The sequence below is a fragment of the Paramisgurnus dabryanus genome, chromosome 8, assembly GCF_030506205.2.
Source record: "Paramisgurnus dabryanus chromosome 8, PD_genome_1.1, whole genome shotgun sequence".
Classification (NCBI taxonomy): domain Eukaryota; kingdom Metazoa; phylum Chordata; class Actinopteri; order Cypriniformes; family Cobitidae; genus Paramisgurnus; species Paramisgurnus dabryanus.
The window spans coordinates 30,045,666-30,104,871 of record NC_133344.1 but is presented as its reverse complement, the minus strand read 5'-3'; the positions used below and the strand labels follow the sequence as shown (position 1 = coordinate 30,104,871).

The 59,206-nt window shown below is 36.2% G+C and overlaps 6 protein-coding genes and 2 long non-coding RNA genes across 9 annotated transcripts; 6 read left to right on the top strand and 2 right to left on the bottom strand.

Moving 5' to 3' along the window:
- Positions 1-3,938: 3,938 nt before the first annotated feature.
- On the top strand, positions 3,939-13,365 carry camkk1b (calcium/calmodulin-dependent protein kinase kinase 1, alpha b). Its single transcript, XM_065280162.1, has 17 exons — positions 3,939-4,048; positions 4,561-4,884; positions 5,836-5,883; positions 7,039-7,092; positions 7,187-7,238; positions 7,318-7,448; positions 7,540-7,576; positions 7,669-7,690; positions 8,997-9,085; positions 9,160-9,359; positions 9,446-9,499; positions 9,577-9,650; positions 11,210-11,297; positions 11,382-11,510; positions 11,974-12,071; positions 12,180-12,206; positions 12,570-13,365. The coding sequence occupies exons 2-17, from the start codon at positions 4,627-4,629 to the stop codon at positions 12,640-12,642; spliced, it is 1,434 nt and encodes a 477-aa protein (XP_065136234.1). The 5' UTR covers positions 3,939-4,048; positions 4,561-4,626; the 3' UTR covers positions 12,643-13,365.
- Positions 13,366-18,492: 5,127 nt separating this feature from the next.
- Positions 18,493-23,041, bottom strand: ywhag2 (3-monooxygenase/tryptophan 5-monooxygenase activation protein, gamma polypeptide 2). Its single transcript, XM_065281505.2, has 2 exons — positions 22,745-23,041; positions 18,493-20,112 (listed from the first exon to the last, which is right to left on the bottom strand). The coding sequence occupies exons 1-2, from the start codon at positions 22,829-22,831 to the stop codon at positions 19,456-19,458; spliced, it is 744 nt and encodes a 247-aa protein (XP_065137577.1). The 5' UTR covers positions 22,832-23,041; the 3' UTR covers positions 18,493-19,455.
- A 2,194-nt stretch (positions 23,042-25,235) lies between these two features.
- Positions 25,236-28,250, top strand: LOC135771303 (RIMS-binding protein 2). Of its 2 annotated transcripts, XR_010542884.2 has the most exons (6): positions 25,236-25,904; positions 26,015-26,180; positions 26,303-26,406; positions 26,498-26,569; positions 26,868-26,987; positions 27,256-28,250. XR_010542884.2 is itself a non-coding variant. In XM_065281504.2 (5 exons), the coding sequence occupies exons 1-5, from the start codon at positions 25,698-25,700 to the stop codon at positions 26,931-26,933; spliced, it is 615 nt and encodes a 204-aa protein (XP_065137576.1). In that variant the 5' UTR covers positions 25,236-25,697; the 3' UTR covers positions 26,934-28,250. The 2 variants fall into 2 exon arrangements, 1 of the variants encoding a protein (XP_065137576.1); XM_065281504.2 differs by having other exon boundaries at positions 26,868-28,250.
- LOC135771304 (uncharacterized) lies at positions 27,704-29,696 on the bottom strand. Its single transcript, XR_010542885.1, has 2 exons — positions 29,436-29,696; positions 27,704-28,889 (listed from the first exon to the last, which is right to left on the bottom strand). It is a non-coding gene; the product is annotated as an uncharacterized lncRNA (long non-coding RNA).
- Positions 29,697-32,870: 3,174 nt separating this feature from the next.
- ca4b (carbonic anhydrase IV b) lies at positions 32,871-35,156 on the top strand. Its single transcript, XM_065279991.2, has 8 exons — positions 32,871-32,922; positions 32,996-33,040; positions 33,296-33,460; positions 33,771-33,916; positions 33,999-34,091; positions 34,176-34,242; positions 34,652-34,815; positions 34,905-35,156. The coding sequence occupies exons 1-8, from the start codon at positions 32,871-32,873 to the stop codon at positions 35,076-35,078; spliced, it is 906 nt and encodes a 301-aa protein (XP_065136063.1). The 3' UTR covers positions 35,079-35,156.
- An 814-nt stretch (positions 35,157-35,970) lies between these two features.
- Positions 35,971-41,169, top strand: LOC135771301 (dehydrogenase/reductase SDR family member 11-like). Its single transcript, XM_065281503.2, has 7 exons — positions 35,971-36,208; positions 36,334-36,543; positions 39,096-39,190; positions 39,264-39,393; positions 39,485-39,577; positions 39,654-39,719; positions 39,905-41,169. The coding sequence occupies exons 1-7, from the start codon at positions 36,077-36,079 to the stop codon at positions 39,944-39,946; spliced, it is 768 nt and encodes a 255-aa protein (XP_065137575.1). The 5' UTR covers positions 35,971-36,076; the 3' UTR covers positions 39,947-41,169.
- A 2,509-nt stretch (positions 41,170-43,678) lies between these two features.
- LOC135771300 (dehydrogenase/reductase SDR family member 11-like) lies at positions 43,679-56,475 on the top strand. The gene is made up of 7 exons (XM_065281502.2): positions 43,679-43,894; positions 44,020-44,229; positions 55,371-55,465; positions 55,542-55,671; positions 55,763-55,855; positions 55,929-55,994; positions 56,123-56,475. The coding sequence occupies exons 1-7, from the start codon at positions 43,763-43,765 to the stop codon at positions 56,162-56,164; spliced, it is 768 nt and encodes a 255-aa protein (XP_065137574.1). The 5' UTR covers positions 43,679-43,762; the 3' UTR covers positions 56,165-56,475.
- Positions 45,539-50,482, top strand: LOC135771297 (uncharacterized). The gene is made up of 5 exons (XR_010542882.2): positions 45,539-46,639; positions 47,239-47,377; positions 47,476-47,549; positions 48,965-49,140; positions 49,268-50,482. It is a non-coding gene; the product is annotated as an uncharacterized lncRNA (long non-coding RNA).
- Positions 56,476-59,206: the final 2,731 nt, after the last annotated feature.

Sequence of the window (59,206 nt, the reverse complement as noted above, 5' to 3'; positions counted from 1 at the left end):
CAATGTCTTTGTGGCCATCTATGATTCTCTGTGCACCTACAATAGTCTTTGTTGGATAAGGAATCAACAAAGCAATGATGCCTCAGGGGAGCAAGATGTGATGACTGAAGGTCAGGCAGCAAGATCACAGGAGAGACGCCAGCAAAAACATTGATTGTGGTTGGTGTGTGCTGAAGGTTTGAATGATGCCCAATGTACGGAAAAACATCTCTCTTATAAATTATCTTTGCAATGAGATCCTGGATCTTCTCGGCCTGGACCAGACGTTTATGGTACAATTTCTGTGCGTTTTGGATTAATTCCACAAAATCTTCAGGCAGCAGTTTTCCTTCAGTGAATGTCTGCCATATATACTGTAATGCAAAAGATGAACATTTTAAATATAAGGATTGGAAAATATGATAAAGTCTTAATGCTGTATACTTAAATAACTGAGTTTTAATACATTTGTCTTAAATGCACCTTAGATTCCCACACAGAATGATTGATCTTCTCTTTAAATAATCTATGAATCAGTTGAAGATTGAATTTCTGCTGTAAAGTTTCTGCAAATTCAACAAAAATATCAAGTCAATGTTGTACATTAAAAAGTAATAATATGTGATCCAGTCTGGGAAAACCCAGCTTAAGACATTATTTTTTATACTTTACTGTTTTCTACATAAAATCGTCCTATATAATGCAAAGATCATTCTGTGAAAATATAACTTTGATATCTTTAATGTTTAAATTAATGTGAAATTAAAAGGTGAACTTAAACTTTGATGCTTCTTATCTCATAATTAGATTATAAACTTTAACCTGGATTTCATAGACCGGGTGATATAAAATGAATCTCATCAGATTCAGAGCTTACCCAGCTTTCTTTCTTTGTGTTGAATTGATGAGACCAGTTGACCAAGTTCCTGGTGTTTTTCAGCTAAAAGTATCTTGGTTTTGGTCAAATAGGGCTTATAAACTAAATTCTGCTTTGCCAGCCAGAAACTGGAGGACAGCAAGACTGCTTTATATCTCTGAAGAGCCTTTAACTGCAGACAAAACCTTAAAAATGTTAGATTTAATTATTTACAGTTACAAATATGCAACAAAAATGGTAACATGCTAAATGCTTTAATGATCTGGAATAATGTATTAGTAAAATATTAATAAATTAATAAAAAAATGATGTGTTACAGCGTTCAGGATTGATTGATTCTGATTCCTTTAGTGTATTTAACCCTTACCATACAGTAGTAAATATTAGGCTAAAAGTAAGCTATTTATTAAGTTAAGCATATAGCCTAACCCTACATTAACAAAGTGTGGTAATTACGTTCATATACTACAGTAATACAGTTCACAATTTTTATACAGTTTACAGTTTAGTAAATCCTGAAATAAACTACAGCATTTACATTTAAGTGAGTGTCAAAGAAATTCGTGTTTAAGAAATTTTGACCGTGTATTTGTAATTTTGCTCTTGAATATTACCTTTGAATTGACTCTGACAGTGGCTCGTATCGTTTCATCGTCTTCCAGGAGATCCAGAAGTTGAGCTCTGTTTAGATATTTCACATAGTCCAAATTAGGCGTCGACTGCAATTCGCGAGACATTGCGTCCTGAAGATCTAAAAGATATAGATAGCGAACAGCGCGGCTCATCTTATCTATTGATGATGTGAGGTCGTGATGTATAAACTTGAAACATGATCACAGGTTACGTAGAGATTTCCGAACTTAGTTGTCACTGCATTCATAGCCGACACTCGTGTGATATAAGCTACTTTATAACTTAAACAAGCGATCTTAGTTGACCTTCAGCACCCTGGACAGCTCTGATACAAAACACATTCTCAATTTCTGCAATACGATTCTCAGTGTTGTGTAGTTTTATATATACAGCATCATTTCAACGCTTGGAGTCACTTACTCATGCATTCATATTTTAATAAGATTCTTATGAAATTAATATTTTAATATTATTTTCCCACATTTTAGAATAATAGTAAACTCATCATAACTAGGGGAAAACACAAATCTAACTTTGGATTTTAAAAAATCCCAAAAGAATTGTTGAATTGTTATATTGTTATATTTTGTCAATAGTCACACTTGGACCAGAATTTACAGAAAATGTCAGATCTTTCCCTGAACATCAGTTTCACAAATAATTTTTTATTTTATAATAATTCTTATAGGGATGGGGAAAATTAATCGCGATTAATCGCATTCAAAATAAAAGTTATTTTTTGCATAATATATGTGTGTGTACTGTGTGTAATTATTATGTATATTTAACCACACACACATACATATATTCATGTCAGATTTTTTTATTTCTATATAATTTTTTTTACATTTATATAGAATATATAAAAATATAAATAAATATATATACACATGTAAATGTTTCTTAAATACATACATGAATGTTTATATGAATTTATATGTACATAATTACACACAGCATGCACTCATATATTATGCCAACAATCACTTTTATTTTGTATGCGATTAATCGCGATAAATCTTTTCCCAGCCCTAATTCTTTATATTTTACTTAAAAATTGATATTTTACAGTTATCTTTATATCTTAGTTTTTGTGACACTGCTGCCTCAATCGGCATTTCTTGTCTAATGGCCACACCTTTAATTTTGCAATTTCTATAGCATTGCTTCTTCCTCGTGGGAATTTAATAAAACATTTTCAGTTTGAGATAAACATTTTAGGCCCTTTACCCGGAAAAGAAAATCTGCATAATAATTATGCACACCTGAATATCTACAGCCATCATTAAGGGGGACATTTCACAAGACTTTTTTAAGATGTCATATGAATCTTTGGTGTCCACATATGTTAATTTTTAGCTCAATGTACCATATAGATAATTTATCATAATATGTTAAAATTGCCACTTTGTAGGTGTAGGCAAAAATGTGCAGTTTTTGGGTGCGTCCTTTTAAATGCAAATAAGTTGATATCTCTGCACTAAATGGCAGTGCTGTGTTGTGGAATAGTGCAGATTAAGGGGCGGTTCTATCCCCATCTGACATCACAAGAGGAGACCAATTTCAAAGACTTATTTTTTCACATGTTTGCAGAGAATGGTTTATTAAAACTAAGTTACTGGGTTGATCTTTTACACATTTTCTAGGTTGATAGAAACACTGGTTTAACAAAAAAGTCAACAAAAGTCTGATTTAAGGTTTAAACCTTTAAGGTTTCATATATGGATGGCCATAGGTCTGTTAAAAGCACTATATAAATGCAGTCCAGTCCATTATTATTATTTATTATTATTTTTATTATTTGTTCTTATTGATGCGGTTTGGAATTGGTATTTTAGTTTTGTAATAAAAGAAAGATTTTTGCACAATTTAATTCTTGTCCACAAAACTAATTTTAAGGTTTGTAGATTTAATAGAAACAGTTTCCTTATGTAACCCGGTTTGAACAATACGAGCATCAAAGTTTGATTTCACATTTATTTCAATCTTTGTCATGACCTTACCCAGACAATATGAAAGATGTCAAGGTTATAGTTACACAAATGTTCTTTATATTATGCATGATGATTTTATGTAGAAAAGGCATATCACAAAAAAGTTTAGCTGTTCATAGGATGGTCCCACATATATATTGCATATTAAAACACAAATAAGCTAGTATAAATCCAGTCTTCAGCACGTCCCTTTGAAAGTTACATAACACTTGATCTTCCTATCCTCTTAATAAACTTTCCAAGGAGTTTATTATCCTGCTATACTTTCACTTCAATATATAAACTTAATCCTTGTGCACCCTGCAACTTAACATCATATGTATTTAATCAGAGATCCTACATAACCCTGCATGACCCTGCATCTCATTGATAACTGCTTGTGTGCATTCAGTTAAACAGACTCTTGTTACAAATATAGCACAGTGAACTAAATGTGGCCATACTAGCTAATCCTCTTTGCCTCTATGATCCCTCAGTCCTCAGTGCTTGTGGAACACAAAGGTTTTTGTACCTGGTGAGCAGAAGAAAGACTTATGGCTGACAATATACAAACCTGCTGGTGTTTGTAAGTACTTACAATATTCACAGTAATCTTGTAAGAAACTTGTAAAACTTTAATAAATGATGTTGTTTTGATTGAGGTTAACTTCTTATGCAACACTTTAAGTCTGTGGTTACGTATTGGCTCTTATTCCTGTAATATATTCTGAATTCTTTTCTGAAAACGTATTTGCTTTTTATAGTATTGAATGAAAAAATGTTGCTATTTTGTATAAGATAGGATTTTGTTATATTAACAATATACAATTACAAATGTAGCATTCACAATAAACAGTATGCTCTGTTCAGAGATATTTTTATATACAGATGGTGATGTGATGACATTTTTGTGTTTCGATAATAACCGCATTGAACAGATGCAGTTTCTACAGCTTTTTTTTTTACTTAAAATGTGCCTCAAAATGTTATTAAATAATATATGTTTTTGTTTTGTTTCTGAAAGAAAGAAATGTCACCAGTTTTAGATTACACAATTTCCAGGCTTTATTCTAATATTACACCTTGATATTCCCACAGACCCTCTGAAGAACACTGAACACTTTAAAGATGTTTCATGTGGTATAAGCAGCTCAGACCAACACTATGAGTGCTGACACACCCAACAGACTGGATCTGGACCCAGATTACCATGCAGAACTGGCTGACATGGTAGCAGCCATGAATGTGGCTGCCAACAGGCAGACCCCACCCAATGGCTATAGAACCACACCGCATCGATTCAGTCTCTCAGATCGCAAGCTGTCCTTGCAGGAGCGATCGAGTTACCAGAGCAGCACTAACCCAAGGACAGCCAGGAGACCCACTATTGAATCCAAGCGGGTGTCTATCTCTGATGGAGATGTGAGTTGTACGGTAGATTTTATACCAAATCTATGCATGTAGGCTGATGCATTAAGCTCATGGGATTGTAATGCTATTTTCTGTGAATGGTCTTTTGCAATGTTTCAATGCAAACACTTGGTAGGGAAAAAGTTTGCTTACTGCCAAAAAAAGTCAAGAAATGATCCTAAGCTTTCACCCTTTAAAAATCCCCAAAATGTACAATTTAGTATAGATATATGTAATGCATTTGGTGGCAGTATGCACATGTGTACCTCTAAAGTGCTAATATGAACTCTTTAGGTACAAATGTGTACTTTTTTGGAAGGGTACTACTTCAGTGATAAAAGAAATGCAGCAATTTTGCAAAACAACATATATTTTAATGTTACTTTAAAGGTATAAGGTTTAAAGGCTTTTTCCGGGGTGGATCATTAAGACTATTGGTCCTCCTAGTTGTCAATCAGGAGTGTTGCGCAATTGCATTTTTTTAAAAAGTGGAGAAGACGGTTCCTTTCTAAAATTCGAGAAAATCCTCCGCTACACCTTTAACTTAAAGGCGGGGTGCATGATTTTTGAAAAAACACTTTGGAAAGGGAGTCGTGCCGAGTACCAAAACACACTTGTAGCCAATCAGCAGTAAGGGGTGTGTCTACTAACCAACATCGTTGCCTGGGTTGCGTATGTGTGGGGCGGGTCTATCAAAAGATGGTCCAGATTCTATTTGGGTAGGGGCGTGTTTGTTTAGGTGATTTTAAATGTCAACATTGGCTTTCAGAGATCATGCACCCCGCCTTTAACAATTTAAGTTAAACAATTGTAACTTTTTTATAAGTTATGTCAACTTATCACCAGTCAAAACTTAGGTAAAAAAATAGTAGGTTGAATTTACAGTGTAGGGACCATTTTTTTCTGACAGTGTATCGTACTTGCATTTAAAAATCTGTGGCAATTCTTCCCTTCTCTATTCAGGACTGTGTTCAGCTCAACCAATATAAACTGAAGAATCAGATAGGAAAGGTAAGTGTATGGACTGGTTGGCAATTTTTACATTTAAAATTATGCATTTGGCAAAGATTTTTATCCAAGCTATACATTTTTTATCAGTATGTGTGTTCCCTGGGTTTGAACCCATGACCTTTTGCGCTGCTAACACAATGCTCTACCACTAAGCTAAACAGGAGCATTTGGCACAGTTATATAAGTTTATACCACGGGCCGTTAAGTGCTTTGTTCTGACTGGTTTAAAAATGTTTCACAGGTATGCATTATTTTTCAAAAAATGCACACATGACCTGTCGAATGTCTTAAAGGAACACGCCCACATTTTGGGAATTTTGCTTATTCACCATATCCCCCAGAGTTAGATAAGTCCATACATACCTTTCTCATCTCCGTATGTGCTGTAACTCTGTCTGACTCAGCTCCTGCTAGCTTAGCTTAGCACAAAGACTGGAAGTGAATGGGTCCAGCTAGCAAACTGCTCCCAATAAGTGACAAAATAACGCAAACAGGGAACTATATTCTCGGAAGGCGAAGCACTGCTACTTGGGCAAAGTCATTTGTTCCCGAGAAGCACCCGAGAAGCCCCCTGGTGAGGAGCAGAGAGTTCGGTCAGAGTTGTGCAAATCACTCCGCCCAAGTAGCAGTGCTTCGCCTTCTGAGAATATAATTCCCAGTATGTATAGTGTTAAAAGATGGCTGTGTCTCATATGACCTTGTTATTTGTACACGCTGTGACTATACAAATCACAACACATAAATAGGAAAATGTCACTTATTGGGAGCAGTTTGCTAGCTGGAGCCATTTACTTCCAGTCTTTGTGCTAAGCTAAGCTAGCGGGGGCTGCGTCAGACAGAGTTACAGCACGCACGGAGATGAGAAAGGTATGTATGCACTTATCTAACTCTGGGGGATACGGCGAATGAGCTACATTCACAAAATGTGGGCGTGTTCCTTTAAAATAACCACCAAACAATGTCTGTGGTAACCGTGGTATAAGCATGGTATAAATTGACTCTGGACTTTAAATTAGTGGAAAATAATAGTGTAACGGCATAATGGTGTAACAGCATTAACATCTTGGGTGTGCATTATTTTCGAATAATTTAACAGCCCATCGTCAATTATTCCTTACACCATATGTTTTAAAGGTTATCTACCTTTTTACCCAGGGTTCGTACGGTGTGGTGAAATTAGCATATAATGAAGATGACGACCAGTACTATGTAAGCAAATGTGAACTGAAATAAAAATCATTATTATAATATCATAATCTAGCATATATACTGCTTGCAACATTATAATATACTTTTATTGTAGGCTATGAAGCTGGTATCCAAAAAGAAGCTAATGAAGCAGTTTGGATTCACAAGTAAGCAATAAACATACAATGCGTGTGAATGAATTACAGTAACTTAATTATAAGATAATGGTGTGTGATGGTTTTGTAGGGCGTCCTCCTTCCAGAGAATCTAACGGATCACAAGAAAACCTTTTAAAACCTTTCGGCCTGGACCGAATGTATCAAGAAATTGCCATCTTGAAGAAACTTGACCATCTTAATGTTGTTAAATTAGTTGAGGTGGGTCAGAGCTAGTGTCCTTAGCCTTACCAGACAAGTTACAGATTACTTCATTTATGTAATGTATAACTTAACATCTGTCGAATGATAGGTTCTTGATGACCCTGCTGAGGATAACTTGCACTTAGGTAAGTATTTATATTATTAGTCAGCAAATTATAACTGTGCGTTAGCATCTATTGTCTTATCTTATTTTTGTCTGTTCTTTCTACGTTTTTAGTCTTTGATTTGGTACCTAAAGGGTGAGTAATATAATAGCACCTATAGGCCGTAATACACACTCAGATATAAAGGTACAAAAGCTGTCATTGGGGTGGCACCCTTTCAAAAAGTACAGCTTGGCGTGCAAAGGGACGGATTATGGCGATGATGTGCCCTGGGCACGGATGTCTCAAAGGCCCCCCTGACCTCTCAAAATCATATCACAGGAGAAGATTCCATAAATATTTTACATTTCTACATTTAGCAGACATTTCATTACATTTCAGGTGTAACAGTCGTTCACCACAGGCATTTAGGGGCTGGAAACACCAAAACTTTTAAACACGGCTGAAAATGCCTTGAGGACGCCGAATGCCAGCTGTTTTTCAGCCGAGCGCTTTGGTAGCTGTGATACTTCAGCTGTAAGCCGGTTGGTTGCTGTGGTAATGTCCCGCCCCTCCTCCGCTGTAATTGGACGGCCATGTGAGAACTGACATTGACGAGCGGAGATTTCACTCAAAGTTGAATATTTTTGAACTCTCAGCGCTCAGTGCGGAAAAAAACAAGAGTGCCGGTTTTCAGCGCGGAAAAAAACAAGAGTGCCGGTTTTCAGCGCGGAAAAAAACCCGCTAGCTGCTTGCTTATTTGAAAACGCCGAGTTTCCATAAGAATCAATTGAAAACATACGCTGGCCGCGGGCGTAAAAGCTTTGTGTGTCCAGCCCCTAAAGACAGTGAATTTATACGTGACACATTTGTTCGTTTTTTACTCTTGCCATTAGAGAAAATTAACGTTCTCCTTCACAGTTGCTGACTGGCAGGGTGAGGAAAAGCTGTCCTTTTGTGCTTTCTTATGACTGATCCACTTGGTTGTGGTTTTAAACTCATTTTTGTTTTGGTTTTTGAGTACCGGTAACCATCTTCTACGCGTGACTTTTATATTACGCAATGCTTTTCACTCGCCTCTAGATGTCTCTCTCAACAGCGCAGCAATAGATTAAAATTATTTATTTGATTTATTTACTAGTTAATACTTTGCAACTGCAAAAAAACCTACATTATTCTTCAATATTTAACACAATTTTACTGAACATAAAATTAAAATATTTATTTGAAAATAATAGACACAGTAAATTTGACAGGGCCCCCTGCTGGCCCAGTGCCCTGGGCAAGTGCCCAGTAGGCCCGTGCGTTAATCCGTGCCTGGGCGTGCATATTAGTTCCTGAAAGATGCATATTGCATATTGGTACCTAAATTAGGGTACCGTCCCAATGACAACTTTTATTTCTGACAGTGTACTGTAGCTATACTCAAGTTTTTTTTGTTATCATTTTTGTCTGCTCCTAGTCCGATAATGGAGGTCCCTACTGACAATCCCCTATCAGAGGACATGGCCCGTTACTACTTCAGAGATGTCATTTTAGGAATTGAATATTGTAAGTTATCGTACATAGGATGTATTGTCATTTTGTGCAAAATAAGCTGCTAATTCATATATTTTATTTTTTAGTACACTACCAGAAAATCATTCACAGAGACATCAAACCCTCAAATCTATTGCTGGGGGATGATGGGCATATAAAGATAGCAGATTTTGGTGTCAGTAATGAGTTTGAGGGTAATGATGCTCTCCTGTCAAATAGTGCGGGTACTCCAGCCTTCATGGCGCCTGAAACTCTGATTGATCAGGAGCAGAGATTTAGTGGAAAGGTAAGAGCCAAACATCTTCATTACGCTGCATATGAACTGTAAAGTCCTTAACAATTTAACAGTTTCTCAATTCTCACTGGTTTCAGGCTTTAGATGTATGGGCAATGGGAGTAACATTATACTGTTTTGTCTTTGGAAAGGTAAGACCTTGTTTATTGTGGTTTTATGAGCTTGTGTACACCAAATGCAGATCTGTTAATATTTTTTGTGTGTGCAGTGTCCCTTTCATGATGATTACATCTTAGGCCTTCACGAGAAGATCAGGACAATGCCAGTGGAGTTTCCAGACAAGTAAACACACAACACGCACCCAAACACATCACTAATGGATGTCTTTGTAAAACACAATTGATGGATTAAATGAACAAAAATCATGCAATAATTAAAAAAGACTTACTAATTAACATATGTATTAAACAAAATAAGCACATTTAACCCATTTACTCCTAAAACGCCTAAAACCTATGTTATTCTAGGATAAATACCCTTATCTTCTGAGGGTTTTCAGAAAAATCCAAAGAATTGTCATCGTCTACCAAAAACTTAATATCTAAGCATATGTAGCACTTAAAAAAAACATGAAATAAAAGTAACCGACGGTAGATGTAATGTTTCGGCACGCAGCATTGGGCGCAATTGTTAATGGTGCAATGAGGAACTTTAAAGGGACACTCCACTTTTTTTTAGAAAATATTCTCATTTTCCAGCTCCCCTAGAGTTAAACATTTGATATTTACCGTTTTGTAATCCATTCAGCCGATCTCCGGGTCTGGCGGTTCCACTTTTAGCATAGCTTAGCACAATCCATTGAATCTGATTAGACCATTAGCATCGCGCTCAAAAATAACCAAAGAGTTTCAATATTTTTACTATTTAAAACTTGACTCATCTGTAGTTACATCGTGTACTAAGACTGACAGTAAATTAAAAGTTGCGATTTTCAAGGCACTTATGGCTAGTAACTATACTCTCATTCTAGCGAAATAATCAAGTACTTTGCTGCTGTAACATGGTTGCAGCAGGCGCAATGATATTACACAGCACCTGAAAATAGTCCCCTGCTATTGCAAGTTACTAAAATGGGACTATTTTTGGCTGCAACTTTACATTTTCCGTCGGTCTTAGTACACGACGTAACCAAGGTTTATATAGGAAAAATATCAAAATTCTTAATTTTTTTAGGCGCAATGCTAATGGACTAATCAGATTCAATGGATTGTGCCAAGCTATGCTAAAAGTGGTACCGCCAGACCTGGAGTTCAGCTAAATAGATTCCAAAACTGTAAAAATCAAATGTTTAACTCTAGGGGTGCTGAAAAATGAGAATATTTTCAAAAAAGTGGAGTGTCCCTTTAAGTAGGATCTCTTGACAGTAATGCAATATAACCTACACAACTATATTATCAGTGGTGTATAAAGACCTTACACAATGAACTGTATTGTTTTTATTACCTTAGATAAGCTGTTTTATCTACATACACCGCGGGTCATGGAAATCGCCGGCGTAGTTCTACAGTAGCCCTAAACGGACAAACTGCTCTACAGAGCGCAGTTCGTCATTACGTTATCTCAGAAGATGACATGTTTGTCCTGTGGCAGCTACCAGAGCTTCTTTATGTGTATTGAAAGAGAATCGGAACTGTGGCTTGAGCCTTTGGTTGCAATTCACAGTCTCACCTCTAGAAAAACACTTAAATTACTTGACAAGTGCAGTTGTCTTTCTGGTGTTAACATATTTGCTATTAAAACAAATATGGGACATGTAATATTTGTAAATATTTGTATTTTGTTTCATCATTATCACAGCGTTTTATACAACACGTGCGATTTCTTTTGTTTTGTTTGCACAGGCCTGTGATCAGTGAAGGACTGAGTGAGCTCATCCTCAAAATGCTGGATAAACTCCCTGAAACTAGAATCACAATACCTGAAATAAAGGTGAATTTGTTATTCTGAGAAAGGTGTTTTGTTAACGTATGCACCTTTATAACAGGTTTTTGTGATTATGTGTAATCCTGTTAGTTGCACCCGTGGGTAACACTTGATGGTACTGATCCGTTACCCCTGGAGGAGGAACATTGCACCGTTGTGGAGGTGACAGCAGAAGAAGTCCAGAACTCGGTCAAGCTTGTTCCCAGTCTGTCTGCTGTGGTGAGTGACGTTTCGAAACTTAAATGTTTTGCTGATTTTTTTGTGAAGGCAATTCTTGCTTAAGTAACACAATAAGGGCCAGATTTACTAAACAGGGCAAATTTGCAATTTCAATGAAGCGCCAATAAGAGTGGAAATGTGTGTCGGTAACATTATAATATTTGTTTCCTGTTGTCCGAATTTGTCAGTTCTGTTACTGTCAAATTTTGTTACATCAACACTGTTACTGTTGTAAGGCTGTAACCTTACCAAAAGTACACCATAGTGTATACATATTGATAACTTAAAGGTACACATGGGTATCCAATATATTTTTATCTTTACCTAAATGGTACATATAGAATCTTTTTTAAAGGTACCATCCAGTGACAGTGTTTGAGGTTAGTTTTTTTTTGTAAAAGTATAAATATTTGTTTTTATATGCTTAATGCAATTAACTTTGCACTGCATTTCTTTTCCCAAGATCCTTGTAAAATCCATGTTGCGAAAGCGCTCTTTCAGTAATCCATTTGAGGGTCGCAGGCAGGGCAGGTCTATGTCGGCCCCTGGAGGTCTCTCCTTGTAAGTAACAAAAATAAGTCCTCAGACCACTGCATGCTGCTTTATCCTACTGTATGCTGATGTTGATAATATCTAATACTTTTTTCATTTTCTTCTCAAATTCTGCAGGGATATGTCACTATTTCGCCCTTTAAGGTAACTTTTAACTATCATGTGATAATGCCACACTGTAAAAAAAATGCAGCGAAAATTAAAACAACTTGGTTTTGCAAGTCAACCTTCTATTTTAAGTTTTGACCTGTGATTAGTTGACATAACTTATAAAAACAAGTTGAAATTGTTAACTTAAAACTTAATTTGTTAAGTTAATGTAACATAAAAATATACGTTGATATGACAAAAAATTATGCATTTTTTACCATGCACAACACGTCTTAGTCAGGATGAATCAGTAATTATCTTTAACATTAAAGTACTTTAATTGTATTTTAAGTTGTTTTTAGTGTGATAGGTGTTTGTATCACACATTCATGTTATGATGGTTCATCTGTCCTACAGCAGGGGAAGTAACAGTGTTGGCAGCAGAGAAGGAGAACTGGAAAATCTTATTGAGGATGAAACGTTTTCATGAGTTTGCAGTACTTATAAACCGGACCGATTGTTTGATATTAGACGAATGTTTCTATGTGTATTCGCAATGGATTATTTCTTGCATATATTTTCCTGTGTTAACTTTTCAATTCTATAAACATGGACAACTTTTGGAGCACCTTTAACAGGGTCATGAACTGGCCTATTTTAATATTGTGTACTTTTTTCTGCTGTCCACTAATAGCGAAGGTTTTTACCTAAAAAAAAGTCATAATAAGTAATAGGCTTTTATTCTACCCTGTTTTTGTGGGTGTGCTGCATGGAAGACTTGGAAGTAACCGCCCACTGCTATTATTGGGTAACAGTGTTGTATACTGTGTGAAATGTGAAAAGTTTCAACCCCCTGTCTGTGCATGTGTGGAATGACACATTGTATTTATTTATCACATTAAGGTCTTTTGCATGATGTCATAGTCACACACTTTTCAAAACAAGCTGTATGGTTTAAAGAAAAGCTGTTTTTGAAATTAAAGGATATTTTTATGAGATTTGGAATTCTCAGTTCACGACCCCTTTAATAATAACATGCAGTATGTAATATAAGCATGTGTAAAATGTAGCTTACAACTGTTGTATATTTATGCATTTAAGGTTGCATTTTAGTGCCAAATGTAAAGTCTGTAATGTAAAAACTGTTTATAGATTTACAGAATTGTGTGAGTTTGTGCTAATGACAGAAAAGCTGGCATATGATGGCAACACACAAAAAACTTGAAAATCGTATAAGTTTGCATGATATGTTTAATCTGTTCTGTGTATTTTGAACAGATACTTGAAGTTTCAAATAGTGCACTTTTAGGTTGCTCTGTGATCAGCACAAACAATCTTTAAATGTAAAAAAATGTCTATTGTGCAGTATTACAGGATAAGAGCAGAAACTTCTACATATAGTGTTATAATACTGTTATTTATGTTATGATGACTTCACTTTAAATGTATGGTCAATAAACTTGATTTCATTAGAAATGCATTTTCAGATAACATTACAGTTGAAATCGTATTATTGCTAGCCGACACTTACAGTATACTTTTACAAGTAAATTATATCAGGCATATAAAGTGTTTTTAAAACTAAAACAGAGCATTAATCTTTTAGTGAAATATTTAGTGGATATTAATTCAGATGTACATTCACAAGAATTTGTTCCCTGTGCTTTCATTGCAAACATTTTGCTTTGGTACGATTGCCATAGTGACTTGAAAGGTGTGTGCTGTATTTGTGTGAATCTGAAGCTGGATTGGAGTGGATACTAAAAGAAAATAGGACATTGGATTGTACAATGCAGCTTTTTATATCAGAGCGTCATGGGTAATTCAGGACACAGGATGCAAGCACATTCATATTTTTTTCACATCTATACTTCTGCTTTGCTGTATCCCTCCTATTTAAAAGAAAAAAGAAAGCGACACAATAGTGGGCTTTTAATAAACATGCAGAGACTGTAAAGTACATTGTTGCTGCATAGATTTTATGTTTTTTTGTTGAAACATGTACTCCAACAGTTAGTTCACGGGGTGTTAAAAGTGAGGCCACAAGGACAATAGTGTGGCATACAATGGTGTACAACTACACAACATCAAAGCTGTAATAAGGTGTTCAGAAGGCTCTGTATTTTTATGTTTTCACATTATGCAAGCAGATCCCCAGCACACATCCAAGTTCTAGCACGGGGCCTGTTGGTCTGGTCTGTATAATACCAACACTTAAAAAATATGTTTTTTTCCTGGGTCAAAAGGGACAAAACCCAGTCGTGTGTCTCTGAAAATCCCAAAAATGAGTTAAAACAACCTAGAATTTTGGGCTGACACAAACCCTTATAGGTTAACTTAAATGTTATATATATAGGCTGTGATGAGTCTTGATTTCTATTGAGACATTCAGATGGTAAAGTCAGAATTTGGCGTAAACAGAATGAGAAATTGGATCCATCTTGCCTTGTTACCACTATACAGGCTGGTGTAAATGTGTGGGCGAGGTTTTCTTGGCACACTTTAGGCCCCTTAGTGCCAATTGGGCATTGTTTAAATGCCACGGCCTACCTGAGCATTGTTTCTGACCATGTCCATCCCTTTATGACCACCATGTACCCATCCTCTGATGACTACTTCCAGCAGGATAATGTACCATGTCACAAAGCTCGAATCACTTCGAACTGGTTTCTTGAACATGACAATGAGTTCACTGTACTAAAATGGCCCCCACAGTCACCAGATCTCAATCCAATAGAGCATCTTTGGGATGTGGTGGAATGGGAGCTTTGTGCCCTGAATGTGTATCCCACAAATCTCCATCAACTGCAAGATGCTATCCTATCAATATGGGCCAACATTTCTAAAGAATGCTTTCAGCACCTTGTTGAATCAATGCCACGTAGAATTAAGGCAGTTCTAAATGCGAAAGGGGGTCAAACACAGTATTAGTATAGTGTTCCTAATAATACTTTAGGTGAGGGTATATAGCCTTTGTGTATATGATGGGCATTTTATCTGTGGTCCTGAGTCCTAAGAACAGATATTCATATCATCCACTTATATCCATTTATAATGATCAAAAAGCATTTTAAAAGGATTTACAATTCATCCCGAGTCATGTGTTGAATTTATGTACCAGTTATGTAATGTTTCTTTAAGACACTTAACAGCAGGTAAAGCTAAATTTACTCGGTTAAAGTTTAACTGATAGGCTTATCTGTCTGTCACAAAACACTAGTAAAATCTTGTAATATTTTTAACAACTTTAAATTGTTTGCTCGTTGCCAAAAACTGTGATGACAACAACTGCATTTTTTCCTCTGAACTAACTGTATTCTTAAATTGTTCGCATGCAATTGCATAAAAAAAAAATTTGCGTACAAACTATATTTGGAGGACCCCCAGTACCACCACGGACCACCAATGGTCCCCGGACCCCCTGTTGAAGACCCAAGGGATGAAACACAGTTCAAATGTTGAACTATTATATTTTATGTATTTCCAATATTCAAGTATACTGCCTCCTTGGCCACCTTCTCAAAAAGCATTTAGGGGGTATCTGGAGGATTTTTAAAAATCAAATTTAAGACTTTAAAGACCTTATAAGTAACTGCAAATTAAAAGGTGAAATGACAGTAATAAAACATGATTTGCATGATACAGTATTTTACGTATTCATGCAAATGTATTGTCTGTCAGACGCTTACGTTACAGAAGAAAATAGGGGTTTCCCCAGTAACGCCTGTACAGAAAGCAACGCGGCACGCGACAATGACATATTAGGCAATAACTAACCAGCATGTGGGGTAATTTTGATGTACCTGCTCCCCCGAACATTTTTATGATTTAGCAGCATCTTTGTAGCCACAGCTTTTTTTTTCCGCTCTCTGGTCATCCTTTGCGCTTGCGCTCCCTTTTATTTGCACGATTGTCAGATATAGCCAAAGAGGCACTGCGATTCGTAGATTTTGAATGATGAATTTTCATTTATCAGTCTATCACAGGTCAAGCTGAGCTGACTGCACAGCAAGCAGGCCAGAACGACCACCAGGTCACCAGAAAATGTCTCGATGCTCCAGATGGCCAGTCCACCACTTGTACTGTATATTAAATTATTTAAAGGGTATCTGGACCTGAAACTTCACAGACACATTCTGGATACACCTGAGAGTAATATTGCATCTTAAAAAATTGCGGTATTCTGTGACCTTTCAATTATCTATGGCACCTTCTATTAACACCGGTGCTTTTATTTTTTTCCTTTTGCAATCCCAATCAGAGTTTATACATATGTACTGAATAGGTAAATTGTTTATTTCATTGGTACTTAATGTAAACTATTTGGTTATTATATAAATGCATCTATATTCCATGTTAATAAATTATATTATATAATCTTCTGTTGTTTTTGGAAGTAATTTTCATAAAATTATACTTATATGATATAATTTTATATATTATATAATCTGCACATTCAGCTTTTATATAGATGATCATGTCTGTGTCAATTATTTTTCTTGTATTACATAATTTTCCTATTCTACTTGTAATAGGCAAATTCAATATATTCAAATCCAATACATTGATTAAAATATAAAATCAATGATGGATCAACTGAACAGAATCCAGTGTTGTTGCATAAACAGTATTTTGAGGTGATCTACATCAACAATTTTTAATAGGTAACCTCTTTACTATATATCCAGGGCAAATGTATATACTGAATGCTACATATTTCTATATATCTTACATCTGATAATAATGCTTAAAAAAATGGAGGCTTGCTCTGTGTGTCCTAAAGTCTCAATGTGAACATGGGGAGACAGGTTTCCCTTGAATTTTAATGCTGTCTCTGATGTTTATCTCTTTGCAGGTTGCTCTAGATGTCTGAAGAGTGTCAATAGGAACGAGGAGTTTTTCTCGAGCCCTAGCAACATGCACTGGATTGGTGGATACGATAGATCACCGTCTCTTCCATTGGCTGTTATTGTGGACCATTTCGAGCACAGAAATTCATCTCTTGCTCTACTGGGTGTAGGTTGCTGTAGCAATCCGCAGCAGAATGCTCAGAGATTTCTGTCTCTACAGCAGGTTTGTCGGATACAACAAAGTGTATTCAAAGTGTATTACTCATGCAATGCCTCTTGCAATAACATTTAGATATCTGACTCTAGCATCGGTATGAAATGATTAATTATTAGTCACGCTGGTTAAGATTAAGTTAATGCAGACAGATAGCAGGCGCACAGATGAATCATGTGACCTTCAAATCAAGATCAGCCATTTATTACTCTTGTTGTCACTGGTAACCTACTTATCAATACATTTTTGTAATGCATGCATATTTGAAACACTTTTAATCTGTTAAGCACTTTTATTACTGTATATTATAGGTGAGTTCTGCAATGCAGTGGTGTGAACACTAATCATTGGTAGTGGGTGCACTGCAGAGGAAACCCATTTGGTGTTAAGTTTACCACAGGGTGTGCAGACCTGTTGACATTTTGGCTTTCGTCACTGTGCTTTTAAAGATACCATGGTGTTCACCAGCAGATCTGCAAATTTAGAAAATGCAAAGACGACCTCTTGTTCATATCATTGTAGATATCAAGTTAGCTTTTACAATGCATTTGGTAGAAACTTTTACCCTAAGCAGTGCATTTAAGCTATACATTTAATCAGTATGTGTCTTCAACCTCCTGTTGCCCGGTGGTAGAGCATTGTGTTGGCAAAAACTTTCTGATAAAACCTTGTAATGCCTTGCTTTGGATAATAGCGTCCACCAAATGCATAAATGTAAATGCGTAAAAGTTTACATTTTTTAAGCTACATTGCTCATAGTTGCAAATATCTAGTTGACGTTTGAGTTTAATTCCTTAATTTTATTTCCTTGCTTTGTAGATGATCAAATAATAGCAGGACAATACACATGACCAACATTGACATGATTCATCTATGACTACGTGAAATCTTTTTTTTTGTCCTTTTTATTGTTATAGTTATTTTGGCTCTTGTGCAACTGCTACATAATAATTCACATTCAAGATATTTGTCACCCAGGAGACAGCTGAAAGTAAAAAAAGGAAAAAATAAAATTGAATCGGAAAAAAACTGCCAATAACAATTTATGGTCCATGTTCTGAATCGGTCACGGAAACACTGATTCGGTAACTTCACTGTTGTTTAAACCACATGTGTTCAATGTGCATAATAATATGACAAGAAGAGCACTGTTCATTGCTTAACAATGTCATGGTTACAATTTACCAAGAGAAACACTTGTACAATTCATTGATCAGTAGTGTTTTCCTAAAGTCAGCTTATAGCTAAAGAAAGAAACATTCCATGTCACAACAGCAACGCCCATAACAGATCGATTTATTGTTAACAATCACGATTTTTTTTGGGGAATAGCAAATCAAAACAAAAACTGATAAATTATAAATAAACAATATGAAGCCAGTTTACTTTTCAATGATAGTAATACATAACATCCAAGATATAAGTTAATAAAGTCAAGCTATTGTATAAATACATCACCAGCATGCACAATATTGAATCATTGATAGTATCATTGTAATTATCTTACACTGACAAAACAGTATACTTGGCAAGTGCAAAAATAAATTAAACACAGAAGTAAACCACAAACTTTGAAGCTGCAATATTTTCTCTTTATTTTATTTTTTTCGATCTCTGCTTTTTGTTCTTCAAAAAAGCGAATGGTTCCAGTATTATTAGCGGAGTACGTTTATATGGTTGAACTTTATCTATTAGATGCATTCAAAATGACTTATTAATTCATTAACCGCACTTTCACATAATAGCTAATTGACTGTGAGTGAGCATAAGCATTAGTGTGAAACGTCCAAAGTGCGGGGCCGATTATTCGTGACTAATACTGGAACCGTTCGAAACGATATTCTCTTTCCAACGCTCTTTAATAATGCACCTAACCCTCTTTTTGAAATGCTTTTCCAAAACATAAAATAAGCAGCATCGCTTTGAAATACATCAGTCCATATGCCAGTGTGAGGCTGCCATTCCAAACCAACAACGACCAATTCCGGCTGATTGACTGACATTTCAGTGCTTTTGGCAAATGTCAAAGATAACCAAGAAGAGGGAGGCCCATTCAACTATATATATTTCTGTATATATTCAAACTAGGACTTCAGCCCCCCCTTTTAACCGCCCTTGATATTTTTTCTTTAAACTCGTGGAAAAATAAAGAACTGCTGCCGCAGAGGAAACCATGGCAAAAGCCGCTGCCAAAGTCCACCAGCCATTTTGTGTTTCTAGATAGAGAGGAGGTCTGCTTTTAATTATTGCCCTCCCCGCCGTCGTCGTCCTGCTGGTCACTCGTCCACAGTGTTAAGTTGTCTCGGAGGAGTTGCATGATGAGGGTTGAGTCTTTGTAGGAATCCTCATTGAGGGTGTCGAGCTCGGCGATGGCGTCGTCGAAGGCGGTCTTGGCGAGATGACAGGCTTGCTCCGGGGCGTTCTGGATCTCGTAGTAGAACACGGAGTAGTTGAGGGCCAATCCCAGTCGGATGGGATGAGTGGGCTGCATGTGCTCCTTGCTGATCTCGTGAGCCTCGTTGTAGGCCTTTTCCGAAGACTCCACCACGGTGGAGCGTTTCTCGCCCGTGGCCACCTCGGCCAGGTAGCGGTAATAGTCACCCTTCATCTTCAGGTAGAAGACCTTGCTCTCGTGCTGGGTTTCGCTGCAGTTCTTGATCAGGAAGTTGTCCAACAGGTTGAGCACGTCCTGGCACACCGCCTCCAGCTCCTTCTCGATCTTCTCACGGTAGGCCCTCACCATCTCGATTTTCTTCTCGTTGCCGTCCGCCGAGGTCTTCTGCTCGATGCTGGAGATGACTCTCCAAGAGGATCGGCGAGCGCCTACCACGTTCTTGTAGGCCACGGACAAAAGATTTCTCTCTTCGTTGGATAAGGCCTCGTTCAGCTCGGTGACCTATAAAAGACAGAATGCCGTTTGAAGAAAAATACACACAAGACCTAAAAACATTGAAACTGGAATTTGTTACTAACTGGAAAACAGTTCTTTTCGGTTGCATAACATCCACACAAAGCCTCATCGCTCACTGCCTGAATGCATTGCGCAGCCATGGGGATGAGGAAAAGCTATACGCCAAGTGCAGTTTCCATGGCAATCGTCTCATTTTGTACAGTAGTCCAACTCTATCTAAGACGATTGCTTCACCATCAATAGACAATACATATCAGGGGAAATCACTTCAGCGATACGGACGGTGGGGGTAGGGTGAAGAGAGGGGGTAAGGGTGGGGCGCAAAATGTTCCCACATGCTCCCCAGGGCAGCTGCAGTGTAAGTTAAGACGATTGCTGTGTGTTTCATTGGCCTTCTCGTTGACCTTTTCTTCTGCCAAGCTAGAAGGACCATACAACCCATTTACCTATGTTCAAATAAATCATTTTTTGTCCCCCAAAATTATAGTAAAACTATTAAAACCATAATATAAAGCCTTTTTTGTAGTTTGATCAAGGAGTGCATCATAATGTCATGTTTTATTTCTAATCAATTATTATAAAAAAGCAACGTCATGTAGATTTGATATATCTCTGATAAAGGTTTCTGTTAGCCATGCTAACTCAAATTATTGCATCAAACGCAATGACGATGCCCTCTTCTGAGAATACAAAAGATGAGCAAAGACAGCTTTGATAGATCAATACAGATCAGACGAGAAAACAGGAACACAGGAAAACAGGAAGAGGAAAACCCAAGCAGAGGGATATGAAACAGTTTAATTTTATAAAAAGAAATAGCTATTTACGTCAGGCTATGCAACTCTGCTCAATAGAGATAGTAGATGGGGGTGGTAACCTTGTTACCCATATAGCCATGTTGCAATCTGATGCAAACATGTAGAGATTGTTTAAGGCTTACTGTACACACACACAATGGCATGAAGTGAAATCTAGCCAACTAGCTTGATGATCTCACACTCAGCCAATGGCTGCCTTTATCTTTGGGCCAAACACATCAGGATAATGGAGGCACCGTGGGCACTTTCCCATCACGTCTCTAGCTAAATGGGCTTTTATCCGGGACTCAAGCAACTTTAGAGTTAAACTGCTTTTAAATCTCACCCACCGATCCATGAAGCTAAAAGTGCCCGTCCGGCATTTAGATACGAAACAATGCCTTCAAGGATGTGAACTTTCTGTTTTAATAGTCAGCTGGGACTCAGACCAAGCTAATATGTCTGTAATCCATTTGAGCAAAATTGATTTTGTGAATCTTGTCTGCAGATAGGCTAAAACAGCTAATGACTGCTAACACGTCTAGGTCCGCATTATAAAATCCCTACCGATATTCAACCTGGTTTTATTATAGTAAAAGTGAGTGTAGTAGCCATGTTTTGACCGCATTGATCACCATTAGTAAAACTCTTGGTAAGTGTAGCAAAACCATGATTTGTAGTGGGTGGGGTTATTTGTAGTAGTACATTTTCATAATGGTATTTTAGCCGGATTTCAAATACCATTATGACAAATATATAGTTTAGGTCTAAAATAATGTTGTATAGAAAAAGATATTACGACGGGTAAGTAACATTTAATCCCATAGGACGTAAGAGAAGACAGGTGACTCCCCTCCAGAAAAAGCATGATGTCAACACTTGACCAAGCAGAAATTAAGGAGCACCGCTGAAGCATCGCTCGGATGGGAATATAACCAGGATGCTGATGGAGCATTACAGATTTAAATGCAGATGTTTTCCTCTGCAAAAGGCCTCTATTCTTTCAATATAGTGTACAATTTATTTAATACCATTAAAATGTTAATGTAATGACATAGTAATAAACACACCCTATTGCAGATACGATCATCCTTTACAACGTATAAGGTTAAGGATTTGGATGCTGAGCTCAAATTATGTGAATCATGGACCCTGCTGCAATATGACAAGGATGGAAGATTCCAGAAGGACTTCTGCTGCCTCTAACGTTGGTTTAGAGGAAAGATCTTAATAACAGCCATATGTGGACAGGAAATATGGTCAGATATTACACAATGATGAATATAATACAAATGTGTTTTAAATGATATGATAATTTGAGACCGAAAATGAATATCTGAAGCATTTATGGCTAGATGAGCAGCAATGATGAAACTAAAATAGATACAAATAATAATGGCTTTGTGTTAATGAAAACGCATAAATTATGCCATAAAAAGAAATCAAATGCATATTTTTAAATGAATGGTGTTTAAAAAGATTTCAATGCATTTGTGATGTGTGTAGTTTCATTCATTTCAATTGGGATTGGGATAAGACACGAGGCACCGCCCAAGATCCAGACAGTCTACACCCGATCCTCTGCACTGACATTAATAAATCACTCGTTTATCATAGATAACACCCGAAAAACATCTATAAAACGACGACATAATGAAGGCACCTGTCTTTATTATTGGGAATCAACCTATTATCGTTGTAATTCATCTATTTCACCCCATAGCCATTAAACCTTTGCCATACATGAAAATGCCTTACCAAATCGTACTGTTTCGAGAAAATATCAAGCTAAATTCAATATCAAGGGTACATTGACTTACCGACTTCATGGCTGCAGCCATATCGTCGTATCTCTCTGCCTGCTCGGCCAGCCTGGCTTTCTGCACCAGCTGCTCGCGGTCGACCATGTTGGATGGTTAAGGTTTGTACGATATTATTTGTTTTTCGGGAGAAATTGTGATAAAATGAGCTATGCGGTGTAATTCAATGAACGCGAGCTTCTCTGCAGCTGTTCCGTGCTGTCTGCGCTCGTACCGACGGGCCACCCTGGCCCCTCCTCACGCGCTGCTGGGCTACGTCAGTATGCTATAAACGTGGGCGCCTCGCGCGTGATGTAACGCGGTCCTTATATGGGAGTCCAGAGGCCACGGATCAGGGTGATAGCGGTACATCAGGGGTCTTTAAAAAAGAACAAATGCAAGATGGGAGAGTGAGTCACACCCTATTAGTGCATCTGTCACTAGCGTGCTGGCTTTTGAGGGGGCACGGACACAGTATGTTACATTTCAGGTTGGTGTGCCCCCATGCTCAGAAAGGTTAAATGACCAATGAAACTAATAAACAACTTTGATGTTTGTGGGTCATTCATCATTACGCAAAACAGGTTCTATTTGTGTCCCTCATATGGGCTATCACACATTTATAAAAAATTAAGGTGGTTTAAAGGGTTCTCCAAAGCGATTTCATAGAGGAACCATTTTTGTTCCCAGATCAACAGTTTATAAAAAATGTTTTTTTTTTACCTTTTTACAAAAATCTTTTTTGTAATGGTTTTAACAAAACCATTTAGACAAACAAATAACCTTTAAGGATCCCTTTAACATTTTATCTGTAATATTGTGTGAATTGTGTTAATTACCTTACGATAATGTTTTGAAAATCATGTGAGACGTTTAGTATCAGAGATTGGATTTTGCCATTGGAAAGCAAAATGTACCCACCAACTTGGCAACTTCACTAGGAGTGGTTTCCTGACAGGGTTTAGATTAATCCCGACTAGGCCTTAGTTATCTTAGGACATTTAAGTAGTTTTTACAAACAATCCTGACAACACAATTGCATTAATATATGTCAAGATATGTCAGTACAAGGTGTTTTTAAGTTTTTTAGCCTGGGATAGGAAAACCGGAAAACTAACCCCGTGTTTCGATTTGATTCAAAATTTGGAAGACCAAATCTCCCAATGCACAGTATAACATTAGTAATTTTTTAGTAATTAGTAATGAATGTCAGAAACAGAAATATGCCAAGAACATACGTTGAAATAGCAAGATATAATGAATAAATTTGACTTTGGTAAACCATGTTCCCTTCACTGAATTATTATTATTTTTTTCAAATTATGTAGGCCTACCCCAGCTGTCACACTGGGACTGTACCCTTTAAAAAGGTCCTAAAATGTACCATTATAGGTACAAATATGTGTACATTTGGTACCATTATGTACATTATACCTTTAAGGTATCAATATCAACTGTTTGCCCCATTTCTGATGCTGATTTCAAAAGAAGACATTGCCCTTTCAAAAGTACTGGGGTGATACGATGGCACAGTAATAGAAACATATATAATAACAGAATACATGCAATTGCACTGTTATGAATGTACCCTGGTATTTATGTAGTAATTTGAGGTAAATGTTACTACAATGTCCAAAAAAAAACCCACATAGTCGTATGGTACTTTACAGGACATTTTATATCCAAGATTTGGAATTTTTATATGACAATTTATGATTAGATTACAGTATCTTTATCATTTTAGAGCAAATGTGTGCAAGATGTTTAACCTTATACACTTTAAAAAATTACAATCTGTTACTAGGGTGGTTCCCTTTCATAAAGTACACCTTGATACCTGAAGAGTGCATATTAGTACATCAAAGGCATATATTAGTACCAATTAAAGGGGCCATGGCATGAAAATCTGACTTTTTCCATGTTTAAGTGCTATGATTGGGTCCCCAGAGCTTCTATCATCTAAGAAAATTTGAAAAAGATCAACCCAGTAACTGTTTTGGTAAAACCATTCTCTACAAGCACATGAAAAAATAGGTTTCTCCTTATGATGTCATAAGGAGCTCTTATTATAATAAAACCAACCTTAATCTGCACTATCCAACCACAGCACTGCCATTTATTGCAGAGAAAAAGAGAGAGAGAAAATAATTCACAGCACAATTGAGTTTCAATTGCAACAAACCACCATCATTGTGATCAGTGTTTGCACTTCATCAGCTCATTTGCATTTTAAAAGACATTTTTAATTTTGCACACACCTACAAAGTGGCAATTTTAACATGTTATAATAAATTATCTATATGGCATTTTCAGCTAAAACTTCACATATGTGCTCTGGGGACACCAAAGATTTATTTTACATCTTAAAAAAGTCTTGTGCCATTGCCCCTTTAAATACATATCTCTACCATAGCACCTTAAAAAGGTACCGTCCTATAGTGACAGCTTTTGTGCATTATTTCTGAGAGTGTACTAACACATACTGGAGCATTATTTCCCAGTGAATCAGCTTTTCTCCTATTACCTCGGTAACCAGAGACCTGGTTCTCCCTACTGACTGGTCTTGAAAAGGTGAAAGGTAGATACAAGGTTAGTTCATGGATGCTAATGCGGTTAACGGCTAGCTCTACTTGGCACAGTTCAAAACGGATGGCTCAGCTAATCAGTAAGCCTGTGTGCAGCAGGACTGGGTCAAATCCACTGTCAAAGCATTATTTCTGTTCCTCAAAGCTTACTTCTCCTTTATCACCACTTCTAAATGTAGTTTTGAACTTTTAAACTTATTCATCCAGTATACATTTACTTTACTTTCAAGTTTCCAGATGGGGCTGATATCCAAACTTATCCATTTCCACCAAGAGGATTATTCTCAGGAAGATTAGCTTGGCTACCTCTCTCAATCCCAATGTTATTGCAGTACTGCGCCTGCACAGTACGAACAGTAGCTCCTGCCTGAAGTGAAGAAAGTTCTGGAATGATTGGGCTGGATGTGTATCTATATCCAGATGGTCTGAGGGTCGCTTCACCAGAAGATATAGAGAGGTGGGAATCTGAGAGGGAAATGTACAACCAGAATGTGCGTCTCTTTGTGGCTCTGTACTCTTACAATCCGGCCGTGATGTCGCCAAACCCTGACACAATGGAGGAGGAGCTGCCATTCGAACAAGGACAGATTATTAAAGTAAAGTATTTTTCTCCTTATTGCGGATTTCTACATGAATCAAAAGTCTTTATTTAAGGAAAATTAAACCTGCACGTTAAATACAGCAGATTGTATGTGTGTTTTTGAAGATCTATGGAGATAAAGATGCTGATGGTTTTTACACTGGGGAGTCGGAAGGCCGTTGTGGTTTTGTGCCTAGCAACATGGTATCTGAAATTCCTGTGGAAGATGATAGAGAAATTAAAGTTCAACTATTACAGCAGGGCTTTGTATCGGAGGAGACATCTTCTATAGGCAAATATTTAAGTTTTTTCCCTCATTAGTTTATGTGATAATAGTAAATCATAAATTCAGTAAATTATTAAACTCGCCAACTATTATATCTAACATTTTTATTTGACCTATATTCAAATTAGCACCTAGTGAATCTTCCTGTGTGCCAGACGATGTGAAGGTCCACAGGATGGTGGCCATTTATGATTACGATCCTTGGGAAAGTTCTCCAAATATTGACATTGAGGTAACTGATTTGATTTTCTAGTATATTTTTAAATAATAAAATATGAAATGTTAATTTTAAATAATTGAATTTCCACTGTTAATTCACACAGGACGAGCTTCCTTTCCGTGCAGGAGATATCATATATGTTTTTGGGGAAATGGACAGTGATGGATTTTATTATGTGAGTATTATAAATTATTCTGTAATATGGGAAGCTGGGGCTAGTTGTCACACTTTTACTAGTCTAGTGCAATGTCTCCCTGTTATTGGAGGCACACCAACACTACACTTTTCAAACACACCTAAACCCACTCATTAGTAAAGATTCCAAGATGAGAAATAATGGGATCAGATGTGGGAGAATGTTTGTGTTCCTCAAGGAACAGGGTTGGGAAACAATGCTCTATATTTCTCAGTTAAGGTTTACTTTTTAAAATTACATTTCTATATGGCTTTCTGTATGTCTTATTTTGATTTAGGGAGATCTACATGGCTATCGAGGTCTTGTGCCTTCAAATTTCTTGCAACCGTTGGCTTGGGATTAAAGAAAAGGAATATTCATGTATTCATTCTGATGTCACACCTTTGAACCAATCTCAGTAAATGACATTAAAATGAATTTATTTCTTCATTTGATTTCTAATACTACAGCTATTTTAAACAGCTAGCGTATTATAGCCTTAAATGACTGGTAATGTTTTAATATGTGTCTTCTTTTTACTGCTGATGTAATACTTATGTATTTATGAAATTGTAAAATGATTTTGTAAAAAACTTTATTCTTACTTAATAACTGCATTTATATTATTTTAACAATTTTGTTGCACTTTTTTTTAAATGAAACAATTTCTCTTCATTTTTTTCAAGAAAACTTTATTTGACTGAACCCTTCATATACGTCACACCATGAAAACGATGTTGAACAAATGGGGCCATGACAACAAAAAAACAAGTTGTTTTTCTAACTGACCCTAAATTTTATGTTTTACAAACCTCCACCAAACTGAGTCATCTAGAGTAAAAAGTTAAAATTAGTGCTAGGAAAGATTAATCGCGAATAATCGCATAAAAAAATCAAAGTGATTTTTGGCATAATGAGTGTGTGCTGTATGTAATTATTATATAAATACACACACATTCATGTATGTATTTAAGAAACATTTACATGTGTATATATATTTATTTATATTTTTATATATTCTGTATTATATATAAATTAAAAAAAATTCAAATGTTAATAAAAAAATCTAAAATGAATATATGTATGTATGTGTCATTAAATATACATAATAATTACACACAATACACACACAGATATTATGCCAAAAATCACTTTTATTTTGTATGTGATTAATCGCGATTAATCTTTTCCCAGCACTAGTTAAAACAGTATTTGATGTAAAACATTTGCCACATCACAGTAGTTTCTTAAATTGCACCATAGATGGCAACCAGGTGGTGAAAGGGGCCCCTAGTTTTATAACTTTTTATATTAATTTATCATAAATTCAGTGTTCAAACTAAAAAAAGTTAAAGATACCAACCAACAAAAAACTTTGGTATAAATTATGTTTAAGTTTAATTACAATTCTAAGTTTGACATTTGGACATACTGTATATTAGTTCATTTCTTAGCTTACTTGTACCTTCTTAAGCCACCTCAATCGTTTGGTTGAGCATGTTTTCAAAAAATTATTACAGTGATAATAAACTTTTTTTAAAACATTTAATGGACTCTTTCTGTTAAATAAATCCATTGGAAGTAAAAAAAAAAAATTCTATAAAAAAAAATTATAAAGCTTGCGTACGCACAGATTTGATCGTAAAGTGTGCGTACCCAAAATCCACGGCAAAGTCCATATTTATAAAAACGGTCTTTTACGTGGAAAAGTGCTTAGTGCCACGTCAGGGTCTGAGCAGACGTACGCACTTTTGATAAATGATACTTTATAAATGAGGCCCTTCTCTCACCAGTAATTTTGACATTGTGTTCTTAGCATTTTGGTCACATCTGTCAATCACTGCATTATCTAGTGGTCATTTGGGGTGTTACATGCTTCATATTAGTCGTAAAAATGTCTCAAAAAGTTTCTTTTTGACCATAAATGTCCTTACTCAAAACTAGCTCTATACCAAATGGTTTGATTTATCGTCACTTAAATGATGTTCAGTACATTTTCAGCTGTTTTGTACACAATCACAGTATCATAACGCACAACCTTTATTAATATTTCAAAAAAAAAGTACATTTCAAGAGTCTTCAGCATCTGTGGAGCTCCACACGATTGTGATTGTCCATCGCAGCAAACAGTACACTCATCCATAAAGTAGGAAACACTACACTGTGTAATAACCTTTAGTAGTGCTGTCTACTTTATGAGTGACTGCACTGTACCTCTGAAGTTCCCGCCTTTTTGTCTCTGTGGTCCAATCAGTACTGTGCATCTACTTCCTCTTATCTCCATGTGCTCCAAATGCAGTTTTACAGCAATTTGTTTAACCTGTAAGAAAATATAATAAACTGCTTTTTATGCCTTCAATGCAATTCGAATAATCTTTAAATAATGGTTGGATTTTCTGCATCATTGTGTGCGAGCGTTGTATAATGTGCAAAGTGCGTCACTGTAAACCACAAGGCTTTGAAATCTCATCTTTTATTGTCTGTGTTATATGTTAAGCGATACATTTGTATTATCTGTAAATTGCCCATAAAGTTTACTACATCCAATTTTGCTGCTATTATTATGAAAATAAATGTATTTAAAATACAATAGTAAAGAAAAGATAGATAGGGAAATTATTTGAAAATATACTGCTCCATAACTGTATTGCTTTTTACAATTTCGAACAATACAGAATAAATCTATTTATTAATTAAAAATGAATGTGTAATTTACTATTTGCATACAATACACTTCATTGTGTCTTGTTAGAGTATTACAGTTAGTAGGTTATCATCTTATACAATGCAATTTATATTAATATAAACAAACAAAATAGTAACACGATGCAATATTTTACATTCAATTTGAAGAGCGGTAACTTACCAGTTCTCTGCCTGCTTGATCCAGGAAACAACAGAGAAAAGAGACAGAAGTTGTCGCCTTTTAACACTTTTTAAGCCACATGGTACAAACCACAGGAAGAGGCCCTATAGGCTCTGTCTTAAAGATGCACAAATGCATGCATGCACGCCTACTGGACTACATAAAGTTTCGTTCTAAGTGTGACTGAAATCTATTTCCTTTTAAGGGCATTCGAACAGCCAAAAGGTGCATCAAAAATGAGAGAATAAAAGCCCCTCGGTCTTTAACATACAGCAAAATCAGACCAAAAATAAAGAGGAAGTTCAGTCACCATGTGATCAGATTGCATCAGGGTTCCAGTCTAACATTAAATCTGTAAATTTAATATATTATCTGCTTGAAATACTGCCTGGGCATTGCTATTAGAAAATATCACTGTAAAATATAATGTTTATGCATTTTTGTAAATAGCTTTACATTGTCTTCAATCTATGAAGCATATTCATGATCCACTTGTTGAGCACTTTAGTTCACGGGGGGAGGGGGAGGGGGAGCTGCAATGTTGTGCAAAACCACACAGTTTCATCAGCACATTATGTGCACTTTGTGTCAAAAATGAGGGTGTAGGAAGTTACCAATCTATACGGCAATCTGAATGTCATGCACAAATCTTTCACATATAGGGTTTGGGTTAGGATTAGAGTTTGCATGTAATAATGCATATTTACTGTACTGTTATTACTAATTACATGTAACGTGTAACAAAGACACAGTAAAATAAAATGTAACCATTATAACAGAAAAGCTTGTGCGTGCCTGTCTTTCATTGGTTTCACATTGCTTGAATTCAGACACTTTTTATTCAAGACACCCCTGAGCATAGAATACATTTAATAAACATGAGGCATCTCATCTCTCTGCAGAATTTCCCTGAACACGACTTGCACGAGATGGACTTGGTTGTCAAGACAACCCAAACCTCAAACTCTTGTTTGACAAACAGAGAAGGAAGTGGGGAGGTGCAGAGACTTCTCTGTAATATAAAAAATAATAATACACCTAAACAGGTCAAACATGATTTACAGAGATCATGTCCACAGATATCGCTTTAACGACAAAGTAATTGTGTGTTTCTTTAACTGGGCTATTAAAACTTTTGATCATGTAAACGTTAAGAAAATGAATGCATTCATCTTTTATCAATATCTTAACGTGTTTAAACATGCATCAGAGGGGAATTCTGTCATGTTTGTTATTTTTATGAAGTGTCATGTTTTGACCACAATGATATATCTATCACATCAAAAATGATGTGTTCGATAGCATTCTGCAATATATGATATTTCTATATTTTAGACATACAATATAAAGGAAATGTTTGACTTCTTTGTCATGCTGAGCTTGCACTTTAAACATTTTAACATATTACAAACACAGACAGATTAAAGTACTGTATATTGTGTGCCTAATTTGACAAAATCACATCTTCTGAATGACTATTTATTCACAATTGTTACTTGTATCAGTTTCTCATCGCAAACATGTTCTTCAATAATATCTTTGCCTCCTTGATAATCAAGTACACTAAAATTTTATTTTAAAAAAATTATCAGGGGAAAATTATTAACTGAGAGGCATTGATCATTATCATAATAAATCATTTTCACAGGTTAATACAGAAATGCTTTATGGTTATTTTACACTTTTAGTTAGGCTACAGTTTCAGTCTCGGGCAAGGGTAACAATAAACCATAAAGTAAAAGCAGCAAATAAGAAGTAGCCCTAATAAAACTGTATAATAAATGATGAAGGACTTATTCAAAGCAATTTTAATGTAAATTTTAAATAACAAAAAGAGCTTTGCTAAAATTGTATTAACAGAAATAAATATCTGTTGCCCAAAGCTGAAGAAACCTTATCAAAATGTATGATTGATTCAAATATATCTGGTGCCCTGACCTCAGAGCTTATAAAAGATGAATATATCGACCAATCTAAAGGACATTGTTTGCCTCCTTTAATCAGAGGCAGAGCAGAAAACACCCATTTGCTTGGGTTGGAGTTGTTATCTCGGTCATAACCTTATTTACAACCGTTTTACAATTACAAGATTTCTGAGTTGGATTTGCGTCATGCATCTATTTTGCATATTTTTTTATTAACTCCAGAACTACACACCACAGCAAAAATAGACTTAAGCAATTACAGAGGGTGAAAAGGTGAGTATTATCCAGACAGGTTTAGATTAGGGTTAATTCAATGATCCTCTTTTCCTTCAATGTGCAAGAGAAGTTAATACTTCAATAACAGTTCCTATTCTAAGAATACAAAACGATTTCTTCTGTTTGAAATATGAAAATACACACATTTGTCTGCCTTTTTTAAAACCCAAAATCGACCAAAACTAAGAAACTCTCAACATACCCATCAACAAACGAAAGTTCCCATAAAGGGTTTCTGACAGGAATCTGTACTTCACATTGTTTTATTTTTTAAATTAGACTTGTTCGACTTCTGCCGATAGAACCGACAGACTGAAGGCATCAAAATACCGCGAGAGCGAATAAAAAATCATGTAGGGGAGTCTGTTGCCGAATCACTCTCGCGGTACTGTGATGTCATCCTGCGCCACGTGAAGTTGTGTGTTTCGCAGAGAGGCGTGTAAAAATAGCATCAAATGTACCACCAGGTGGCAGCACTATTAAAAAGATTGATAGATGACAGGCTGCATTATTTTAATAAATATTTAAAGATCTCTTGATGACTTGTTATTAAACATATAAAAAGGATCAGCTTATTTTCCATAGTGTTTAAAATTTGTATCTTCATTTGCAAAATGCTATATCAGTGATGTGATTATCACGTTGACCTGTGCTGCTCATTACAGTTATACACCAGCAGGGGTACAGCAACTAATATGACTTCTATAATCAATATGGCCTTTTTAACGTGATAATACAATAAAAAGATATAAACAAAATTCTACCTGCAATATATATATATAATTTATTACAATAGTTTAATTATATTTGTGACCCTGTCTGTTAAATGAGATTAGGAGCATTTAAGTTTGATTTCAGTCATTTATTTTTTAGTCAATATTAAAGATATCAAGTCTTTAATACAGCCCAATGTTATATTTTCAAATAATGTTTGCATACATGTACAATGGATTTATGTACAAAAAAGTAATTCACAAATTATTTTATTATAGGTAGGGTCACATTTAACCACTATATGTGTGGCCTTTTCCAAGTCAAGGGGAATTGTTTTATGACCACCAGGTTAAATGCATCACTGCAGTCGTCTATAAAACACGAAAGGAGGGGTCACTGATAAAACTCACTTCAAAATGCACCTAAGAAGTATTTACAGTGAGAAAATGCAGTGAGAAAATATATTCTCCTGTCCTTAAGCTGAAGTGAATTATTTTTACTGCAAGCAATTAAAAATAAAATGTATCTTTTCATTGCACTTACTATTTTATGCAGGGTTGCTGCAGATGCAGGTAGGTGGGCAAGATGTATTATGTTAGATATACACATTTATTACTTACTACAAACTTTTCTTTTCTTTTTCAGAATGGTGCTATCAGTCACAGGTAACTTGCGACAACTCTTGCAAAGGTAAGTATTGTGTCTTGTTCAGTTTTACAGTACCGTAAATGTAAAAAAACCCAGCTAAATTAATTTTTTGTGATTAATTGATAACCTTGAAATATTTAATATTGATTGATTAAGGTCATGTGAAATATTGAAATCAATGTGGAATCAATAATTGAAATCAAACTTCAATGCTCCTAATCTCATTTCACAGATAGGGTCACATACATGAAATTAAAATGAGTTATACTGACATTAAATGCATTAATCTTTGTATAGGACCAGAAGAGTGGAAAACTGTTTTCTCAGAGTGTGGAAATAGAAAACAATCACCCATTAACATAGTCACAACTCAAGTTCTTGCAGACCATCGACTGACCCCAGTACAGTTTACAGGCTACCAAAAGACATTGAGAAGTGTAATTAAGAACAATGGACACTCAGGTATATTTACAAATGTACACTGTAAAAAAGTTTTTTTTTTTTTTTTGAAATTAGGATAACTAAAATTCAACTTAATATTTTTAAGTTGAATTAACTCAAAATGTTTATGGTTACCAGGTAACTTACTTTTTAAGTTGAACCAACTCTTAATTTTTTACAGTGTATATCATTTATATTTCTGGTAAACAACAGTTTGGGGGAGCTTTATCATAATATAATTTTATAAAAAAATCTGCTTTTAAACACAATTTTAACAATGCTTCTCAGAGTCTATAACCATTTGTATTGTAATACATTTTGTCATCTTCAGTGCAACTAAACCTGCCGGACAGTGCTGTTATTAATGGGGCCGACTTAGGAGCTTCTTACAAAGCCCAACAATGTCACCTGCATTGGGGAACGAGTGGTGGACCTGGATCAGAACATACTATAGACGGAGAACAATATCCCATGGAGGTATTAGGTCACTGATATTAAGGCTTATAGTCATTTGTACATGTATAAGAATCTAAGCATGTATTTTATTCGTACTGTAAAGCTTCACATTGTCCATATAAAAGAAAATTACAGTTCACTGGAGGAGGCTGTTGGTGATCCTTTGGGAGTGGCTGTTCTTGGATTTTTTTATGAGGTAAAAACTATAGCTATGTGTACAGACACACTTTTTTAATATCGCTAACACAATAGCTTCTTGACGTCTTGTCATCTTTAACAGGAATCAAAAAGTGACAATGAAAAATATCAACCCATCATAAATTCTCTGAATAATATTACACTTCCTGGTAAGACTTTTAATTTGAGTTTTTTATTGGGTGTGTTCATGTTTTACCCAACAACCCATCCCACAAAATGTTGAAAATATGTGACCCCATCTGTGAAAACCCAGCTAAAGTCATTTGTTTGTGATTTACTGAACGTATACATAATGTGAAAATATAATCTTAATATCTTTAATATTGATTGAGTTAGGTAATGTCAAAGATTGAAATCAAATGCTCCTAACCTCATCCATAGATTATGGCACACGGTCTCATTATTGGGATCGGGGTCACATATTGTAAACATTGTCACAAAGGGTCACAATATAAGGGTTGCTTTTGTTATGTATTATACAGACAGGCTTTAGCTATTATAGAGAGACCATATATAAAAAGAGGAACCTAATAATAACCTTTAAAATGTTCTTTTTAGGGACCAATGTAACGCTTGAAGGTTTGTCATTAGAAATGCTCATCCCATCCTTTGATACCTTGGGGAAATATTTTCGTTACCAGGGGTCCCTTACCACTCCAGGCTGTTCTGAAGCTGTAGTCTGGACAATATTTGAGCAAACCATACCTCTCAGCAAACAGCAGGTAGTTTGTGATACATATAAAAGATCTGCTTTGACACATCCCTGAGCATGCAAGAATATCAAATCTGTTGTTTGATCTCTGTCTTACAGCTTTCAGCATTTTCACATCTGCAGTTTCACAATCAGACTGCTATGATAAACACATATCGACCCGTTCAGCCACGGTACGGGCGTGAGGTGTATCACTCTGGGAGTTATGTTTTCTGTGTAAGCACTGCCTTATTGGTCAGCTCTGTTTTCTCTTTCTTATGGTTTGATTTTTGAGAGTTTTGTATTATTAAGCATTTGCGTTTACAAGCATTTAGGCAAGTTATGTATTATTTACTAATGTTTGCCAAGTTAAATATAAAGTCAAATGTAACTTTATTGCAGTATATCCAGCAATATTCCAATTGCAGTTTACTTGATAAAGACTTTATTGATGGTTATTCAACAGCCCCGGCATTGTATATACTCGAGACAACTTGTGGAAAAGAGCAGTGTGTAACATTGTGTAACATTATGGTATCTTGAAATAAAACTATATTAACAAAAAAAAAACTTACATAAAGTGACCTCTAGGTGTCACTGTGTGATTAATTTTAATGTGTTCTTACATGTTCATCTGAGAGAAAAACAGTGAATGTCATTTAGTTTCAGATAACAACCGCTTAAACAGATAAAAGACCATTATTGTTAGTTTACGTTTACTGTATTGGTAACTCAATTTGTAACAAAAAACAACAACAGAACTTGCCAAAAAAAAAGGATAAAAGAAATAAATAATCCAGTGTTTTGTGCATGTTAATGCTAATTTTAAAAGCTGACCACATAGTTAAGGACTTTTTTATTATTACATTGACAAATATAATACAGTAAAGTTGCCAAGTAGGCCACTTTCAAACTATTGCTACGAGTTTGACATATTGCTTGATTTATAATTAATTGACATATTTTACTGTAGGCTACTCAAGTTAAAAAGATGTGTAGTCTATAAAAATGTGCCACATGGTAGACAGTATAAGCACATGTTTGTCAATAATCTAAATTAAAAAGTAAAATATTAAAAACAGACTGTGTGTCTGATTAGCCTACTACTAGTGGTTATCGAGATGAAAATGTGTGAAATGCATGACAACGACTATTACGGTGTGGCATGGGAGTGGCTTGAGTTTAGGGATTTGGGCAGCGTCAGTACTGTATAGGAACTGTATTGTTACGCAGATCTGGCAAACCTTCTGTTGTACACTGAACTGTACGAAAGCGAGTAAACTTTTGCTGTTATGGATCGCTGGAAAGGCAGAGTTGCTCTTGTTACTGGAGCTTCCGTGGGAATTGGAGCTGCAATAGCCAAATCTCTTGTCCAGCATGGCATGAAAGTGGTTGGTTGTGCCAGAAACGTGGAACAAATAGAGGTAAAGCACATAACACAACTGACAAACAGATCGCTTTAAAATAAACATGCATTGAAGCTTTTATTTAACTTAAGCAAAATAAAGTAAACTGACATAGCTTCATGAAATGTTCATTTTTCTTTCAGAAATTAGCTTCAGAATGTGTAAAAAGTGGATTCAGTGGCACTTTAATTCCATATAAATGTGATCTGTCTGTGGAAGAAGAAATCTTGGCCATGTTTTCCTCTATCAAAGTTCAACATCATGGCGTTGACGTGTGCATCAATAACGCTGGCTTGGCTCATCCAGACTCTGTATTAACTGGTAAAACCAGTGGATGGAAAGCTATGCTGGATGTAAGTAACGTGCAGCAACTTTTTGTCTGCGAAAGGTTAATATCAAAAAGAAATGTCAGAAAATCGAGGAAAAACTCGCTCGCGCAGTATTTTGACGTCATATGCCCGTCAGTCTGCGCAGTGCCGCGTGATTACTGACTGTTATGTCACTACAAGTGTCGCTAGCAGGCGCTCATGGGTCTTCTTCTTCTTCTTCTTCCGTTTTAATGGCGGTTGGCAACTAACTTTAATAGTGCATTACCGCCACCATCTGGACTGGAGTGTGGTACTAGAGTCTACTCCTTTCAAAATATGAGATAAAAAAAAAAAAAAAATTCTAAATTCTTTTAATTAATCCTGTATTCCTCAAAAAGTCAATTACATACTTAAAACAAATTCCACCTGTGCTTATTTGTAAAATGTCCTGTAAATTTAACCTCATATGTTCTACTTGCAATTGTGCTATTAATCTTTGTCTTTCTTCCTGATATTTAGTACAGTGTAAAATAACATGCTCTATTGTTTCTAAATTACCGCAAAATTGACAGTTGCCATCAGCATTCTTCTTCATTATTACCAGTGTATTGTTTAATCGTGTGTGACCATATCTCATTCTTGAAAATACATCCTCCTCCTCCTTACTTCTGTTCGTATTTCTGCCCTTTCCTACTTTGTTCTGTATACTATAGTACTGTCTTCCAGTCTGCCCACTGTCCCATAATGTTTGCCATTTTCCCTTCATTTTATTTTTAACCATACTTTTAATTTCTGATTTACTGTAATTTACCTCAATATCTATGTTAGGCTTTCCAGCTGCTTGCTTAGCGTATTTATCTGCTGACTCATTTCCTACAACTCCTATATGAGCTGGTACCCATACAAGAGTTACATCAATTCCTGACCTTACCAGATTGTTTGCCACTTTAATAATATCATATACAATATCCTGCCTTGAGTTTGACTGAAATGTTTTGACACTGATTAATGCTGAACTGGAATCTGAAGCAATTATTGCCTTCCTAGGCCTATTGACATCCACCCAAATCAAAGCTAGCCACACAGCAATCAACTCTGCTGTGTAAACGGCTAAATCATCACTGATTCTTTTACCCACTTCAATTTTTAATTTAGGGATAACATAAGCAACCCCCATTCTTGTATCCGTCCGTTTAGATGCATCTGTATATATAATTAAATCCTCCCTATACCTCTCCATTAAATAGTTCTGCACCCTGTATTTGTCTATGTCATTTTCTTGCTTTTCTTCTAATAGTCCCAAATCAATGGACATCTCTTTAAAAACCCATGGTGGATTAACTGGTAACGCTACAGTAGGACTTATTTTTAACTCATTAATCCTCATTTCATTTACTTTATCATTGATGACCCAACCAAAACTTCTGACTTGAGCGTTTCCACGCTCTTGACATTGCTTCAGCACTGATTGACTCATATGATTTCCATTATGACCTCTCAAGTTTGCCCAATACACAAGGGCTAGCTGATCTCTTCTAAGGTGAAGAGGCATTTCTCCCATCTCCACCTGGACAGCTGTCACTGGCGTGGTTTTGACAGCACCACAGCATAATCTCAATGCCTGGTTTTGTATCACATCCAACTTGTTCAGCCATGTTTTGGCTGCAGATCCATATATTATGCAACCATAGTCAAATATAGACCTGATCAAACCTGTATAAATTGTTCTTAAAGCATGTCTACTTGCTCCCCACTCCACTCCGCACAAACACCTCATTACATTTATTACTTTTTTGCACTTATCAATTATTTTTTGAATATGCACTGCCCACGCTCATGGGTCTTTAAAAAGTTAGTTAATTTAAATTCGATTTCTTCGTTTATGCCAGGAGTGGGGAACCCTGGGTCCTGGAGGGCCACTGTCCTGCATAGTTTAGTTTCAACCCTAATCAAACACACCTGAATTTCATTTCCAAGTAATCCTGAAGACTTTAATTAGATTTTTCAGGTGTGTTTAATAAGGGTTGGAACAAAACTCTGCAGGACAGTGGCCCTCCAGGACCAGGGTTCCCCACCCCTGATTTATGCTGTTATAAATTATAAATATTTGTAGTTTTATCTGCTCTTCTCTCTAAACAGTGTTGTATACTCTATTGTTTACTCTTAAGGGAAAATGTTAATGCTTCCTCATTTGTCCATCAATTAGGAGGACAGTGGTTCTTAAACTAGGGGGCCTCGAGACTGAGCCAAGGGGGCCCAAGTTTTACGACATTTTATAAAATACATGAATTTATCATAAATTCTGTGAAAACATCAGAAAAATAATTACTAATTTTGCTGCCAAACAAAACATACTGGTTCTACGTTTTACATTTTAAAACGCATTACTGCAGCCACGTTTACGCCTTTCATCCACTGCAGCATTTTTGACTCTCATAAACAGAGTCGTTCATAAACACTGCAGACCCATGGGCTTGCATGACTAAAATAGTTGCCCAGATGCACTGCATAGGATCAGCTGAGTGCTGAAGACTTTCCTTAAAGCAACTTTGGTTACACTTCAATTTAAAATGTCGTACTATTTTTCATTTTTGCAGGTGAATGTGATCGGACTATCAGTGTGCACTCGTGAGGCTTACCAGTCCATGAAAGAAAGAAATGTTGATGACGGTCATATTATTAACATTAACAGGTACAGCAATTACTTATTAGATATTTTCATTCATTTCATTCAAGCATTAAATATATTACAATATGTGTTTTAGCATGTGTGGACACAGAGTTGTGCACAATAGCGACGTTCACTTCTACACTGCTACCAAATATGCTGTGACTGCTCTCACAGAAGGTTTGAGACAAGAGTTACGAGAGGCTAAGGCCCACATACGTGCCACGGTAAGACAAACCTAATAAAGAACTGATTTTTACAAAGACTTTTGACAGAGAAGTATGTAAACAGTGTAATGGTGCTGTGCTCTTTTAACAGTGTATATCTCCTGGTCTTGTGGAGACAGAATTTGCCTTTCGACTTTTTAAACACAAGCCAGAGATGGCTGCTGCAACCTATAACAATTTAAAGGTAAAAAATCTGCATCTTTATTATAAGATATATTGTAGGTTATTATTTACCATATATTTAAATGTTGTATTCACAGTGCCTGGAAGCTGATGACGTAGCCTCTGCAGTTGTGTATGTACTGAGTGCTCCTCCACATGTTCAGGTGAGTTGGGTTCATTACTGGTTAGCTGACAAACTTTAAAAAGTGCTAGGTTGATTTTAACCCATTCTGGGTAAATATTGGACAGTAGGAATCCACACAATGATAATTTATGCAATGCCTTTTCTATGTATAATGACTTTTCCATAATGACTTTTATTATAACTGTGTGCTTTTGTCCTCTTTAGATTGGTGACATTCAGATGAGGCCTGTAGAACAACTGACATAACCGAAATAAATACAATGACACTTCTTTCCAAATATATTAATAATCAAAATAAAAGTTTACAGATTTTTATGTAATAGTGGCAAAACTTTTTTAATTTGTTGTAAACAATGTTGATTTTGTAAATTTGCAATTTGTAATGAATTGGATATTGTATTATATAATGGAAATGGATTAACATAAGGGCTAGGTGGGGCTGAAGCCACAGGGCCCAATAGATTAGGGGGCCTGTGATTGTCAAGAAATTGTCGAGTCATAGGTGGTTGATTTGTGAATAATAAAATAACAAGAAGTTATTGGAAAATATGACTAATATAATTCACCCCCCAATCAAATTAACTCTACAATTTGTGCCACAACGTTGGGAAACGCCTCTTTTCGTTATGCTTTCATGTAAAACATTGGTAGGTCTATAAATCGCATGCTGGCATTAAAAAAATGATGAAAAAAGTGATAGTGGTTCACAAAAACCAATAGATTTTTCATGATTACCTTTTACATTTTTATTTTAATATTTAAAACGGCTTCATTCACTGTTGCTAGCACTCAGCGTCGCCTCTCGTGCGCGCACGCTCTCTCATGCTGTGTACGGCAACTCGACAGTGCATCTCTCACACTTTCTTTTACTGTCTATGCTCTCACATGACACTGAGTGAAAGAATTAAAAGTTGGCGGTGTTTTTCATGTGCGTTCCTCTGTGTACTTGTATTTTTCACATTAACGTCAACAGTTATTGACAGAGAAGACGGCTGATCGAGTTTATCATGACTTATTACACGGCTCTCTGGAATGCTTGATTTTGATTGGTCAGTTGAGACATTTGCAGGTTCGATCTTTTCAAATAATATCTGCTCCAAAGTAATAACGCATAGCCGGTACTACTTGTACGAGTAAAATCGCTCCGCGCCAATAAAGATCAATAAAGATTACTGTTTGGCGCCATCTTGTGACAAACACTGGACAACCACGACAAGACACAGAGAGCTTACTGAGACTGAACTTGACAAAATAGAGCATGACAGCTACGAAGCCAACACACAAAAAAATACAGAATGGGCATTCAAACTTCTCAAAGACTGGTTAAAGAGAAAAAATGGAGACAGACAAATATGAAGTAGAGGATTTTAATAAGGTATTACGATCATTTTATGCATCTGTGCAAAGTTTCGCGGAAGGATAAAAATGTTAATTTAAAACAAATATGCCAATAAAATGTTTCAAATTCATATTCATGTCCGGTTTTTTTCTTATGTGACAAGTAGCCGTGTAATAAGCGGGATAATGTAGAGGCAGCCGGTAGTTATCGGGAAATAAGCCCCTTCAGTGTGATACAAGACCCTCCGCTTCGCGTCGGGTCCTGATCACACTGTCGGGGCTTATTTCCCAATAACTACCGGCTGCCTCTACATTATCCCTTACTTAACGAATGGGTAGCAGTGTTTTACCACACACACACACACATCGGTACATTGATAAATAAAAAATAAAAATCTATATTGCGGTAGAATAGGCTTGGCAATCAGATGAAAGGGGGGCCCTTGGTGTTGCTGTAGCCCCAGGGCCCAAAGTCCTCTTAATCCGGGCCATCTATAGTCATTTGTACATGTATGAGAATCTAAGCATGTATTTTATTCATACTGTAAAGCTTCACATTGTCCATATAAAAGAAAATTACAGTTTACTGGAAGAGGCTGTTGGTGATCCTTTGAGAGTGGCTGTTGAGTGGATTTTTTTATGAGGTAAAAACTATAGCTATATGTTTACAGACACACTTTTTTGTTATCGCTAACACAATAGCTTCTTGACGTCTTGTCATCTTTAACAGGAGTCAAGAAGTGACAATGAAAAATATCATTCCTTCATAAATTCTCTGAATAATATTACACTTCCTGGTAAGTTTTTTATTGGGTGTGTTCATGTTTTACCCAACAACCCATCCCACAAAATGTTGAAAATATGTGACCCCATCTGTGAAAACCCAGCTAAAGTCATTTGTTTGTGATTTACTGAACGTATACATAATGTGAAAATATAATCTTAATATCTTTAATATTGATTGAGTTAGGTAATGTCAAAGATTGAAATCAAATGCTCCTAACCTCATCCATAGATTATGGCACACGGTCTCATTATTGGGATCGGGGTCACATATTGTAAACATTGTCACAAAGGGTCACAATATAAGGGTTGCTTTTGTTATGTATTATACAGACAGGCTTTAGCTATTATAGAGAGACCATATATAAAAAGAGGAACCTAATAATAACCTTTAAAATGTTCTTTTTAGGGACCAATGTAACGCTTGAAGGTTTGTCATTAGAAATGCTCATCCCATCCTTTGATACCTTGGGTGAATACTTTCGTTACCAGGGGTCCCTTACCACTCCAGGCTGTTCTGAAGCTGTAGTCTGGACAATATTTGAGCAAACCATACCACTCAGCAAACAGCAGGTAGTTTGTGTGCTTTGACACATCCCTGAGCATGCAAGAATATCAAATCTGTTGTTTGATCTCTGTCTTACAGAGTTTAGGGATTTGGGCAGCAGTACTGTAACTGTATAGTTACGCAGATCTGGCAACCCTTTTGTGATTAGTTGATTGAAATGTTGTCCCAGGGTCAACATAAAGTTGCCCATTTTCACATCTGCAGTTTCACAATCAGACTGCTATGATAAACACACATCGACCCGTTCAGCCACGGTACGGGCGTGAGGTGTATCACTCTGGGAGTTATGTTTTCTGTGTAAGCACTGCCTTATTGGTCAGCCCTGTTTTCTCTTCTTGTGATTTGATTTCTGAGAGTTTTGTATTAATCATTTGCGTTTACAAGCACTTAGGCAGGTTATGTATTATTTACTAATGTTTGCCAAGTTAAATATAAAGTCAAATGTTACTTTATTGCAATATATCTAGCAATATTCTTGGTTTTGCAATGTACTTGAGACAGACTTTATTGATGGTTATTTAACAGCCCCGGCATTGTATATACTCGAGACAACTTGTGCAAAAGAGCAGTGTGCAAAAGAGTAGTGTGTAACATTGTGTAACATTATGGTATCTTGAAATAAAACTCTATTAACACAAAAATCCTTACATAAAATGACCACTAGGTGTCACTGTGTGATTAATTTTAATGTGTTCTTACATGTTCCTCTGAGAGAAAAACAGTAAATGTCAATTTGTAACAAAAAACAACAACAGAACTTGCAAAAAAAAAATATAAAAGAAATAAATAATCCAGTGTTTTGTGCATGTTAATGCTAATTTTAAAAGCTGACCACATAGTTACTGACGTTTTTATTATTACATTGACAAATATAATACAGTAAAGTTGCCAAGTAGGCCACTTTCAAATTATTGCTACGAGTTTGACATATTGCATGATTTATAATTAATTTATGCTTATTGAAATATTTTACTAAAACAAAGTTAAAACGATGTGTAGTCTTATGAAAATGTGCCACATGGTAGACAGTATAAGCACATGTTTGTCAATAATGTAAATTAAAAATTAAAATATTAAAACAGACTGTGTTTCTGATTAGCCTACTACTAGTGGTTATCGAGATGAAAATGTGTGAAATGCATGACAACAACTATTATGGTATGGCATGGGAGTGGCTTGAGTTTAGGGATTTGGGCAGCGTCAGTACTGTAGGAACTGTATAGTTACGCAGATCTGGCTACCCTGTTGTGATTGGTTGATTGAAATGTTGTCCCAGGGTCAACATAATGTTGCCCTTAGGATATTATCAACCACTTGGCAAAATCAGGAGAGCCTATACGGAACTGTACGAAAACGAGTAAACTTTTGCTGTTATGTTTCGCTGGAAAGGCAGAGTTGCTCTTGTTACTGGTGCTTCTGTGGGAATTGGAGCTGCAATAGCCAAATCTCTTGTCCAGCATGGCATGAAAGTGGTTGGTTGTGCCAGAAACGTGGAACAAATAGAGGTAAAGCACATAACACAACTGACAAACAGATCGCTTTAAAATAAATATGCATTGAAGCTTTTATTTAACTTAAGCAAAATAAAGTAAACTGACATAGGTTCATGAAATATTAATTTTTCTTGCAGAACGTAGCATCAGAATGTGTCAAGAGTGGATTTGGTGGCACTTTAATTCCATATAAATGTGATCTGTCTGTAGAAGAAGAAATCTTGTCCATGTTTTCCTCTATCAAAGTTCAACATCATGGCGTTGACGTGTGCATCAATAACGCTGGCTTGGCTCATCCAGACTCTATATTAACTGGCAAAACCAGTGGCTGGAAAGCTATGCTGGATGTAAGTAACCTGCCGCACTTTTTTGTCTGCGAAGGTTATTATCAGAACTTGCGTCCTTCGACTTGCAAGTTCAGACTCGGAAGAACGAACTCCCGAGGACGGGAGGACGCGAGTCCGGTTATATTGCAAACCTCATTCACACAGACCTCTGGTCCCAGAAAATACCCGTAAAATTGCCAGACAAGCGTCTGTGTGAACAAAAACTCGTTCCGTTAATCTTCTGGGATCGTTGCCGGAAAGAGGACCTACCCAGATAGCATGCACTACCGGGCCTCATCTGGGCCAACTATGTCACATATGGCTCAGTTCCGGTGGCGTCAAAGGCCATATGGGCCATATCTGGCCCACACACATCAAGCCGTTTTTTGTGTGAGTTGTGGCTTGTTGTGTGTGGGCCAGATACGGCCCATGTGCGACAAGCCGGTTTTAATTTGAGTTGCGGCTTGTTATGTGTGGGCCAGATACGGCCCGTGTGCGACAAGCCAATTGTAGTTTGAGTTGTGGATTGTTGTGTGTGGGCCAGATACGGCTGAGTGCGACAACCCGGTTTTAGCGTGAGTTGTGGCTTGTTGTGTTTGGGCCAGTCCTGGCCCTTGTGTGACAAATCGGTTTAGGATGAGTGATGGCTTTTTGTTGTGTGTGGGCCAGATATTACTGGTTTATGGTTATGTTGACATCAGACTGTTTTTATGTGTGTTTCGGCTTATTTATGGGCCAGATATGTAATATGCTGCATGGTTAGCTTATTGGTTTTAAAATGTAAAGGAAGGCAGCTGAATTTTTTCCATTGTAATTTTTCTTCTAGATCTGACAGGGCTAGGCTTCTTCATATTCGGCTCAAATAATTCAACCATATTTATCATAATCAGACAGCTTTGTCTATCAGATCTTCTTGGACTCTGGCACAGAACTCAAAGAATTCTAGGCGACAATTTTTTGATAATCCATTAACACAGGGCTCAACATAAAGGACTGCCCTGTGGCCCGGGGCAAGTGTGAGAGATGTTCGGGCAAGAAAAAAGTATTGTCACTTGCCCGATCGGGCCAGTGCTTCACCCTCAGTCACTAAAATATATTTTCATCAATGTATTTAGCATCTTTGAAGCAGACATTTACTTGGGTAAAACACGATGAAAGAAACTATGCAATATTTAGCACAATTTGCTGTCAGTTTACAGGTAAAGCAGAAAAGTTGGGAGCCTTTTTTTCATTGGAACATATCTGTTTTATATGTATACAATATTTGACTTTTAAATTATTATTTTTAAATATGTGACACTGACATTTTTTATTGGGCCAGTATAAAAAATTATTTGCGTTGAGCCCTGTAACAGAACAGCTTGTTTTAGTCAGCTAAAAATTTTACATTTATGTGCAACATCTGGTGAAAATTTAATGTCAATAACACCTTTAGAAATATATGGTAACTGAGGAAAAATGGTGACGAGTTAAATTTTACCCGCTGCATATTTAATGTAAATTAACTGCTTGCCCTGCATTAAAGACTTGTAAATGCACAACGCTGAGGCAAAGAACCCCAAACCCCATTTAAAATCCTTTAATGCACAGCAAGTCATTGATTATCCCACTTATTCCATGGTCATTTGCCAAGTTATAGACAAGTTAAAACTAGTTTTGCTCTTTGTAGCTTAAAATTTGATAGAATGGGTAAAAATAACAGTTATTTCCAGGAGCTCCTCTTTTTTGTAAACAACTGATCTGTCTTTTATAAATCTGATATAAAAGACTCTTCTGAGATTTGAAGGATGCACACTACTATTCGATAGGTAGGCTACTCAAGTTTAACCAAACTGTTCGTGGACCCCGTTTACTTCCATAGTATTACTTTTCCAATTCCTGCTATAGAAGTGAATGGGATCCAAAGACATTTATGCAGGTTTGTAACAACATGAGGGTGAGTAAATGATGACAGAGTTTTCATTTTTGGGTGAACTATTTAACCTTTTACAGCTTAGCAGAAAAATGTTATGTGACCTTTAAGAATAGGATAAAGTACATCTTTAACAAAAGCAAAGATTAAAAAACAAATTGTAGAATAAATAGAAAGTGCTACACAAGTGTAAAACAATACAAAATCGTCCCACTATCACATGCAGATGTGTCACTTTGCAATGGGGCAATGATGAATAGTACACAGAACAACCAAATAAGTTTTTACGATTTATAAACAATTTAAAGATATTTTAAAGTGTTATGTACTGTTCTAATTCCAGAGATGTTTATTTATGTAAATGGTGTGAGGCTTTACCATGTATATAATAGGCCAATGGCTATGCTGTGCACACGAAACATGTCCTGCCCCTTTAAATCACGAAGGGAGTTACCATGGAAACTGAAGGAGCACGAGGACAGCTAGCTCCGTCTCCCGCGGTTTCTTCGCTGTTTTCAAGTAAGTTTAGTCCATCAAATCACACAAATAATACTAAAACCTGTTGTTGACACGCTTTTGTTATATATTTACCTCATATAAATGGCTTGTGTCTTTGAGAAAAGTTCGTTACCATCCCAACATGTTTCCGCACATGCGGTCGGAACTGTGCTTCCGGTTTCTGTTGGTTTACTTGCTAAACTGATCTCTTGAAAAAAATTTTTTTTTGTTTCCAATGTAATATACGTGTTGTTAATTTGCTTGTTATAAGCTAGGACTTTGTTGTTATTTTTGCTTAGCAGAGTTTAACGGAAGTTACGTGTTTTCCACAAAAGCCTCTTTACTGTATGTATGTTACTGCTGAAACCGTCTATAAGCGTTAGCTTTTGCTCTTGTTTATGAACGTTTGGGCTTTTGAAAACATAGATGAGAGGTTTCAAAGTCTTTGTTAACGTTGTCAGTGCATGACTGGAAGTAGGCAAATTTATTTAGTCTAAATATGCGATGTACTGTAACGTGACGTCTAAACCTTGTTAAATTGCACGGAGTGCTGAAGCTACTAACGTTAGTACGTATGTTTTATCGTATACAAATACAGACATGTTGTTCTCTGATTTCAGGAGTGACAAAAACCCTCTATAATAGAAGAGAAGCTCAAGATTTCAACATTTTCTGAAGGGAGTTGCAGACAGGTGTAGAAAACTGCTTTTCAAATTTTCCACATTTATCACAGTTATTTTAAGATGTTGACATCTAAACGTGAGTAGCATTGTGTGAGCAATATTAAATAAGTAAATCTTACACTGCATATTTTATATATTGTTTTCTCTGTGACAGATTGAATGTTATGTTTGTAGATTTGTCCATGCTAATGGCCGAGCAGTAGGGTTGGAACAGACCTGTCAGAAAACATCTCTGAACCATATGACTAGTAAGTAAAACCTCAAACTTATACACTGCTATTCAAAAGTTTAAGCTTGTGATTATTTATTTGACCAAAAATACAGTAAAAACAGAAATGTTGTGAAACATTATCACAAAGTAAATAAGCTGTTTATAATGTGAATATATTGTAAACTGTAATTTATTCTTGTGATTAATGTTGAAATTTTAGCATCATTACTCCAGTCTTCAGTGTCACAATATTCTTCAGAGATCATTCTAATACGCTGATTTGCTGCTCAATTAACATTTCTGATTATCAACAGTTGTGTTGCTTCATGTTTTAGTGTTTTTCAGGATTTTTGGATGAATAGAAAATTAACCCTGGAGAACCCAAGAACCCTTCTCTTAACATTGATTAACATTGGCCAAATTTGACCCGTGGATTCTCCAGGGTTAAAATAATAGTCTATTATAATAGAATAATAGTTCACAGAATAATGAAAATTTCTGCATGATTTAATCCATGTTAATACATATGATCATCTTCTTTCAGACGAGCACAAAGTTATATTAGGGTGCACTTACTTATCATACTTAAACAGACCGAACCGTACCAGAGTACGATTGTCCCCACTCCCCCACTCATCTGCACATATCAGGGTGTTTTACAGTGACAGCTAAAGTTTTACATTTCATACAGGGTTCATATAATGTAGGTACACCCTTAGAAAATGTGTAAAAAAAATCTATGCTATTTATATATCATTAAATAATATAGTGAATGTGTGGAAAGCCCTGAGCACGCAAAAGTGAAACTGAGATTACAGAATTAGCGCTGTCTGCCTCTAAATGCAGTTACTTTAATTTCCCACTCTGAAAGTGAAGTATACCTAAACTTTGAGAGCAAATGACTAGTATGACGGGCCGGTAACTTTAGTAATTTTACATTAATTTAGCTAGTTAGCTATTATTATAATCACAAATACTTTTATAATATATTACTGAATTAAGCCAGTTACACTTAACTATCATTATATGAGTATGAAATTCCTCATCATTACTAAATAAATCTTGGAAGTAAACCATCAAATTTGCTGAAAAAAGTATACATTTCTGAATACACAATACATGTCACATTTGAAACAATCAATTTTACTTATAAAACATCTTACATTTTGAGATTTAAAACAACTGTGAGGTTATCTTACCTTTAAGATGTAATTAATATATAGGATATATGTATGTATGTATGTATGTTTTGAATTATTGAGAAAAACAAAAAGCATTAGGCTTTGCCCTGCGCTCCCCTTTAATTTTAAAACAGAACTGTGTCACAAAAGCTCTGTGCAAGTAGTCCAAGTATTTCAAAGGAACTCTATCAGTTTTACCCCCACAGTTTGTCTATATTCCTCTCAAAAATGAGATTTGACTCGTTTCTTCATTTTTCATTAAATTTTACAGATTTCAAAACAATTTATTCTTGAGAGGAGGCACCACAGTTAAAGACAGTGTTTTGAAGAATTTTGAACTTCCTGCTCACAAACTACATACTTCTCCAGTTAGTCTGACAGGCTATCAATGAGAATGCGGCATTACAGGACACCACTGAAAACTATACCACTAAAAACTGATTATTGGTAAGTCTTTTTGACAATAACTAATGTTATTTATTCATGTTTGGTGTCAGCTAATATGTGTATACCCTATAAATGTTAGATTTTTTATACTTATTCTCTACCTCACTGTTTACATTTGTCATCGTAGCTGCAGTCAGAAGAAACAGATTAACAGCAACTATCTGCTTGAGACCAAGAGATTGAGCATTGGGTTAAGACATGGTTGCAGCTTGCCACAGACAGAGATGAAGGTCGTTGGGCAAAAGAGAAGATTTAAAGGCATAGCTCACCCAAAAATGGAAACTCATTTACTTACCATCAAGATGTTTCAAACTCTATCAAATGTATTTGTTCAGTTACTGACTGTTATAAATTATACAGGTTTGGAACAACCTTTGGGTGAGCAAAATTACAGTTTTAATTTTAATTAGTGAACTATCCCTATTGTGAGTTTTATAAGTTTATTAAGAAATGTTGAGTATTATATCAAAGTTTTGTATGTAAGGAGATGGTAGTTGTACGTTTGTGTGTTAATATAGATGGTTTCAGTGGCAACAACATAAATCACTTTCATGGCCCAAACTTAACTTCGGGTAGACCTCCACATAGATTCAATAACAACCGAGTATCTCTGGAGCAGTTTTTTTTCTGATAACAAACAAAATAAATAACCAGTAAATAGCCTCAGATCAAATCATAGCTAAAGCATTTCAACCATTACATTGATCTAATGTTACTGGGTCAAATTAAGCTTTACAATTTTAGCTACAGATCTTTGAAAATGTTTGTACGGTATACTGCCCATTTCCAGAAAGGTAATAAAAACAGCGTGCACAGTGACGCTGCTGACGTGTTATCCTCAGACATGTTTGTGAAGATTGTTTTGTTTATAGCGTGCGTCTCCCTCAGACTGTAAAAAAAGCTTGGGAACAAGAAAAAGCTTGGGCAAACAAGATAACATGTCAGCAGCGTCACTCCAGTGTTGTGCACGAGGTTCACAACAGACCTGGAAGAGAAGACGATGCTGAATAAAGTCATAATTTCTGTTATTTTTGGACCAAAATTTATTTTCGATGCTTCAACACATTCTAACTGACCCACTGATATCACATGGACTACTTTGATGATGTACAGTATATATTTGATCGTGTATACACATATCTAAAACATCTTAAACTGTTTCCGAAGATGAACGGAGGTGTTACAGGTTTGGAATGACATGAGGGTCATTAATTACATAATTTTCATTTTGGATGAAATAACCCTTTAAGTTTGGCCAGGTGTGTAACTGTGGCAACGCACATGCATCTATGGGTTCCAGTATATCTTACTATATAACATATTAATTTAACTAACATGTTTGACAAATATAATTGTTTATTTATAAATTATTATCTGTATTGGATTTTTTAAATGTTTAATAAAGAAATTTTGACTATATGAGTTTTAGTTTTTTCTTAACTATAGGTTAATTAGCATATAGTAAGAGTAGATGTGTGCCACAGCTTAGAAGATGCTACTGCATGGAATGACAGCAATGACTCAACCTGAGTGCGGTTGCCAGAAGTCAGCCATAACTGGGACGGATATGGGCCACATTTCAGAAATGGCATGGGTCACATCTGGCCCAGATGGCAGTGGAGTGACTGACATCTGGGCCTGATGTGGCCCATGCCATTTCTGAAATGTGGCCCATATCTGGCACGGTTATGGCTGACTTCTGGCAGCGCACTCAGGTTGAGTCATCGCCGTCATTCCACGCGGTATGTGAGCCAGATGAATGTGGGAGATGTGGGCCACATCTGGGCCAGATGTCAATTGCTATCTGGGTAGTAAGATACGCGGGTAACCCTCTGTGTGAACAAGAATGCCATAAAGGGCGTGTCGAAGTGAGGACGCGCGCGTCATCATCACAACACAAGTTATGGTTCAGCTCCTTACAACGAGAGATAACATGTATATAAACATTCACAACGAGAAATGTTGCAAACTAACATGTATATAAACATTCACCACGAGAAATGTTGCAAACTAGATTGAAGCAGTTATCAGGAAATGATATATGAGACGCATAAACAATGACGCACGTGCCGTAGTGAGGACGCGCGTGTCATGGCAACATGAAGTTGGTTCAACTCTTTAAAATCAGGGATTTACAACATTCACTACGAGAAATGTCAGCATACTAGACTGAAGCGGATATCAGGTAAGTTAGCTCGTTACTTACTGCGTTGAAACGGAGATCATTCAGCAGCATAAAAGAATATCGCGTCACGTGCTCATTTGAGCTATAATAAACGAAAATACCCGCATGTCATCCCAGCGAGATATATTGTTCAGCTCCTCAAAATGCGGGTTTTAAATGCATATAAACAATCACGATGAGAAATGTCTGAAAACTGTATCAAAGCAGAAATCAGGGAGCTTGTCAAATATCCACTCTGAAGCTGAGATCATTCACCAGAATAGAACTGTGCATTCACGCGCTCCTTTGTAGTCTTATCATAAACAAAAATGCACGCGAGTTGTTTCTGGAGAGAGAAATAATGAATAATATGCAAACTTCAGACGCTGCGTAGAAGAGAGGGCGGGACTTTCAACATGTCACGTGTCTTTCCGGGACCATCAGATGCCGTGTAAACTTGGCAGTGTGAATGAATAAAATATCAAGCGGTCCCGTAAAATTCCAGGATGCCTGTCCCGTGTATCTTACGGAAAATCTGTGTGAAAAGGGCTTAACAGAGAGTAACGTTACTTGAGGTCGTCATGGCAATTCTTATTTATTTTAATGTATTTTTAACGAAATATATCAAATGCAAAAACCCTAATATGTTGTTAGGGCAACACCTGAATACGCTGATTAGCTGTAATGTATTTATTACAAAATTATGTATGATATAAAACAATTTTTTTATTTACTTTATTATATAACCATTTATTTTAATACTACTAAACGATTGTACAACATGAAATAAACACAAGAAAACCATCCAGTTAAAGCACAGTAATTTACAGTGTTAATTATATAAAAATATATATGATTTAAGTTATGAATCTTAACTTTACCATCAGTTAAAAGGATAACAAATAACAGACTTCATATGAATAATAAAGATAAATAAATTGATGAGACAAAAAAATGCCAGTTAGATATATCAAAAGGGATAATTTTATGTTTGATCATCAGACACCGGAGGGCAGAGCAGCTGCACTGAGATCGCGGCAAATTTCCAGTAGCGCCTCACTGCAGAACACGACATCCAGGGGGCGGGGTTGGTTTTAGATCCAGGGGCGGAGCTGGATCCCGATCCAGAGATCCCATTGGTCGGCAGTTTTACCACAAGACACGTCATACACGTGCTGCAGCGTTACCATTTTCGCATTAAGTTGTAACTAAATTAAGTTATTATTTTGACATAAAAACTACTTATGACTACAATAAAAGTAGTGCCTTTAGGGTGAAATGTACGCTTTTTGCTATAAAAATTAATAATTTTTAAAGACCTATTAATGGATACAGTATAAATATGCATAATTATTAAAATATATAGGCTATGGCATGTTATTTAGAAATTAATAAATTGAATGTTTATCTTGTATGGACTTTGAACTTGTTTTAACGCGTCTTTGCTTACAGCCATTAGGAAACAGGTTTCCCTCGTAGATGGTTTACTTTTTTTATTTGCTAATAAAAGATATCAAATAAATTTGTTTTTATATTTACTGGTATACGAATAGCTGTGTAATAAGTGGGATAATGTACAAATAAATCCCTTCAGTGATATCAAACTGTCGGGAACGTGTCCGTAACTCCTTACACCTAACTGTGATACTTTCTAAATTATTAATCTTTCTCAACTATATTATTTATCAAACGTACACTTAAATTGATAAGAGCAAACGTTGGCGACCACAGGTTGCAACTAATTGCGGGCTGCAACAACGCAAATATACTGGTTCATTTGGCGGAACAAAGTATATAAAGTGGGAGGAGTTGGATCTAGATCCAACCCCGCCCCCTGGATGTTGTGTTCCTTAGTGAGGACCATCTTCAGAAGTACTTGCGAGATGAGGCTGCCCTCGTCGGTCTACGCCGCTGGCCATCCGCTGATTCACCGGAACTTACGTATCCAAAAGGAAATTTTAAAGGAACAGTATGTAAGAAATTTATATCAATTTATCATTAAATGGCCCTGAAATGGCACTAGACATTAAGAAATCATTTTCATTTCAAATACTTATATCACTGACAACAGTGGTCTAGCCAGGATATTATCATTTAAAAAGTGGAGTTGCAGCCCTCAACTGATGTTTATGTTGTCGTTTTGTATATTGGCCACCAGCTCTGTGATTGCAGTACCAGTTTTAGCCACAAGTTTTGTGATTGCAATACCAGTTTTGGCCACAATCCTACATACTGTTCCTTTAATATAATCGCTATCTTTAATAACTGACACATATTTGATGTTTATTTATCTATATTCTTGACTGAACAGCTCTTAAAACTACATTGTATGACATAGAAAAAGTAATATTTCAAATATTGTGCTTCATTGCCGTTGACGCGAAATGCATTCTGGGAAACTTGATTGTCAGAAGTCCGCACAACCCTGCGGTCCAGTTCGTTTTTTATGACCTTCCCCTGCTAACTTCCCTCAGTCTCGTTCACTCGGATGTACGTCATTGCTTACGTTGTACCAGTGCCCACTACTGCTAAAACATTTGAAGTAGGTTCAAATGGATCGCCCTAAGCCCTTGATCACATGGAAAGCGGAGACCGCCCCTTACATGTGCAAATCTCGAGTTGCTGAAGTGACGTCACAATCGTGATGCATTGTGGGATATGGAGCTGCCTGAAGTGTACATATGAAGTAGACTCGCTCAATCGGTCAAAATCGAGGGAGCAAGAGGCTGTCCATACAAACTTCCCTCGTCCACTTGATAAAGTGGAACGCACTTCAAAATGGTGAAAGGGATTTAGGGAAGTTTGCCAGTGTGTGTGTGTAAAACTGGAGTGGAACGCACCCCAAGTCTCCTCCTGATGCATCCTCGATAAAATGGGCGGATCAAGAACACATCTGGGTATGTTATGTGAACTTGGCTTGATGCGAACTTGATGGCTGTTTCTCAATATGTGTGCAGCGATCTTGCATCCTTGTGTCCTCGCTCTACGTCATCATTAGCCGGCGAAGTTCAATTCCAATTCTCAAAAGCACAAGTACAGAGGACGCATGAAAATACCCGGATGTGTTCTTGATATCGAGGATGCACCGGGTGCAGACTTGCGCGCTGAAATCTGTCAGTCAAGTGTTTAATACATGGAATATACCAAGACTTCTTGTTTTTAACCTTTTCAGGTGATGGTTTAAAATGTCACAACTGTTCCTGGTGTAAGGTTTTTTTAAACGGCAATTTTTTAAAATGTTTGCTGCCTTTCATCCAGACTACTCCAGCGTTTTTGACCCTCATAAACAGGGTTGTTCATAAATGCTGCAGACCCATGGTCTTGCATGACTAAAATAGTTGCCCAGAGGCACTGCATAGGATCAGCTGAGTGCTGAGACTTTCCTTAAAGGAGACATATCATGCTAAATCCACTTTCTTAGCTCTTAAATGCATTTTGTTGTATATTTGTAGTGTTTATAAGTACATAAAAGTTGAAGTTGGTGCTTTGTTGATATCTTTATATTCTTTTTTGGTCATATTTTCCAACCTGTTCTGATTTTTCTATTATCTATTACGTTTTTTGAACAATTACAGTATTTGCAGTGGAACTGTTCGTCGTCTTCATTTTCATCTCGTTCCGTTTCCGAGTCTGGCTAGAACATGTATGGCTGGATGGACAAGTCTTCCGTTGTTGACATTTTGTGAATAACGAGTGAATAAAAAGTTTCTGTGCCGCTAGATAATAGTATCTCTACTATAAAACTTCAAAAATGGCAGAACGGGGTGGAGTTTAACCAAGTGTCACCTCTGCAACCTGGAGAGGGGGCAGGGTATGACGTGCATTTAAAAAGACAGCACCAAAATGAGTTGCTCTCAGATGCACATCAGAAAAGGGGTAAAAAGGGGGCCTGTGGGGCTATAATAATGAGGAATTCTGACCCAAACATTGCAGTTCCGCTTTATATAGACCTCAAATAGATGATTTATATATAAAAAGGACAGACTTAAAAGCATCATATGTCTGCTTTAAAGCAACTTTTGTTACACTTCAATTCAAAATGTCGTACTATTTTTCATTTTTGCAGGTAAATGTGATCGGACAATCAGTGTGCACTCGTGAGGCTTACCAGTCCATGAAAAAAAGAAATGTTGATGACGGTCATATCATTAACATCAACAGGTACAGCAATAATTATTAATTCGATATTTTCATTCATTTCATTCAAGAATTACATATATTACAATATGTGTTTTAGCATGTCTGGACACAGAGTTATGCACAATAGTGACCTTCGCTTCTATGCTGCTACCAAATATGCTGTGACTGCTCTCACAGAAGGTTTGAGACAAGAGTTACGAGAGGCTAAGGCCCACATACGTGCCACGGTAAGACAAATCTAATGAAGAACTGATTTTTACAAAGACTTTTGACAGAGAAGTATGTAAACAGTGTAATGATGTTGTGCTCTTTTAACAGTGTATATCTCCTGGTCTTGTGGAGACAGAATTTGCCTTTCGACTTTTTAAACACAAACCAGAGATGGCTGCTGCAACCTATAACAATTTAAAGGTAAAAAATCTGCATCTTTTCTCTATAAGATATATTTTATTTACCATATATTTGGAATATGTTGTATTCACAGTGCCTGGAAGCTGATGACGTAGCCTCTGCAGTTGTGTATGTACTGAGTGCTCCTCCACATGTTCAGGTGAGTTGGGTTCATTACTGGTTAGCTGAGCCTGACACACTGGGTTGCTACATAAAAATGCCTTTTCTATGTATAATGACTTTTACATAATGACTTTTATTATAACTGTTTGCTTTTGTCCTCTTTAGATTGGTGACATTCAGATGAGGCCTGTAGAACAAATATATTGATTATCAAATTAAAAGTTTACAGATTGTTATGTAATAGTGGCAAAACAATTTGTTGCAATTGTTGCAATGCAGTTTGTAACGTATTTTCAGTAACTCATTTTCAGAAAATGTGAGAGTTACATGTCTTGCAAAATGAATAATCTGTGTAATTTATTTAGCTTAGTTTCAAAAAGTTGATAATAAACAATAATTAATGAGAAAGTTTAAGACTTTTTTATATTATTTATTTCAGCTTTGACTTTACATGTCAAAATCACAGTTTTAAACAGCTGTACGCTACTTACCATAATCATGGACAAAATACTTTTCTGTAGCAGGGCCATTTGGTACCCTATGTTAAAAATAAACAAATAAATGAATGTCTGTAGTGTGTATTATACCTCTGCCAATTTTAAAAAGGACATTCCATGAAAATCAGACTTTTTCCATGTTTAAGTGCTATAATCGGGTCCCCAGTGCTTCTACCAACCCAGAAAACATGAAAAATAGCAACCCTGTAACTTTGTTTTGGTAAGGCTCTCTCTCCAAGCATGTGAATAAATAGGTCATTCGGATTTCGCTCCCCCCATGACGTAGTGAGGTGATTTTATTATAATGATACCGCCCCTTTATCTGGGCTATCCAACCATGATGCTGACTCACGAGCGCGAGAGACAGAGAGAAAGAATGACTGACAGCATGACGCGTTTGTATTCCCACAAACAGTAGCCTACAATCTTATAACTTGTAGTTTTAATGGTCTTTCTAAAGGTTGAAGATGAGGATTAACGTTACCTTAGTCCAAGAGAGAGAGAGAGAGTGAGTGAGTGAGTGAGTGAGTGAGTGAGTGAGTGAGTGAGAGAGAGAGAGAGCGAGTGAGCGAACGAACGAGAGAGAGAGAGAGAGAGAGAGCAATGCGATGGTTCACTTTCATCAATACAAGTATGTTGTTTAATATGTTTCTCTGAAGTTTATATGAATGAACACAAGGATAAATGCACTGCATGACACAGAGTGAAAGAACAACGCGTATTCACTATCATACACAAAAAGCATAAATATGTTGTTTAATGTTTAAGCATTAAACGTGTTGTTTTATTACAGATCATTTAAATGTGCTTGTGTGGTTTGGTCAAAAAGTAAACTTCTGAGTGTTTGTGGAAGTGTATTTTATTGTAACATGCTGAAAATCATTTTGTTTGTTTAAAACACTGCCAGCAGCATGAGACCTAAAAGTCTTTATTTTTATCCCACAATGTTCCCCATCTGCTGATAAACACGTATTTAGTACGCATTAAACAGATGATTGACTTTTTGAACTTGTTCAAATATATATATTATAATGCTGAACATCGCTTACTACTCTGAAAAAAAATGATTCATTCAATTTACTCAATTTTTTAAGGTAAGTGGTTGCAAACTATTTTTTTTAAATACATTTAAACAAAAGTTTTTTGTTTTGTTTTGTATTACTAATTTTTGTTTTAATATAGCTTAAATAAATTGATTGCAACCACTTACCTTAAAAAAACGGAGTAAATTGAATGAATCTTTTTTCAGTGTACTAACTTCTTTCGTGAGAGAATCTCTGTTAGGTTTATTCAATTTATACCGCAACAAATTTAAGACACATCAGACCAAGAATAAAGTTTTAATCCTCGCGAGGGAAAGATTCAGAGAGCTTCCTTCCCAAGAAACGCTCAAGCTGTCTCTCTCTGATTCTTTGTCTGCAAGCTCATTTTATTAGGTGAGTTGACACCCACAAAAAAAATAAGTACAAAACAACATGCATCATGAATGTAACACGCACATACACACACATCTAAAACATCTTTAAACTCGACTATAGGTGAAAGCTGTGTTCTTAATAGATAAGCAAAACTTTCCACCACCCCAAAACTCTGAAGGGTGGGCGGTGTCAAAGATCAGCACATACTCTTTTTAATCTTATGTTACTGTGAGGAAGTAGAAAGCATTGGTTATAAAGAAACATGTCCATGAATGGTAATAAATAAATCATTTTCTCCAACAATCTCCCTCTTGATGCTCTGTCTTGTCTACAGCAGGAGCGCTTGAGACTCCGCCCACCTGAGCAGCTCATTTGGATTTAAAGGGATACATACAAAAACTTTTTTTTCTAAGACCCATAAAGTGCCTATTTTAACATGCCACAATAAATTACCTATATGGTATTTTGAGCTAAAACTTCACATATGTACTCAGGGCCTGATTAACAATGACTTAGCCCACATGAACCTTCTGTAGAAACTAAAGCCAATGTGGACTAAACCAAAGCGAAGTATGGGTGTGGTTGGGTTGAAGAAGTGATGAAGTTAATAAGATAATAAAGAGATGAATGAGGTGATGATTGACCATTAATGATAAACACCTGCTGTTAATAAACAGAATCACTAAAGAAAGATGAACAAGAAGAGAATAAAGAGAAAAGACCAGCAGAACCACAACAACTTCTTGGTGGAGCCAATGTAGACAGCAAAATCCCCAGTGTTAAATTAACATTAACACTGCTCATTATTTATATAGATCCACACTACAGAGTGTTAAAAAAGTAACACTGAAGCATCATACATCTTGTAGAGTCATTTATTAATAGAGTTGGGTCCGAGTCCACCTTTGTCGAGTACGAGTCAAGACCAAGTCCTTAAACATCAAGTCTGAGTCCAAAAGGGTCTGAGTTGGACTCAAGTCCAAGTTCTTAAAGGCTCTTAAAGAGTCCAAGTCGAGTCCGCCCGAGTCCAGAAAGTAATTAAATTGAAAAAAGATACAAAATTTGTATTGTAAATTGTAACTTTCTATTAATACTTTAACCTTTCAATCCATTAAACCAATGGCAATATAAAAATGGAATAAAAATACTTCTATTGCATCTTGTCATTGCCATTGAACATTTTTATTTTATGTCAACTAGTTTCCTATCAAAACTGATTTCATAGAAAAGAAAGGGATATAGGGGCACAAGGTTTGCTGACTAGTGTTGCCTGATCTTGCACTAAAAACAACATGATCTCACGAAGTTCCGTGGGATAGTCACGGAATTTTTTG

What these genes read in the sequence shown, in the direction of transcription:
- LOC135771303 (XM_065281504.2), top strand. Translation starts at nt 25,698, where the DNA reads ATGATTGGGCTGGATGTGTATCTATATCCAGATGGTCTGAGGGTCGCT. An exon ending in AACAAGGACAGATTATTAAA is followed by an intron (nt 25,905 to 26,014) that starts GTAAAGTATTTT and finishes GTGTTTTTGAAG; the next exon opens with ATCTATGGAGATAAAGATGC. An exon ending in CTCCAAATATTGACATTGAG is followed by an intron (nt 26,407 to 26,497) that starts GTAACTGATTTG and finishes TAATTCACACAG; the next exon opens with GACGAGCTTCCTTTCCGTGC.
- ywhag2 (XM_065281505.2), bottom strand. Translation starts at nt 22,831, where the DNA reads ATGGTCGACCGCGAGCAGCTGGTGCAGAAAGCCAGGCTGGCCGAGCAG. An exon ending in TGGCTGCAGCCATGAAGTCG is followed by an intron (nt 20,113 to 22,744) that starts GTAAGTCAATGT and finishes TGTCTTTTATAG; the next exon opens with GTCACCGAGCTGAACGAGGC.
- LOC135771301 (XM_065281503.2), top strand. Translation starts at nt 36,077, where the DNA reads ATGGATCGCTGGAAAGGCAGAGTTGCTCTTGTTACTGGAGCTTCCGTG. An exon ending in GAAACGTGGAACAAATAGAG is followed by an intron (nt 36,209 to 36,333) that starts GTAAAGCACATA and finishes TTTTTCTTTCAG; the next exon opens with AAATTAGCTTCAGAATGTGT. An exon ending in AGGCCCACATACGTGCCACG is followed by an intron (nt 39,394 to 39,484) that starts GTAAGACAAACC and finishes CTCTTTTAACAG; the next exon opens with TGTATATCTCCTGGTCTTGT.
- camkk1b (XM_065280162.1), top strand. Translation starts at nt 4,627, where the DNA reads ATGAGTGCTGACACACCCAACAGACTGGATCTGGACCCAGATTACCAT. An exon ending in AAGATGACGACCAGTACTAT is followed by an intron (nt 7,093 to 7,186) that starts GTAAGCAAATGT and finishes CTTTTATTGTAG; the next exon opens with GCTATGAAGCTGGTATCCAA. An exon ending in TCACAATACCTGAAATAAAG is followed by an intron (nt 11,298 to 11,381) that starts GTGAATTTGTTA and finishes TAATCCTGTTAG; the next exon opens with TTGCACCCGTGGGTAACACT.
- ca4b (XM_065279991.2), top strand. Translation starts at nt 32,871, where the DNA reads ATGTATCTTTTCATTGCACTTACTATTTTATGCAGGGTTGCTGCAGAT. An exon ending in CAGGGTTGCTGCAGATGCAG is followed by an intron (nt 32,923 to 32,995) that starts GTAGGTGGGCAA and finishes TTTCTTTTTCAG; the next exon opens with AATGGTGCTATCAGTCACAG. An exon ending in GAGAACAATATCCCATGGAG is followed by an intron (nt 33,917 to 33,998) that starts GTATTAGGTCAC and finishes CGTACTGTAAAG; the next exon opens with CTTCACATTGTCCATATAAA.
- LOC135771300 (XM_065281502.2), top strand. Translation starts at nt 43,763, where the DNA reads ATGTTTCGCTGGAAAGGCAGAGTTGCTCTTGTTACTGGTGCTTCTGTG. An exon ending in AGGCCCACATACGTGCCACG is followed by an intron (nt 55,672 to 55,762) that starts GTAAGACAAATC and finishes CTCTTTTAACAG; the next exon opens with TGTATATCTCCTGGTCTTGT. An exon ending in CAACCTATAACAATTTAAAG is followed by an intron (nt 55,856 to 55,928) that starts GTAAAAAATCTG and finishes TTGTATTCACAG; the next exon opens with TGCCTGGAAGCTGATGACGT.